The following is a 72,089-nucleotide window of genomic DNA, read 5'->3' on the forward strand; positions in this document are numbered from 1 at the left end:
AGGAGTGCAGAGAGTCTTCTACTGCAATTAAAGTACTTAGGGGCTATTTGTAGATCATACAACCCCACTTTAAAAAAATGCTACTATCCCTTTAATATACCATCAGCTTAGTGCAGAGGTCTGCTCAGGTGGAGTGAATCTGGATGTTTTTCATCTGTATTTTTGAGAATAACACGGACGTCTGAGGGCAGACGCTGAGTTTCAGCAGCTTTGGCCTTTTATACAGTATACTGTGTTAACTTACATTTACATCACAGAGCTGCACATACACTACTCTGAACACAGATGTGAAAGAGTTTGATAGTGGATCAGGATATCACTGGTCACAAGATGTTGCTGCTATATTATTCTCTCTTTATGAATATATATTTTACATTCATGAACTATTTGCATTGTGAAATAAACAATAATGGATTAAGCCTAATCTCTAACACCGGCAGATTTAAGATTTCCCCAAAGAGCTTTGTGTTTGTAGTTGATGTGACCTTGGTTGTTGTTGTTGTTGAGGATGAATTTCATTTAGTGTTTCATTGTCTGTTGTACAATGAAAAAAAAAAAATTGAGTGTAACAACTTGAATCTGTTCTGGTTTTCTGATGGCGACATGTTGAGTTGGAGATTTTTGGTTTAGAAAGATTTTGGATGGCGATGAGGACCAGAGATCATCACTATGTACAAAAAGAAACTGAATGCTTTTGTAAATATAATTAGGACACATAATATAAGGAATCCGATCAATCGATATACATCAAAATGTGGTAAAAAAAAGAAAAAAAAGAAAAAGAAAAGTATTTTCAAGAATCTTTCACAATTTTTTTTGTTTTTTTGCACCATGTGGAAAAAAATAATCTTTTTAATGTGAGACGAAGATGAATGCAGTTGTGACAGAAGCTCTTAACACAGACAGCGTGAAATGATTTAAAGAAACAGAAGAGAAATATACATGTGTGACTTTGTATAAGAATAGAAAATAACACATGTGCCTGACAATTGAAAAAAAAAAAAAAAAAAATTGATTTTCTGTATAAACATATATGTCATTATAGCTTCCATCTTGGTTTGAATGAAGAAATAAGAGTTGTAATGTGAAAAATAGATAACTAATATTGTCATTATTCCAGATGGTGAGTACGGTTTTTGAAGACTCTGGAAATATCTTCAGAGGGATGATATGCGTTGTTAAACGACGCCTCCAGGTAATTAAAAGACCACCTGGTATTTATTTCTCACAAAGAGAAAGACAGAGAGAAATGTTCTTGATTCAGGGTGAGTGTGAAATAAATAAATAAGGAGGCGTGAACTGCAGCATCTTATCTTAATATCCATCTGGTAATAAATGACTCAAACGTCAGTGTGTGTTGTGTTACGAGAGCAGAACAGTGACCTGGCTGCTTCATCTGATGATATAATCAGAGGATTGTTTGTTACCTGTGATGAATTGACTTGTGTTTGCGAGAATACAAATCTGCTCCGGTCAATTATAAACACGTGGCTTCATTAGGTGAAGTGGATTATGTATTTATTGTATTGTTGATGTTATTTATCTGGTAAATTCAACAGACTTGTGCTCAGTTGCAGCGGTTTCTCTGCTTCTATTCTTTAAATAGAGGTTTGTGTGGATGTTATTTGTAGAATGAATGTTAGGTTTGTCAAATATTTCAATGAGCCGCTGGTTTTACAGCTTCACAACACGTTGGAAGGTGGATGGAGACGAGGGAGAAGGAGAAGGATGAACATATGTCATCTGGTTCGAGTGACAGATCCATCAAAATCATGATGTCATGAGTACATGGTTTGCGCCTCAGCCTGCCAATTAGCAGCAGCTCACGATTATGCTAACGATTTTTGTGATCTGGCCACGTTCGGCTAAATAAATGAAAATAAATCACAAGCAGCAGCAGCAGCACTGAGAAGTTTGGAGGAAGTTCAACGCCGCCGGATCCACCTGTGCGAAAGTTTCCGTGAGTTAGACACACAAAGAAATAATTATAAAAAAGTATTGTTTTTAATAAATTCACTTTTTTTTTTATTGTTCAGCAAAAGCGATACAGATAAAAAGACCTTGTTGATTTCAGTCTAATCTCTATGTTTGGTGTTCTAAGTAACAATATATTCATGTAGAAGGCACTTGAACTGACGTGATTCGGGGGCAGGAATGTAAAAACTAGATCAGGCACAGAGACGTTGTGGAGTTAGAAAAGCTTCTACAGTACGGGTTTATAAATTTAAAGGCATTATTAGATTTGGGTTGAAATGTTGTGGAGAAAAATCCTCCTCTTCTGCTTTTTATTGGCACTTCAAGTTCACCGAAGAGTCGCTCGGCTCTGGCACAAATGTCAGTGAAGCACAGCTGGATGTCGATGCTTTAAATTTTCTCTTGATGCATGTGTGAAGATTTTATTTCTCCCAAATATTTGCACGGATTGTAAAAAAATGACATGAATTCTTGAAGCGTCGACACCTTGAAGTAAACGAGCAGTTAGTTGGTTGGTTTTGACATTTTTGTCCTGATGTGGGTGGGGAGTGTTGCGTTCAAGGTGCGACTTTAAAAGGACTTTAAAGGTGGGAACGAAAACAGAAACAGCTGAGGACAGTGTCACATTTTTTAAAATGGTTCATCACTTCTACGTTGCCTTCTGTGTGTTTTAAAGGAGGAGCAACACTTTATTTTAGAGTTTCACTCAGTTGTTCCCGTGGTTCAGGACAATCTCAGCTCCAGTTCTCCGCTCTCTCGACTGTAGATGTCCTGAACTAACGGGAATAAAACCGACTCAATGAAGTGCTGCTCTCCTTTACCTGCACTAAAAGAACCTGATGGGAGGGAAGGAGTGGGAGGAGGATGAAGAGGAGGAAGAGGAGGAGGAGGAGGGGCTCTACGCTTGTGCGAGGGCTTGTTTGAGGTCTCGGAGCAACATGGACGCCATGACGCTCTTTTCTGTGTTGATGGTGAGCAGGGCGGAGGAGGACTCCTTCGTCTCCAGGGTGACGAGGACCAGGGCGCCGCTGCTGACCGTCCGCCCGGCAAACCTGCAGGTGAGGAAGAGCACGGGAGTCAGAGGAGCACAGATCACACCGGGAACTAGTTTCCTGAAAAGAAATAGTCTCTAGAAAATAAATGTAGTATTGTGCTTTATTTAAAGGAATAGTTCAACATTTTTGCAAATTGCCCCATTGCCATAATCCCTATAGTTTTAGGAGAAGGTTTGTTACCTTTAATTGTCGGTGCAAGCTTTTTTTAGAACCGCGGAGCAGAGCCGTGAGCTGCTCAGAACTAGGCTACAGAGGCTTATAGGATTTCTTGGTTTCCCTCATCAAACTCATCAAATACACAATCCAACAACTCCAAAACGCTCTCGTGGACAAGTTGTGACCTGAAAATAGCTTGCACTGACAATTAAAGGTAACGAACCTACTGCTGTGACTATAGGGATTATGGCAATGGGCCAATTTGCCAAAATGTTGAACTATCCCTTTAACATTTCCATTCAGAACATTGTAATGGTCATGAATCTAAAATAACAAAACAAACCCCAGTTATCTGCATGGGTAGCTCCCATTTATGGAATTTGTGGAAAGTAAAGGAGACAAGAAGAAATAAAAAGGCAAATAAAAGCAACAAGAACACATTGATCCAAGTTTCTAAATGGGTCAAGTAAAGTTTGCATCCACCTGTCGACCACAGTTTAGGCTGAACTGTTTTTTTGTTTCGTTTTTTATAACATCTGCAGAAATAAGAATGTGAAATGTGAAAAAGCTGCACTTTCATGTCCGAGAGTTGAAGCAAACAAACAGGTTTGAGTGTGTGTCAGGTTCTTGTTGCCATTAGAATGATTTATTAATAATTTATTATGTTGTTTATTATTCTTAAAAAAACAGACACATGTGAATGATTTTACTGAAATACTTTGTTTAAATTCACATTAAAGAATCTAAATGTGACTCCAGCCGACGGCCGACGAGCACATGACTGAACAGCTGATGTGTAACAAACATGAAGCAGCTTAACAAAAGAGATAAATGCGTCGGCGCGGTCGGAGACCTGTGTGTGTGAGCTTAACAACATTTCCTCCCCTGAACCCATAAATCCTCACGTTTGAAAAATTCTCCAACACCTCACACCTTGTAATTACCCCCAAATTAGTGCGAGAGAGACAAGGAAGGAAAATGATGTGACAGGAAATATAGAGAGCGGAGCAACAGACAGTCTATTATCCCAGCTGACTAAAGAGCCATTAGGGGGGAGACACGCCCCCTCATGCCAGTCAATCACAGTTTAGCCCCTTTTTTATGGACTCTGGGTGTCTATGAGTGTGTGGGAGCTTTGGGACGAGGGTGGGGGGGTTAGGGCTGCCCCATCCCACCAGCTCCCTCTGGGGCCGTCTCCTTGGATACCGTCCCTCTGGACCAGGGGCAAATCTGGGCGCACATGGTCCCCATTGAGAGCGCTAACAAGAGGCAGACAGGGGCTGCGACCCAGCGCGACCCTCTTTGAGGGTGACAGATCTGAGCCGGGCCCCCGACTCGCTCCCTCAGGAGCCGCGCGGGGGCCAACTCCCCGCCATCTGCCTCCATTTAGCACTACATCCCCGCAACAAAGACCCCCCGTGGCAGCCCGCTTAGGCCTGACAAACAGCCCACAAAGAGCCCCACTTAGGCCTGACTAAAGCCAGTCAAGAGCCCCCTCCCCTCCTTACATCGCCCCCTCTCCCTTGCCCTCTCTCAGGAGGAACGGCCTGTTGGACCCGGCGCTGTCACGGAGCCCCCTGCGTCGTCGTGCAGCGCAGCGGGGAGCGAGTAGCACGTCCACCAATTAGCACACACACGTTAAAGATGTGGAGAGAGAGGAGGGGGGGGAGGAGGGTGGGGGGCGTGCATACACAATGAAACGATGCAGTGTGTCTGGGTGCGTCTCTGGGGAGCTGCTAAATTACCATCAACAGAGGGGAGGGAGTTTATCAGGGAGCTCTCAGGGAGGAGAGAGAGACCCTCCTCAGCCTTAATTAAAATATTAGCCACTTCAGCAGGAAACACAAACCGCTCAAGAAGAGGATTAATTTCTCTCTCTCTCAAAAAAAAAAAAAACAACTCTCTGCTGCTGCTGCTGCTGCTGCTGCTGCTGCTAAGCTCTTCGCTCGCTTCTTTAAATAATTCAGGGGGTTGGAAATTAATCCAAATTACCAACTGTGGAAATCCAGGACGCAGCCTCTGCTGGGAGTCGCTGGAACCGTTTTAAACCAACAAACACAATAACCCGACTTCATATGCAAAATAATTATAAAAAAGAAGAAAAAGAAGAAGAAGGTATTTTTCCTGTCTCTGTTTACATGTGTCATTCAACATGCAAGCCCCCCCCCCCCCCTCCACTGTCAGCAGCTTAAGGTGTCTATGTGGTCCCTGTGGCTTTGCTAATGGATTTAGGATATAAATCTATCATTTACTCAGCCAGTTAACACTACCCTGAGGCTGCTTTCATTTCGTCTCAGGAGACGCTGCCATGCCGCGAGGCCTTTGTTCACGGGAGGGAATAAAGAGCCGGCGACAGAAAACAAGAGTGTGTTTTGATTGCGTTTGATTTCCCTTTCCTTTCGCTTTGCTTTTAAATATTCTCACTTTGCCGTTGTTGCAGGTGCAGAGAGCGTCGCCGCATCGCATCCACGTCTTGAGACACAACAACATCAGTGCATTTTTTTTTTTTAAAGGACTAGAAGGGAAAGATTAAGGACGAGCGCACGCCTTAAACGGGTCATTGGTATTCTCCTGCACTCTTCACATACTGGGCTAAACACTGGATTAATTGCAGTGTATGGAAAGAAAAGCAAAGCATAACCCCTGGACTTAGAGCAGGCGGATTGGCATCGATCGGCAGGGCTGCGGCTAAGCATCACTCTCCAATTATCTGTGATTCTCCTCAGTGCAGTGAGCCCGTGTGTGTGTGTGTGTGTGTGTGTGTGTGTGTGTGTGTGTGTGTGTGTGTGTGTGTGCCATCTGCCTCCCCTCCACCCTGCCACTGCACAACACAAAGTGGGCTTCACCTTTACATTCACCCTCACACAGAGAAGACACACGCAGGCCGCTGAGGGTTTTCGGCTCAGCAAGAACGCAGGACTTAACCCACAGCGAGAAACACAATCCCCCCGCTGCAAACATCCAAACACCTTTTCCACCACCGGTCAGATAGAATAAAAAAAATAAAATAAAAAATGGGACTCTCTGCTCTGACAGCAGCTGTGTGGAGGCTGCAGTTGGATGCTATTGTTTCATCCTGGTTCTTGGCCAGGTGGACAAGTGGAAGTGTGTCCTTCAACTGATTGGTCAGCGAAGCCAGAGGCAGAGCAGAGCTGTGGCTCAGTCCAGGCAGATGGCCAGAGCTATTAGCCCCAATTAGAACCAGGAACCCTTCACACATCTCCATGCAGAGCTCGGCCATACGGACACACACACACACATACCACTCGATGGACATGGAGGGTAAGAGAGGGACAAACAGACGGCGGGAGAAGAGGCAGAGGAAGGAGGAAGAAGAGGAAGAGGGAGACGTGACGGGGAGAGGAGATGAGACTTTAAAAAAAAAAAGGGCGAAATAAACATTTGAAATGTGTGTGTGTGTGTGTGTGTGTGTGTGTGTGTGTGTGTGTGTGTGTGTGTTGCATCCAAACACACATTACATCAGTTTCACGGTGCATCTCCAATACAGTATCTGCTAAAGGAATCCATACTGAGGAGACCAGACATTTAATTAGTCCGGTTATAAATGAAAGCCAATTTAATTTTTAATAGAAACAAGAATTCCCTTAAAAAAAAGAAAAAAAAAAAGAAAAGAGGAAAATTCACAGTGTGTTTAAAGGGACATAATGTAATTACATCAAAGTATAAAGTAAAGAGAAAGCACAGCTTATAAATCACGGCCCCCCCCCCTTTATTTTTTGAAAATTAGGCTCTAACCAGACGGATTGGCAATGCATGCAAAATTCGATCAAATTTGCTTTCAAACGGACTGAAAAATAGAGCACATTTATTCTATTCCGCCTGTTTAGACATAAACAAGAACAGTGTTGTCTACATTTGCTTTCCTGCTTGATTTATTGCCATCCTCCTTTCCAGCAATCAATTTCTGTGTTTCTGTGGCATTCCGCCCCCCCCACCACACCCACACCCCCTTCCCCTCCTCCTCCTCCTCCTCCTCTCCTCTCCGCTCACTCGCTCGCTCTCCGACGCCTGTTTAGAAAAAGCAGTGCTGCACCCTGCTGATAAACAGAGGGAGTGCAGGGATGCAGAGGAGCTCAGGGAGGCTGCTGGTGGTGGTGGTGGTGGGTGGGGTAGAGGGGTAGGTGGGTAGGGGTGGGGTAGGTGGGGGTGAAAACAGGCTGTTGCTTTGTTAAACCGAAACCTGTCGTCAGCCACAGTCGCTCAGTTTGCAGCACAAAGTACCCGAGGTCAGTCTGAACTGAAGTGTCGTGAACTCCACACATCTCAGGCCTCATATTGAAATCCCATAGACCCAGACTCTCTCTCTCCTCCCGGGACAGATACTCTGTGTGATCCAGATTAGAGATTAGAGACTCTGGGGGCTCTCTGGGTGGAGGTCACCTCTCACATCACACTTAACGACGAGTGACCTGCGCGATAAGCTCTCAGTGGGTGTATCCGATCAGATCGATTTAGTACTCTGCTCTGTGCAATGTGCGTTATTCAAAGTATGTAGTGCAGTAACACACAGTAAAAAACGCTTGTGGTTTGAATTATCACAGGATTATCTGATTATTCCAACAAAACTGCCAAATTATCTTTTTTTTTTTGCATTTATTGCGTTTATATTAATTCTGGTGCAGATTCTGAAAACAATAGCTGTCGAAACTGATTCTAAGAGCATGAAATGGGCATTTCTCACCAATTTATGACATTATTAGTAAAATTAATCAATAATTGGGACACAATCACACCAATTTTACCACTTTAAACCATAGTTAGGATGTGGGAAGAAGGAAATATAGTGAAAGTACAGCTGATGTGTTCATTTTTTACTTGATTTACCATTGGAAGTTGTGGAATAAAACAGGAAATAAACCCGTTTCTAAACACGATGATGGACAGAACAAACCTGCACAGCCTGTAAAGGGTCTGTAAAGTTAAAAGATCAGATTTTTGTTTTGAAATTGAGCGGAACGAATCGAATACGCCAAAACTGCTGCATCTCTAATCATAACAAAACAATCACATTAAATTATCACATTGAGTTCAATATCCAGAACCTGCACTGAATTAAAAAAACAAACAGATTTGGAGGAAAAAAGGAAGCTGCAAACCCCCTGGTTAAGTTTGAAGACACAGAGACTGAGGATTTTGTCGGTGGTGGAGGAACTCCTGAGGACGGAGCCAATGGGACAATATGGAGGAGGAGAAGAGCGTCTTTATTATTATTAAAAAAGACTGGAGGGGGGACACTGGGAGACTGTTTTCCTCTGTAGCCGTCACAGAAGCAGGAGAGAGAGAGAGATTGATAGCATGGAGTCATTTGAGTTATTGGTTATTCTGAATGAAGTATGGGCGTATTGGATGCAGGCCTCTCCCACTGGCTAACATTGATTTCCACTCACTCTTTCGTCTCTCTGTGCCCTTGTGCTACCGTCTCCTTCTTATTTATTTATTTTTCTTCTTCTTTTTCCTCTGACTTCCTCACCGTCCTGTCTCTATACATTCGTCGTCTACCCCCCCCCCCCTCCCCTCCCCTCCCCTCCCAGATCTATAAAAGAAATTATCACCAAAGACGGACACACAGAGAAAGAGAGAGGGGAGAGGAGACGACGGGGTGGCGATGGCAGCAGCGGCAGCAGCAGCAGCAGCAGCAGAGGGGATGGAGTGAAAGACAAAGAGGAAGTGAAAGAGAGACAGCGGTGGTGGAGGGAGAGACAGATGGGGGTGCAGAGATGAAGTGAAAGGGAGACAGAGCAGGAAACAGAGGGAGAGAGGGAGGTGTAATTATCTATCAGGTGTTCGGGTGTGCGTGACAGAGGAGGAAGCTCATTAGCACACTCTGTGTACACCAATTACACAGCCAGGCTTCTCAGGGCATTCCCCTGGCATGTCTGTGTGAGGCTGAGCGGCGACACACACTCTCTCTCTGTCTCCGAAACCCACGTACAAGTGAAGCCCACGTAAAAAAACAAAAAAAAACACAAAATATGGCAGACACAGAGTTCACCTGATCACTCACACACACACAGGGAACAAATTGTGTACAGCCCTAAACATGATAAACAACTTTATAGCTACGGTTAAGAACATACAACAAGTCAGTTATCAATAATGGAAGCAAATTGATGGACAATAATCAGATAAATAAATTAAACGCACTTTAAGTGAGTTTGTTTTGAATGTTTAACGACTCTAAGATTTTGTCTCAAACACTAATTCTAGTGAATTGTGTCATTTGCTGTGAAATCATCTCTCCTCTCCTTGTTATTGCCTTGTGGGTGCACCTTTCCACTGGCTGACAGGAAATTGTAAACACCTGTCATTTAGTGTGAAATGCTCCATTTTTTTTTTTTGTATTCAAGTCTCAAAGTATTTGACTGGTTTGGGATTAAATACATCAACGGGTTTTGGAGCCGAACTTGCCGGCGTTAAGATGCGACGCCTGTCAAGACGAGGGGAAATAAACAACATCTCACGCTCGGCATCAGGTTGGATATCGGCTAAGTAAAGAGTAAATTGGATAAATAACGCTGTCAACCAATGTATTTTGGCAATTCTGCCCTGTGAAAACCACGCATCTCCAAGACGCTGTGTATTTTTTTATAAAATGGTTCGTTAGGCTTATGAGGCGCAGAAAACACGTAAAATCCCAAATCTGTTGCATAAAGAACGTTTCAAATTCATGAAATTAAACAAACAACAACCATAAAACCAAACAAACCACCGGGTCCTCACCTGTGGAAGTTGCTCTGGCTGGATGAAACCACTCCTACGTTGGCCACAGACAGGACCTGCTTGTTGATGGCCTGGCTGGAGGTGTTTGCTGTTGCCATGGTGATGGTTTGCGAGGTCTCATTCATGCCCAGGAGCTTACCTGAGAGGATGGGGAAAAAGCATTTTGCCATTTAAAACAGGGAACGAACAAAAATAAGAGGCTAAATTTAGTTAGTTATTCCTTTAAATTTAATGAATTAGTCCAGTAAAAAAAAACAAAACATGGCTGCAGTGTTTATATATTGTTATAAACACACTTAAATTAAAAGGTAATTCAAATTACACTGTTGTGTGTTGTTCATCCAACATGACCAGTCATGTCCTTTTTAAACAATATTTCTGGGCTGACAAGATAAAATAATACTTGATGACCGATAGTAACTAAACAAAAATCAATAATGTAAATAGAGTTGGGATAATAAAAAACGAAGCTGGAGGCCCGGAGGCTTCAGTTTGTTCGCTCTCAGTAATGAGCGAGGATTTGAAAGAAAGAATGGAGATAAATATGCACAAGTAAGGAGGTAATAAAAGAGGGAAATATAATGAAAACCTTCAGTCAATTTGTATAAAGCAGCTTCTTCCCCAGAGAGAGCCACGTCCAGAGCAAAGCAAGTTGTTCCCTACTCTGTTCAATCGCCCCCTCTTTTCTTTTCTTTTCTTTTTGTCTGAGTGCAGGTTGAATTCAGCCGAGCTCCAAACACACACAGCGCATGAAGATTAATTAAAGCAGAAGCAGCATTTAGCAGGCACTTAAGAGCACACTGATGGCTCAGATATGAGTCTGCTCTCAGCTCTCAGTGGCTGCCTCAGTACGTAGCTCCACAGGTGTGTGTGTGTGTGTGTGTGTGTGTGTGTGTGTGTGTGTGTGTGTGTGTGTGTGTGTGTGTGTGTGTGTGTGTGTGTGCTTTGTGAAGGAATACCATTAAGTGCTTGGTAAGAGGGAAGCATTTTGCCTTAATGAAAAGGTGAGGAAATGTTTAGCAGGCAGAGGCAGGCTGGGACTTTATTTGATTTCATAAAAATGAAGAATGAAGAAAATCACTCACCCTCTAATTTTGAAGATTTGAAGATTTTTTAAAAATGATACAACATCGGTAACAACTTTATCGCCTTTAAATAATAGGTCTGATGATATTTTACATTTTACTTACTGTTCCCAAATCCCATCTAAAGACCGAAAACTAATAACAAACTGATCCCATTACAAAGTATCGTCAGTTTAAAGCTGCTTGAAATAATCTGTAGCACTGAATAGGAATTGATATGGATCTGAAAATCTGAAAATCGTCCCAGCAAGAAATTGTTTAGCATTTTTTCTAAATGAAACTACATATTTATATGGATTTACATCCTCAGAGGGAATCAATAGGTTTAGTTATCACCACTCTCTACTTATACAGTGGTTCGATGAGACCAGACTTAGACACTTAGTGCCACCAGACTCCTAATATTCACATTGCATGTGTGAATTCAACTGGCTTTTGCCAAATTTCTCAATATTTAGTTTAAATCTGCACATTTGTTTAACTCTCTATTGTTGGTTTTATTCTTTGGCATTGGCTGAAAATCACAAAAAATAAATTCACATTCACAGAAATGTTATTTAATCGTTGATCCCACCTTGCTCTTTGCAGAAGTCCTGCTCTGCCATGCTGCTGGGCATTAGGAGCTCTCCTACGGCAGCCTGGATGGACACACTGAACTGGTCCTCCTTGGTGCTGAGGGAGAACAAAGCAAAAGTACAGGAACGGTAAATTATTTACAGGATATTTTAACATAAAGAGTTAAACAGGATTCTTGTAAATGACTTGTTCTTCTGCTTCGTATTTCAAATGTAAACTCAATCTGAATGAACAGAGAGCAACATGTGTGGTATAGTGTCTGTGTGTGTGTGTGTGTGTTTTGTGCACTTTTGTGTATTAAACGTTTCTCTTCTGATTGCCTTGCAAACCACGCTCTGTGAATGGCATTTTGGGGCCCGATCGATTCCCCCATCCCGAACAGATTTTCTGATAAGGTTATTGATCGGCTGAGCAGCGGTGCCAATGGCATTCAGCAGGTTGATTTGGGCTGGGGCTGATTACTGCAGGAATAATTGTTATCCCAGTGAACCGGGATCAATTGTGACTGATGTCTCACCTGGGAGTTACTGGCACAGAGCAGCCAGGAAAAGGAGAATTAACCAAGAACAGACGAGAGAGGAAACTAGAATTACCGCCTCCACGCGTCCGTCCGTCCGTCCGTCCAGACTCAAGTTATATACGTGGAATATACGAAGACTTGAACTTTGATCCAGATATAAAATGTGTCAATATCTGTGCTTAACTGTGTCATTATGAGTGAGTTATGTCCTAAAATATATATATTTGTGAAGTCACAGTGTATTGGAAGTTTTCAGAAGTATTGCATGACCTTGAACTTTGACCGATGACCTCCAAAAACCAATCAACGAACCAATCACTTGAGTCCAGGTGAATGTTTGGCCTTGTCCACACGAAAACTGAGCTTCACCCAAAACAATCTTTTTCTTGTTCGCCTCATTTCAAGAAATATCTGCGTACACACGGATCCACTGAAAACACATGAACACCAAAAACAGAGAGGAAGACAGAAAGATTCCCCGCTGTATTCAAACTCCAAGAATTACAAGTAAGTCGATGTTAACTGGGAGTCGTGTCGGTGCAAAATATGACGATCGATGATGATTTAACGGATGTGATTCAGCCGCTGTGTCTGACAGTTGTTGTTACGTTACGTCCATAGACTGTAACGTCTAGCGGAGCGGCTCAGGCTACAGGTGAGAGCGGTGGGTGGTATGATGTTTGGGATGTCCCACTCTGGGACCTGTTTCCAAAAAATAACATTTTCACGCCCAAAAAACATTGTTTCCATCTGGACGAAACTCCGCCCGAAACTATAAAAAAACGTATGCGGATTCATTAAATCTGTATTTGTGTGGACGGGCTTTTAGTGCCAAAGTCTGAATAATTGTCTTAAATGTCTTAAATATTTTAACATACATGTAATATTTGGATATATGTTTTCAGATTGAGCATATATACATATATATTTTAAAATTCTGTATTGTAATGTAGGACCTAGACACTTCTGAGGCAGTGACTAATGAGGATCCATAATAATAAACTAAACCAAAATCAGTCCTGATCATCTCCAAATCCAAGAGGACACATGTGCCAGATTTTAAGAAGTTCCCTCCAGATGTGACTGAATTATCATGGGATGTATGGTCTTCAAAACACGGTAGTATATGCTTCTGACTCTCACTGTGAACTTTGGCAACCAAATTCTGTTCAGCCTTGACTCCAAGTGAACATCTGCACCAAATCTGAAGAAATTTCCTCGAAGTGTTCCTAAAATATTCTGCTCACAAGAAGAAGACCCCGTGAACATAATGTACACATACTCAAATAAGAGAAGATGCAAATGAACTAAAGAGAACGAGAACATAAAGGAAGATGTGATGATGAATCTGGATCAGTAGCGGGAGAAAGAAGTGAGAAAGATGTTGAAGGGAGAGTCTGGGGGGGAGAAATAACACACCTGACTTGATATGAGTGGATGTCAGCTTGTCTTACCACAACTGGAAGTTGGCTGCTTGCGTCGAGTCGCTGAAGTCAATACCCATGGAAACCGTCACCGAGGCCTCTGGCTCCAGCCGCTCTGAAAATGGAAAAGAGGGGAGGGAAAGACGAGAGGAGAAAAGGAAGAGTGAGTGACAAGGGCACAGTGTGCAATGTGTGGAGGGATGGAGCAAAGGGAGAGTGGAGGAGGAGGAGGAGGAGGAGGGAGGGCAGCAGCAGAGTGGAACAGACAGGCATCCACACCACTTGTGTTTTCTACTTCACAAAGCAAGGCCACCGTGTGTGAGAAATCTATCCTTCAATCTCATTCCCCACACCTCTCTAGCCTCGGGAAGGAAAAAAAAAAAGAAGAAGAAGAGGAGAAGAAAAAAAACAAAAAACACAACACATGAAGGACTAGCATATTTCCAAAACAACAGGCTTGTCAAAGAGCGCATCAGCATCAAGAGAGATGGGGTAAGGGAGATCGACAGAGTGGGCCGCGAGACGCAAGTTGGAAAGAGAGAGTTAAGTAAAGCCAAAAAATGCTGAAGAGAGAAGTCTGGACAGCTGAAGGCAGGGGGAGGGGGGAGGAGGTGAGGGAGGAGGGAGGTTAAGGATGAGAAGAACACAGACAGACAGAAACATCCTCCACGCTTCCCCAGTCGGCCTGTGTTTCTCTCTCCGTGGAGCAGGGCTATTTCACTGTATAACTCTTTCCACAGCCGGAGCAGAGCAGAGGCTCCAGAGGAAACTCTCCGAAAACAGAGCCATCATGGACTCACTGCTAATCCAGTCTTCACAGCCGCTCTAACACACACACACACACACACACACACACACACACACACACACACACACACACACACACACACACACAGTCCTGCTGCTTTAAACCCCTTCCCCTGGTCCTCACTGTCAATAGAAACTGCACCGCGATACAAATATTACTGTACAAATGCCGTCAGAAGTCATGAATGAATTATAACAACATGCATCAGTGTGTGGGGATTAGAGAAAATAAAGCTGAGGTCTTTGTGACATTTACCTTCCTTTTACTAGTTTAAAGGGATAGTTCAACATTTTGGCACATTGGCCCATTGCCGCAGAGCCGCGAGCTGCTCAGAGCAACGCTACGGAGGCTAATGGGATTTCTTGGTTTCCCTCCTCAAACTCAGAGAGAGTTGTTTTCGAGGCAAATGCAGAGACTGCTTGCCGAAAAAACTTTTTTGCAGTTTTGCATGAATTTACCTCTAAAACAACTCCGTCTCGTAACGTTCTGTTATTATCTCATAGCGTGGTGAATGTGCAGGTCACAACTTGTCCACCAGAGTGTTTTGGAGTTGTTGGATTGTGTATTTGATGAGTTTGATGAGGGAAACCAAGAAATCCCTTGAGCCTCCGTAGCGTAGCTCTGAGCAGCTCACGGCTCTGCTCCGCCGTTCTAAAAATAGCTTGCACCGACAATTAAAGGTAACGAACCTACTCCTAAAACTATAGGGATTATGGCAATGGGCCAATTTGCCAAAATGTTGAACTATCCCTTTAACATTTGATCTAGATTAGGAAAGCAAATTATAAGAAAGTTGGTATTAACTCCATTTGATGTAGCAAGTTCCTCTGCACTGCAGTGAGTCATTCATAATTCATTTGAAAGCAATGTCAAGTTACGTGATGTGGTTTTTATTACAACTTGGTTAATAGAAGTAGTTTAAGATATTTGGGGAAACAGCACCAGTGTCTCTTAGGACACAAAATACAATCAAGCAATTTGTGAGCTAAACAATAAAAGTTTATCTAGGTTATTCTACTTCAATAAATTTCCTGTAATAATCCTTCATTACACAGAAAAAAACTGTGTGTGTGCAGAGTTACTGTGAGTATGTTGAGTCAAAATGTGAAACAAAACGTAAACTGTGATACATAATAGTTTCTTTCTCTGTCAGACTTCATGTTCCCAGATCTCTGATCACATCTGACCATTATTATTAATATGATGATGCAGACGGACACATCACGCTGCAAAAAAACATCAATTGTCCCTAAAGCTACATAAAACTCACAGAGCTGATCGTGTTTTTGTGCTTTGGTAAAAAGTATTAAAGGCAGAGGAACGTGTTAGTTTGTAGTTAGTACAAATGAGTTAATTAGTTAATTGATTTCAGGGGACATCAGCATCAGGATCACTTTATGTACAAATTGTACAATAAACACAGGACTTCAGCGACGTCAACAGTGATCAAATCAGAAACACTGCTTCATTTTAAAGTGTTAAATCGCCGGTTTACGAGACGTTCGTGTGGAGCAGCAATGGGAAGTTTGTACGTGCATCGTGCCGTAAGCACAAACCCCTGTGATGTCTTGTCCGTCATCTAACACACACGCACAAAACACACCACAACACAACACAAAGCTTTGTCTGTATTCATCCAAACCAGCTCCAGCCACACGCTCACAGTAGCTGGGGCTCAATCGATCCAAATTACCCACAGTTTGGCTGCTTGAGTTCCTTCAATGCCCAATCAATCCCCTGCAATTGACAGTTTTAACGTGCTCCACCGCACACCAGCTCCGTGTGTGTGTGTGTGTGTGTGTGTGTGTATACAGTATATATGTTTGTGTGCGTGCATGAAATAGAAAAATCTTAAGACAGCGTCGTTCCCAGTCTCATATTATACTGAGTGTAACAATCATACAGTAGCGTGACAAGAAATATGGAGGTAGTGTTTGTTTGTTGGTGCTGATCGATCGTGGGGGGAGGGGGATTAGCTGAAGTGATATCGGCTGTTGTTTTCAGGTTGTGGGGAATGGGATGGAGCCATTAGCTTGAGCTGATAGCAATCAGGCTTATAGGTTTTTGATAACATAATGATCATTTAACATCTGTCTGAGAAAACAGTCGTAGTATAGGTGGAGATTCAAAAGCTCCTAAGAAGCCATTGTGAACATTGAAATAAATGTGTCTCTTTAAGAGAGGGGGGAAAAAAACAGAGTTCACACCAGGGTTTGATTCACTCATCCACCAGGAGCTGTAACAAGTTAGTAATAGTAGGATTTCACATAGTAAAAGAGTGCCACATACTGAACTTTTTAATGGTGTGTCTAAAACTGCAGGTTGTCCTGAGGGACTGGAAAATGAAACAAAAAACTATAACTTTGTTTTTCCATTGGAAATTCATAACAGAAATTGAATAAATAAAGAACTCTTGAACTCTCTACTTTAATTTACTTTTTGTTTTGATATTGATTCATACGGAGTGTGATCTGTCCTGTAACACTGGAGACACTTAGTAGTTGAAGTAGTAGAAATTGTTTTAAAAAGCTAAATCATCTCCTAAATCACTGCAGTTTTTAGTGAACATTATTCAAACGTGTAAATACAGGATTTATTTGGGGACTGTTTTCAGTGGCGAATTTATACACTTAAGGCTCCCACCAGAGCATTTTGGAGTTGTAGGATTGTGTATTTGATGAGTTTGATGAGGGGAAACCAAGAAATCCCATGAGCCTCCGTAGTGTAGCTCTGAGCAGCTAGCGGCTCTGCTCCGCTGTACTAAAAATAGCTTGCACCGACAATTAAAGGTAACGAACCTACTGCTAAAACTATAGGGTTTATGGCAAAGGCCAATTTGCCAAAATGTTGAACTATCTCTTTAACAGCAACAATGGAGGTCATACTATACGGGAATTACATGTAGATGCATCAGGGTTTTTGCTATGCAGAAAATACCAAGAGTAACACTTGACTTCATGAGGTTTGTTGACATCATAATGTTTTTCTGGTGATGCTGCATGATTTCAGTGTTAGCAATGTTAGATTTTCAGAAGTATTATTTGATAATTAACTTAATTTAAAGAGATAAAATATTGTGACAGAGGCTTTTGGACACTTCTTATGACCTGATCGTTTTTTTTAGTGAGGGGCAGTGCAGTGATTTACACGTGTGACTCTCGTACTCACCGATGGTGTTGAAGCAGTGGATGTTGAGGCTCGCGGGGTTTCGGTCTCCTATGTGGATCTCCTCCAGCACGTGGTCTGAGCCGTTGGCCAGGATGACCTGCACCGCCACCATGCTGGGCTCGTACAGACACGGCTGCCGGGGGAAATGGTACTTGGCCGAGAGCCCTTTGCCCGTCATGTGGTGGAGCAGCTCGTAGGTTTTGACGGGGCCGAAAGACGGAGTGGTGACCTGGAGGGACACAGGAAAGAAAGAACAATATATCACACGTCTTCTTGATTATCAGAGCTACTGTATAACCTGCAGGATGGACTGGATTGATGGGGAGCAGGGAGCAGGAGAAGAGAAACGATACATGCAGAACATCATCACAACACAACACAACATCCAGAGACGCCTCGTGCATTACGGAGCAAATGCATCCACACAAGAGGACAGATTAATACAAGAATATCCGGTCCTTCCATCTCTATATTCATGCAATTCACCACGTCCAATCAGCAGCCAGGATGCAGCACTTCAGTGTGGAGTGGGACCGAGGGTTGGCTGATAAACCACCACCACCACCACCACCACCACCCCTCCTCCCCTTCATTAACTCTGTGGGGTAAAGAGGAGCCCATTTAAGAAATGTCCTAAATCAGCCCAGTTAGATGGAAATGGGCTGGATGCTCAGTCAAACCCGGCTGAATAAAAACAACCTCTAATGAATAGAAACACAAGTGCCTGCTGGGTAAAAACCTGCCAGTCGCCAGCCTTTTTAAAGGGGCTTTTACCTTTTCAGAGACAGGAAATTGCATTACCTTTGAGAGATGTAGAGAAGAAAGCAGGGGGAGGAGGAGGAGGAGGTGATAGTGTTATTTTTTTTTCTTCTAAAAATTAACATCTCGTTACTTAGACAAACCTTGTTCACACTTGGTGGCATTCAGGTTTTTTATTTTATTTTTTTCCCCACTTGACGGTGGCACCTGTCAGCTCTTGTTAAGGAGACTGGCTCGGGCCACACAATGAAACACAACTCACTATATATATATATATATACACACACACACACACACAAGTGTCAAATACGTGAATATTCGCACACACGCGACTGTAAATCCACACAAGATAAATAACGATCATCACAAAAGTTTGATGGGGAGTTGAGTGACAGCATTGATTAGTTCAAAACATCGGGATGTTTACAAGCTGTTCACACCCTCTAAAACACTTAGCACCTGCAGGCGCTCGCACACCGACACACAGACGACAGCATTTTTCCACCTAAAACTGAGTCTAACTCTGAAAGAAGTGACAGGAGGAGAAGAGCGGAGGGAGAAAACGAGTGGGAAACATCGTGTAGGTCTGTATGAAGGAACAACAAGAAGCAGTGGTGGAAAAAAAAACAAAACAGAGCCTGTAAACAACAGACTGTGCGAGCTAATTAAGCTAATTGAATATGACGAAGGATGTGATATGCAAGTGGAAAACGCGCAGGCATGATCGCAGCGTTGAGTGGTGTCAGTTGTACGCTGAGCTGAGAGCATCGCCCCTGTGAGTCGGGTGAGAAATGTGCGAGGCGTCCTCACGACTTGTCATGGGCTCAGTGTGTGTGTGTGTGTGTGTGTGTGTGTGTGTGTGAGGATGAAGAATTGGTTTGACATACTACCGGAGACGAGTTTCACTGTGCACACTTCTCAAACGGTGAAAACTGTTGAGCTGAAATCAAACACTCGGTAAAACTGTGAGTTTTTATCATAAAGCATGAAACCGTTTCAACAGAGCTGAGGCTGTTTACACCGAAACATCTGGATCTGACTCTTCTTTTACCCTGTTTACTTCTTATTCAACTGGCCTAATCATTAAATCTTTCTTATTAATATCATTCTTGGATGGCTTCTCAGGTTAACGGATCTAATATTGGAAATATTATCTTTTTTTTGTGTTACTATCATACGCACTACTACTACGTTATACATGTGGAAGCCCAACTAGGGAGCAGCTATAAACTAATCTGTGTCACGCTTTGTATTGGAACTACGTTAAACTGCATTGTTTGTTAAAAAAAAAAAAAAGAAAAGAAAGAAAAAGAAAAGAAAAGAAGAAAAAAACATAAATAAAATATACCTGTGCTTTATTCTGTGATTAACGTAGATATATTTTGAATTTCCGCTGGGCTCTACAAATAAACCTGCCTGTCGCTCTACCATTGAGCTCCACTGTCGTCCAAACACTAATAAAAACCCATTAACAAGCCACAGTCTCACACCGAGTGTCCAATTAATGTGGGAACTGTAGTTTATTCTGAGTTGATCTCGTACAGACAGCGACCTGCCGCCATAAATACTCACCGGTTCTACAAAAACGTGCATCAGCAGCAGTCGTAGTGATGCAAGACGTGTTTTTAACAGATATTTTCAATCAGACAAACTTGATCCTACATGTCACACGATGCAACTTAGCAATAAAGTCCTCGTTTTCCAAACTGCACCTCGCTTGTTTATCTAGATTTGTAATTTTAGCCGCATGTAACATGATAAAAGACGTGTTCTGTCGGATTAAATCATCACAGGCGCCTTTATCAACAGACACACTGAATAAACTCCCTGTCAGACCACAGCGGTGTCTCTCGTGCCCTTAAAAAAAAGGAGGTCAAACAAACATTTGTTGCTGCGCTGTAACGCCGCCGCGCCCTCGCGGGTGCCCGTCACGCCACCGGCGCGCCTGCAAATTTATTGAGCCACTTTTGAATGTGTCAGAGCAGTCGGTGTCGATAAAGCTTGGCCGTAATGTTTGCCACCCCATCACAACGGAGATTTACCTCCCTGACAGACACATCCTGCTTCAAGGTCCTGTCTTGTCGCTTTCGTATATCCCCACCACACCCCTCCCCCAGCCCCACCACCCACATACTGGAGACACAGAGACAGGACGGGGGCTTCAAACTGCTTATTATCACCAATTTGACACAGTGGACAGTTAGAGCCTGACACCGGTGCCCACACAAAGCCCCTTCGCCCTTCCATCCATTGTTGTCCTGTTTCGCAGCGCAAGCCCATAACACCTCAAGAGTAAATAAGAGAAGAAGAGGGATGTAACCTTGACTTCTCTGTCAGTCTCCCTTTCTTTTTCTTTTTTTTTTTTCTTTCTCCTTCCTTTGGCTTTGGCTCCCGTTCTCCGCCCTGGACAGGAAGGAGGGGAGGTGACAATGAGGGTAGGAAGTTGATTGAGAGGCTCTATTATGCATCAACTTAAAGGAAGCTCCTGTGATGGATGACACAGACACCAGTCACCTTCAGAGCCCGGACGCCACGCTCCCAGCATCCTCTCTGGCAAATGACCTGAAAATCCCGCTGACATATTCAAAAAAAAAAAAAAAAAAAAAGGGGGGGGGTGGAGGGTGAGGGGGGGGCCTTAAACCGGAGGAGCCGGGCAGCCTTGTGCCGTGTGCATAAGAGGGCCAATTTAAAACAGAAAAGGGGGTGCGGGGAGCGCAGAGATGTATGGGCATATATTGAAAATCCATTTCTGTTTCTGAGGCGCCGTGTGCCTCCAACGCCAGGGACAGGATTTCATTATGTTCTGCAAGAGTTGTGAGGATTAAGGTGAGGGACATGTGTTTGACTTTAGGGCCTTAATTGTTCCCTTCAGTCAGAAGATGACAATTAATTGAGGGGCGTCACAAAAGACCTTGACAGCAAATTGAATTAAATAAATGTTACTACAGCCGTCTAAAACTACTTCAATGTAACAAGAAGTCTCTCCAGTGCATATAGACAGAGGTTAGTTCATTTACGCTAATTTGTCAGTAAATTAGGTATTCTGAAATGATTAATTTTGAAATTTTCCATTAAAGCATATTAGCAATAATAGAGGACTGTTATTCAGAAACAGTAGTGTCCTTCACGTAGCTCTGCAAGTGTTGTTATCAAACTGCCAACAGTTTCTTTGTATTAGCAAAACGTTCAGTGGGAATGGAGCTGAAACCAACTATTATTGTCTTTATCAAAGTATCTGCTGATTGTTTTTTTCAAGTATTCAGTCATTTGGTCTATACAATGTTAAAATAGGGAAAAAATGCTCAATATCTCACTGTTTGTAACCCAAGGACATTCAAGTTACTATCAGAGAAGATTGAAAACCTGGAGCTTCTTTTCACCAAAAAACAATGATAGATGATCTCATCATTGGAAACCTATCACCTGATCACTTATCTCAGCTTGAGCTAACTAAATGCAAACAGTAGATAAAATATGTAATTTCAGACATCAGGACATTTAAATTCAACCACCAGCTCATAAAAACTTCTAGTATACTTCTGCATTCGTTATCCTCCTTATTGTTCACAAAATCACCACCTTTGTACAGAGTTAAACTTTCCTGGTAAATGATAAACCACACTTTCACCTCCTCTTTCTGCAACTATACATTTCCATACTCTAATACACAGTCATTAAGAACAAAAACATCTTGTCATCTTAAGACAAGTCAAAAAACCTGTCACCGTGTTGTAATACACGTTAATTGAAGTGATCGAATCTAAAGCTGTCATGTATCATTTTACTTTATTTGAATTTTATAGAAAAAAAATGCACAAATTATCACTTATTAGAGACTTTGAAAGATTTATATCGACTTAATATTGACTTAAGGTGAAGGATACACACTCACAAAGTTACTGAAGCCAGTTAATAAGAGAGAAATGCTGCAACAGCTGCATTAAAACACAAAATGCTTCCAGCGGCTGTGGAGGCCACAGCAGCGCTGCATGTTTCCGTGTGGGCATTTATTCCTGTTTAAGAGGCCGATGTGTGCGGTTTGAGTGGCAGCGGGAGGTTTGCAGGCCAGGGGCTGCTATATTCGTGGCGCTCGGGGTCCTTCTGCTGATTCATAATTAGACGTGAACCCAGAGCGCCCACTACGGGGGAGGTCAGAGGGGTGAGGAGGGAAGACGAGGGAGGCGGAGGGAGGGGGCGAGCTGGCGCCCGCCTGATGGACACCAAATGAACAAATTATGATGGCCCCCTCTGGGCGTGATGGGGTCAAACACCCTGCGCCCCGCCGCTGACAGTTCAATTTCCCCCCAACGCAGCCCCATTCGCTGACTGCTAATTATGAATGAAAAGTTATCAGCCTCAGCCACCCCGACGCACACACGGACAGCGGTCGGAAGAGGTTTGGGGTGCGGGCTGGGAGGGAGGGGGGGCTGGGATTTAAGAGGCATTTGTGAGAGATCCTAATGTCAAAATGTTATTAGAGAGAGCGGTAGCATGCAGAAACTGGGGAGGAGGAGGAGGAGACAGAAGAGGAGGTGGGTCAAAGACAGTGACCAGGGTTAATCTAAATGCCTTTGATAACCATGCAGTAATTCTCTAAAAGGGCCAGAGCGCTCAGCTGAGACAGACTCGCTGCCTCTGTGGGCAGATTGCTGAGAAATAGAAATGACACTGGGGCCAGTGTGTGTGTGTGTGTACGTTTAAGTGCATATGTGTGTGTGTGTGGAGGGAGAGCTGGTATGTAAGTGTGTGCACGCACAGGGGAGGGGCACGTGTGAATAAAGGTGAGGTTATTTACCCTTGTCTATGAATCCCGATGCCCATCATGTATTTATGCATAGAACTGACTCTCAATCAGATGTTGATGTGCAAAAAGTTCCCTGTTTCTAATCTGCATTTCTATTCTCTATTACTCCCCGGCCTTCACCTGAGGAGGAGAGAGGGACTAGCAGGACCTGCGCTGCATAAACGCTGGCCTGAGAGCAGCTGTCAATCACGCTGACTGGCAGGCGGGCGGGCGGGCGGGCGGGCAAGGAGGACTGACGGACAGACTGAGAATGTAGAGTAACTCGCCACCGGGGGGAAAGCAGGAGAAGCTGCTCACACTCTTCAGGCTTTAACGCTCATTTACATGCAGCCACATAAACTGTAATAAACAGCCGACTCAGTCACTTTTAAAGCATCTTTAACGAAAAACTCTAAGTTGTTTTTAACATTAACATTCATTTAGCCTGTTGAATTTTTACCCACTCCTTTCTCCGAAACTCTTCCGCTGCTGATAGATGGATGTTGTTGCTCCAGCCTAATGCTGAGATTAGTTCACTGGCTGCTGCTGTAGCTTCTTATTAACCATTCAGACAACATGAGAGTGGTTTCAATCTCCTCGTCCAACTCTCTGTATTTTGCAAGACATCAAACCACTACTACTATATTGTTAATATCTACTCATACAGTGGTCGCTAAAACTATTAGAAACATGATTTCATTTCATAATGTTCATGAAATATGCAGATGGTTGCAGTGAGAACAATAAGATGAAGTGAGTCCTATACTGTTTTTTATCGAATTCTAACTTTAATATTTGGTATGTCCACCATTTCTCTGACATAATGTCAATATATCTTCTGAAACACTAATGTTATTCCATCATGTCTTCTGCTGCTCAAGCCAATTGTTTTCCTTTGAATGTATAATAGATCTGTCTAGTTTATTTTCCAACTCGCCCCAAATTTGCTTGATGGGGTTGCTTGATGAGGTCCAGATTTTGTGAATAATTTGTCTTCTTCTGTGAAGGAACATGATTGTGTGACATTGGCAGTGAAACAGGTCTAGCTTGTTTGTTTTGTTTTTTTGTAAGGAAAATTACCTAAATCTTCTTGTAATGGCTCTATTCTATGTTTATAGAGCAAAATGATGATTAATGGCCATTCAAACAAAAACAACTGAAACCTTTTTAATGTGTTCTCATCATTTTTGGCCACCACTGTATATTGTTCAGAAAAGAAAAAGCCCTCAGAGATCAATGAGTGATTTGCACCACATGGATAAAATCAATCGGCTTGACGAACTAAAAAGACAAAGAACAAGAAATGAACATCTCTGTGCTGAATTAACATGATTAGGACGACACAGAACGCAACACAAAAGTCAAGTCAATCAATATCATACATTGAATTATTTCTAACTTTTTTACAACTAATGAACGATAAAATGTTCTATGCTTCGTTTATTATACACTGCTCTATTATTTGATATTTCTCTGACAAGGGCGATGCTGCTTGACTGTTAAAGGTTCTAATGAATGAATGAGTGCATATTTTCGTTCTTTGGCTTTTGCTGTTATCTTTAAGTCAATTTTCTTGACTTGAAACATAGAGATTGAAAAGTCAGATCTAAAAAAAAAAGATCATTACTCCCAGTACAAGCACAGTTAGATATTTTTAGACAAGTCAAAGAGCGACTGAGAGCTAAATAATTGTTTGATGCCTTCAATGTAAATAGAAAATCTTTGAGTTTTGAAAAGATCTCAGGAAAGAATAAGTAATTTATAGTCGGTTTAGTTTTCTGACATTAACGATTAATCTTCAAATTAATCCTTAATAAAGCAAATTTATATTTTCTGTGTAATTCAGCGACAGCAAAACACTTAAATTTCAAAATAAAAGCACCAGAGTGACGATATTCTCATTACGATTCTTCTGATTTAACAGCAGCAGCAGTGGCACAGACCACAGACAGGGAAACACACAAAATAGATACAGCAACAGCAGAAAGAATGGTCTGGACATTTCCCTCCCTGGGGGGGGAGAGGAGGGAGGGAAAGGGGGGAGTGAAGACGAGACAAGATATAAAATACACCGAACGTGCAGAGCAGCTCACACAAGTGAGGAGAGAAAGGAGCCGTCACACTAGGAAAGGTCAACCATCAGATATACACAACACGGAGACACAAGGGACGCAACATCTGACAGAGAGAGATGGAAGGTGACAGAGAGGAGGAGAGAGAGATAAGAGAGAGAGAGGGTGGACTTATAGATGAGACACAGAAATAGAGTTCAAGGGTGTGGAAGAGCAAAAGACAGCGACGAGGGGTGAGAAAGACAGACTATAAGAGATACAGGAAACAGGCAGAGCGGTTGCAGCGTCCTGACTGGCTATAAATATAAGAAGGCAGAAAAGGTCAATAGTTGGCGTCTGGAGCTAGAAATGTTCCACCAGGGAGAGAGGCTCATTTCACCATCTCATATACTGCTCTGCCTGTTCTGTCAGTGTCAGGCAGAGAGGAACAATTGACTCTCGACACACGTTGACGAAGGAAATGTCATCCCCCCCCCCGTGTGTGTGTGTGTGTGTGTTTCTAATGCAGACACACACATACAGAGACAAGCATGCACGCACGCAAGTGGTATATGTACTAACCTGCATGGCGGTGGAGACGTTGGAGAGAGACAGGCCCTCCAGGTCGGACAGCAGGCTGGAAGACAGGACGACGGACTTTGACGTGTTCGTGGGTGCAGAGGAAACTGGAGGAACCAAGAAGAAAAGAACAACAACTCAAAAAAAGAAGAAGAGGGCGACAGCGACTGTGAGAGGAGAGGTGCTGTGACGCTGCCACTAGTGGGCGCCAGAGACAAGAATGATCAAATCCTACGTCAGCAGCTTTAAATCTGTTGAAACTATTTTTTTTGTTCCTTCTTTCTTGATTTATCTATTTTTTTTAATTTTGCAAAAAAAAAGAAGCTGAAAACACAACGACGAGCACATTATCACCTTATAAAGATAGGCTAGGAAACTTCTCTGACACAGCACAGTGAAGGGGCAGACTTATATTATAAGATTCAATATTTTCAGTGTTAATTTAATTCATTAAAGAATAAACAAGATTTGTGAAACTGCCTTTGGATTGTATCGTAGGTCATATCTAATTCTAAATATCTCATTCATAAATACAAGCATACTGTATGTACTGTGTCTGTGCTGCAGAAAAACACAAGAGATTAGTAAACACTGTTATTAAGAGAAGGTTTTTGAGATAACCTTGTTGTGAAACGGCGCTGTATGAATAGAATTGGCTTGACTAGATTTACACCTGGCTGAAAACAAAGTACTGTTGTTATTATTGCCGATTTAAAAAATTATCAACGTCTTACAAATATTTGACCGTGAGGCATAAATCTCTTTAATCAAGCCGCCATTAGATCAAAGCTGTTTTGAATTCACTGGGTATTTTTTTTCGTTTAATGAAGCATGTGATCTTATTTAGACGTGCAATTTATCAGAAACAGAAAGAGGCACAGAAGTTGTGGTTTGGCTCTCTTCATACGGAGGTATTGATTATCATTATTATTAGATGATACAAGTTTCTAATTGATGATGATAACGAAGACCAGAGCTGAGTGGTGCTGAAAATGCTCAAATAATTGACTATCTTTATAGGAACAGCAGGTAAATGACAAGTGCATGATGGGAACCAGTTGCTTCCAGTGGCAAATCCACAAAGAATTATTACCTTAGGTTTAAAATTACAACTTGTTTATTTTGATAAATGTTGTAAAAATGTGTAATTTACAGTGTCAAAGTGCAGCTAAACTCACAGTCATCTAGATCCAGTAGAGAGACTTCCTTCTTGGACTTAACCTCCACCTGAAAAAAACAAACACAACAACATGATGAGACGTGACAGAAATAAAAACCGAATCTTGAAAACGTCTCAGTTTTCATCGACAATTTCCTGTCTCTCAGCATCCCAAACGCAGCTGCTCTGCATTTTACATGTGACATTTTTTTTTAAACTACTGGTCATGCACAGTGTCGTGTCACAACAAGCGATGTACGCCACCTTGTGCGACTGAGCCGGGGGGCTTGTCAGGTGTTTGACTTGTGGGAATTGCAACACACGCCTCTATAACTCTCACACACACACACACACACACACCGCAACAGGCCCCCAATAAAAATACATTTAAACATACGAGCGCTTTTATCACCCTTTCTCCACACCCTCCTAACCAACCGCGGCTCCACTCACATCACATAAAGAACCATAAAATCCCACTCTGCATACGATGGGAGAGGAGGAGGGAAAAAAACAAAACAACAGAAACAACAACAGCAACAGGACTGACGACGAGGGAGTGAGGAATGAGAGTGAAAACAAACAATAAAGTTAGAGGCCGTATCTTATCAGATCTTCTCTGATTGATGCTTGGTGGCGGTAATAGAGACGGAAACCTTGTTAGTAAATGGAGGTCTGAAAGAGCAAGAGACAGAGAGAGGGAGGGAGAGAGAGAGAGGGAAAGAAAGATGCATAATTCATAGGCCATGCCCAAATGACAAACTGTATGAAATGAGAATTTCATAGTGCAGAAAAGGAAAAGGGAGGGCGAGAAATAATGTGATGAGCAGAACAGGTAAGAAAAAGAGGGCGAGGGGTGAAACGGAGGCGAATGAAAGAAAGAAGAAAAAAAAGAAATAAAGGAGGCAAAATTATATCCCACACAGGATGAATTGTGATTTTGACGATTCCATGATCCTGTTTTTTTTTGCTTTTTTACAATGATCACATCCTGCGCTGGTGCAAACAAACACAACCTACACTACACACCACTGTGTCCTGAATGTATGTGTTTCCATAGCTTTGGTTAAGTACTAGTAAATCCCAAGCAACACCTTTTGTTTTGTTTTTAGTACCAGATAATGAACTAATAAATGCATGAAGTCTGTTGTCATGGCTACAAAGGTCTATAGTAAGAGCTGTCAGTCTAGTTTTTTTCTATGTAGAAGCTGAAATTACCAGCATAAAGATATAGAGACTCTTTCAGCATTCGTATTAAAACAAACAATTTCATCCATTTCTATGCCTTTTCTTTCATACTTATCTTCTCTATTTGTCTAACAGCATGATGTAATCTCATGTCATGAGGAATAACGTCTGTTCTACCACTTCCAATCTAATGCACATAGAGATACAGTATATTTGCTTGTTTTATTGTTCAAATTATGCATTGTGCTTGAGTGTTATTACGCTCCACTCTCTAATCAAGCCAGACATCAAAACAAACTTACAAATACAACTCCCACAAGCACACATACACACACTCTTCTTAAAGTGGGGTTGTTTTCTTTATGTTCAAAGTTTATTTTAAAAGGATGTTTTGATCTATAAGTCACAGGCAGAAGACAACATCCAACCTGCTTTTCACCTTGTCACACGCAGATTTTCAAAGTTAGAAACATTTCTGCTGCTCAGTCAAACCATCTGTTCATCCTAATTCCCGTTTAAACTCCTACATAATTATAATGTCACCTTGGGTTTGGACTTGACGTCACTCTTCTTCTTCTGTACCGCGGGGGCGTCTGAGTCTGAGTCGTCTTCGGAGTCTGTCTCCGAGGCGGAGGAGCTTTCGGACGACGAGCTGCTGGCGTGGGCCACGGGTCCGTTACCGTTTTCATCAGAGTCACTGAAACACAGCAGGAGACTGGGATTAATACATTTAATTAAATACATGTGAATAAAAACACAGTACAGTCCATTTGTTTTGCTTTTTAAATATTAGTTTCACCACGACATTTACATAAAACGTGTTCCGCTTCCATTTATATAATTTGACGAATTTTACAGGAACCACTGGTCAAAGCAAACTTGGTGCTATTTCTTTCCTTCGACGGCCTGAGCCACGGTGCACTCACAACAAACAAAGATCAATCTGTTTTTGTTTGTGAAGTTAATTCAATGTTGCATTCGCTCAAAAAGATTTTTCCCATCTTTCTCCTCTCTCTTTCACTCGCTCTGTCCCTCTTCAATTTGTCCCGATAATGAGTGTTTACTCCGCCTGCCTGGGATTTTCAGCCGTTAAATTAATGAGGGGAATTGTGACGGTAACTGGCTTTTTAACTTGGGCGATGATGAAAAGCCAGTATTAATTTGGCCTACAGATTTCATTTGCTGCGAACAGGAAAAAGTGATATAAATCACTGTGGGCCTGATTAGGCCCCTGCCTGAAATGACTGGGCCATAATGAGGGCATTATGCTGTGTTTGTTGTGGAAGCGCTGGGGTGAACTGCTCTAATTACTGTGTGTATGTGTGTGTGTGCATGTTTGTGTGTGTTTGAGCACTGGGGTGAGTTGCTCTAATTATACTCTCTAATGAAGAGAACAGGGTCAGCCGGCGGCCTGTCACACAGCAGAGTCAGGTACGCGCTGTGTGAGTTTGTGTGTCCGTGAGCAAATGAAGTAGAGTGCATAAGAAAGTAAATTTGCCAGTGTGTAAGAGAGTGTGCGTGAGCATATTCAGCAGTAATGACTTAAATCTCATTCATTGGTAACACCAGGCTGCTAAATGACCAATCAAAAGTCATTATCCATTAGCCATGTAAATGTGGGTTACGCTACTGGAGGAAAATTCTCCTTGATTAGCTTGTTAATGGAACTCACACTAACGATATTCTAGCAGCTCCGCCTCGGTGTGTGTGTGTGTGTGTGTGTGTGTGTGTGAGTGAGCGAGAGAGAGAGAGACAGTGGAAAGAGGAAGTGTGTATACAGTGAACTAGAATAGGTGTGTGTCAGAGCCAAACACAGATATGGATCAGATATTTGATTGTGGATGTGATTTCAGATTTCATTCAAACAGATCTTTTCTGTGTTGAACTTATACTTTTGATGGTTATTAATTATTTCCAATATTGTAAATAAAAGCACAGGCCTGAACATATGGAATAAACCTCATGTGTTTGTCCAAGTGTGCATCTTATTATTTTAGCTGTATTAAAGGGATAGTTCAACATTTTGGCAAATTGGCCCATTGCCATAATCCCTATAGTCATAGCAGTAGGTTTGTTACCTTTAATTGTCAGTGCAAGCTATTTTTAGAACGGCGGAGCAGAGCCGTTACGCTACGGAGGCTAATGGTATTTCTTGGTTTCCCTCATCAAACTCATCAAATACACAATCCAACAACTCCAAAACGCTCTGGTGGACAAGTTGTGACCTGCAGATTCACCACGCTGAGATAATAACACAACGTTACGAGACAGAGTTGTTTTAGAGGGAAATTCATGCAAAACCGCTGATGCACGTTCCCGTCGGGGGCAGTTTTTCGGCAAGCAGTCTCTGCATTTACCTCTAGCTCTGAGCAGCTTGCCGCTCTGCTCCACCGTTCTAAAAATAGCTTGCACTGACAATTAAACGAACCTACTCCTAAGACTGCATGGATTATGGCAATGGGACAATTTGCTAAAATGTTGAACTATCCCTTTAACTATTACTTGTCCTGGTTGAAGTCCGTTTTTTTTTTTTTTTTAATGTGAGAAAGTGACTGAGAAAAACTTTGAGTTTGTGTTTGTCAGTTTAAATAAATCCATGCAGGTCTGAAGTGGATGCAGTGAAAATGTTTGTGGGTTTTAGAGAAGAAAGGATCAAAGTGAACAGAAGGAGGCAGCGCGCCGGCAGGTGGGCTGTCATATAGATTATAAAAATGGCTGAAGTTTTTGAACAGATGGAGGTCGAGCTTATTGATGCAGCAAAGCACTGATCGCATTTGTTGTTGCCTACACCGAGTCCGGCGCTCCTCGCAGACACACACCTGTCTAATTAGCTGCGGCAGAGACAGAAAAGGAGAAGGAAACAGGAAACATCTGGACTCGCCAAATTCACAGGGAAGAAAAATGATGCTTTCAAGAGTCTAACAGACTGGAGGGATTTACAATACCTGTCAGCAGCAGTGGCAGTCGGCTTGTTCTTCTTCTTCTGCTGCTGTGCCGTCGTCTTGGTCTTTTTCTTCTTCTTCTGCTCTCCTTCAGATTCACTGGAGCTCTCTTCAGATCCACTCGAACTCTTTCCAGAATCAGTGGAGGTCTTTTCTGACTCTTCACTGCTTTCGTCCTCACTCTCGCTTCCCGAATCTGGACAGACGTTCATATTAACATTAAAGATCTCCCTAATATTTTCAGGAAATTCAACTGTTTTGATCTACATATTTTCAGTGGTACCAACTCAGTGTATTTACAGTCTGTATTGAACTTTAAAACTGCAAACAAGTGTGATCTAAGCATGTGATCTAATGTGATATGTAATCACATTACCACTATACATGGCAAGGACCAAGCAGGTATAGAAACAAATGCCAATTAAAAGAGGAGCTGCCACTTTACTAGGTAAAAAATGTTTGAACATTTATAAGATAAGACTACACTTTATTGTCAGATCACTCTGAAATTTGTCTTGCGTCCCATGACGTCCAAGGTTTCACACAAATAATAACAAAATACCAAAAACATACATAAGCAAATGTTACCCTCAAAGGTCACATTTAAAGAAAAACACAAACTACCTCCTAACTCCATTCACAACATAAATCCAACATTACAATGTTGTTTCTTATTTCTTTTCTTCTACTCAATGTCCTAATATCTGCATTAAGTAAAAATAAAAGTTTCGTCTCTTATTGGAATTAGAGTCAAAATGGTTTAGGTTGTTTTCCTTAAGGAGGAGTAATATGCATTACAATGAACTGAATTACATGGTGGAAAATAACATTTAAATAGACTAAAACTAAAAACTATAATGGGACACAAACCTTCACTGCTGCTGCTGCTGTCTTCGCTGCCGCTGCTTTCAGAGCCTTCCTCTTCTTTCTCATCTTCATCGTCTGAGTAGAACTTGTCATCAGACTTGGCTTTTTTGGCCTTCCCCAGTATTGGCGCCCACTCTTTCACCTGAACAGATGAGGTGGGGGGAGGAGAGGAGAGGAGAGGTGAAATAACAACATTTAAGATTAATTGATGAATTGTCTGTGAAGAAAACAAATCAACCAACTTATGGAGCCAGTTCGAAGTTACACATCCAGTGTTTGACGAGTCTTTAACAACAACAGTTAGCTGCATAAATCTGCATTATACTTAAACAAGGAATAAACTCCTGTTGACACAACTGTTTGTGTTCCCTCTTATTGTTGTTTATTGTTTTATTAGGATCCCCATTAGCTGCCATAAAGTAACAACAATAAAGCTTCAGCCGGCTCTGAGAGAAAATAATAGGATCGATAGTATCAGTCACAGAAAAACAAAAGCCTTTTAATTTGTGTAATTTTTTTGTTTCTTAACTTATAACAAGGCACAAGAAAGTTGTTGTGTTTGAGTTGAGGTGTGTATGAGCTCACAACAAAAACCATTTATATGGAAAAACAAACAAACAAACATATAAATCACTCAGTGGGAGTGTTGATTATCAAATAGTGCTGTTAGATTTCACGCGGCGGAAAAATAATAAGTCTTTTTCAAACACTAAATACGTGTGTGTGGTGGCACGTTATTGGACATATTGAATTGATGAAATCAGAATGATCAGTGAAGCAAAGGTGCTACTGCTGCAACTCCAACTCTCATTCTTATTAAACTAAGAAGCTCTTTTTTACAATCTATGAAACTTATAGCACCATTATGGCACAGTTAATCGAAATATTATCATGCAATATCCATATATATGTTTGATATTTCTCCAAATATCAAACAACAATGATCAGTAATTCAAGCGCTGTGGTTTTTTGAGTGAATGTTTCTTTTGAAAGAAGATAGAAATGCTGCATCCGTCAGGAAAGTATTTCCAGCTGCATATAGATTCACATTTGCTTTTCTACTGAGTATTTGTGGCAGCAGGACAGTGTATGTGAGACAGACTGAAAACAAAGTGAAGTGTGTATGTGTGTGTCCATGGTAATGAAGGAACATGTCAGCCAACAATGTGGCTTCACTGATGTGTTCTTAAATAGCTTTTGGACAACAACAGAGCTCCATGCCACAGACGAAAACAGACACATCAAGCTTTGGAAGTACGGAGATTTTTCCTGCAGAAATTATTAAAAAATTGGGTTTAATATGCAAACAGCCACTTTCTGAGCCTTTCCATCTCTGGTGTATTAAAGAGGACGTTATATTTAGAGAAGGGTCACCCTGGTTGGTGTTAACAGCCTCTGGGAGGACAGTTAGATAAGACTCTGATGGAAATATACCACTCATCATTGTTACTGTCTGCTTCTATTTCAGCTGCCACTTCATTTGGTTGGTAATGCTGAGTAAGTGCTCAGGAGCTTCCACAGTCATGACCCTTGATGTTATGTTGATACACAGTTATTAATGAGTCATTTGAAGTGACGTTCATTACCTAATATATTGGGATTTTTTTTTTTTTCAACTTTAAGCACTTTGCCCTTTGAATCGTTAAATATTTGCTCATCTCTCAGTTGAGCCGTTATCTAAAATGTGTAAACGATAATGAAAACAAAAGGCATCGTAATTAGAGCTTCAGTACAATCAGCGTCATTTCAATGTGCAGTTTCTATATTGTATCTGGTAAAATCATATCTCAATGTAAATATCTATTAACAGCCACAGTTTTAAAATGTGTTACTGTCAAAACAAGAAGAAAAACGCACAATCGTCGTCTTATTAATGTTCGCACAGAAGCAGAATAACAAATTTCTCATTATTTGTGACGCAGACGGTGAAAAAAGAAAGAGATCATTAACCACTGAAGCAGTTTTGAGTTTGAATATGACACTTATGAGGTGAAATTAAGACAGAAATGGTGTGAGTTCACAACTAGTGTGAACATGTGTTTCCATTGGCCACTGGGGATCAGACCTCACTTCCTCGCTTTGTATTCAAATAAACAGGTCTGACTTGTCTTATGCCAATGTTATTAGTCTTTTGCATTAATATTATTGCATGGGTGATGCATGATACGTATAATGACCTAAATCTTTTCAGCTTATTATGAAACTGTGTTCAGATGAATGAGTCTGTGGTAGAGGATGTCAGCTGAATTGTGCTCCTTTTATATGTGTGAGTGAGAGTGTGGATCTAAAATACATCCTCATTGTTTTTACACCTGAACTTAGAGCTGTCCACTTGTGATCAAGGCACAAATGTTTATACCAGGTCTTATAAGAAGTGTGTGATTTCTTACTGGCTCAATGACCTCCACGTTCCTCACAGACTGGTCAGGTGCGACGGCCGGCCAGTCCGACAGCTCCTGGTATCCACTGGCTTTAGTGTTGAGGCTGTGGGAGAGAGTTCCCAGCTGGTAACGGTCTCGATCTGACAGGAGGAGAAAGAGAAATAAAATAAAATATCAGATCTGTATCTGTAAAGTGTAGCTACATAAATAAAAAGATGAAAAAAAAAGTTTAATTGATGGCAGTAACCTCAGCTTATAAATATCACTGTATACAAAGCTTTAATATAAGATCTAGGCATCTTCTCCATGTATTTAATACACATTCCCTCCTCTCCCTCCTCAGTGGTCGACACAGGAAGATAATCAGTGTCTGTGCCTTGGGAGGTTTGCTCTAAAAACTGTGCTTTGCTAACAGAAAAGAGGAGGGGAAAAAAAGAAAAAAGACTTCAGTCGTGAATATTAAGAATGACAGGGGTGGTTAACGCTTTCCATAAACATCCAGTAGGTGCAAACCGCTTCTGAATTTTAATGTTGCAGGAGGCCGTTTCTGTCCCTTTTGTCAGGGAGGGAGAGAGAGAGAGAAGAGACAGCTAAATGAGAGATTTTTTCCCCCCTCTCAGTGTCTGAAAATGGTTAGCATTAGCTCAATAATTTACCCATCTCATTAGCCCAAGGTAAAGGGGTCTGACCTAACTGCCCTTCAGAGAGACAGACACACCAGAATAATAAAACCACCGCCTGAATCAACTTTGCATAGCAGTGGAAATGGAGCCACTTCATAGTGAAATAGAGGTTCAGCTAATATGTATTCAGCGATGAGGCTGAGGTGAACCACCAGACAGACACAGGAGAGGAAGGGGATTTATTATTAGGATGTTTAATGTTTCAAAACAAGGCTGAAAGGGGTTGATGTTGTAAATGTTTAAAACTACCTTTGAAGGCAGACTCCAGCACCGGAGCAGGTTTCGGGGCCAGGAGGATGCGTCGAGCGTACTTGTTGAGGGCTCCGCTCTTCTCGTTGGGGACTATCAGCTGTCGTATGAAGCGAGTCCGGTCTCTGATGTCGTAGTTCTGGTCGTACTTGCCGAGGTTGAGGATGTACTGGGTCAGCAGCTTGGTCTGGAGGAGGGGAAACCATGAATAAGTGAATAATATCCATATTAGATTAGCATATAAAAAGTGACATAAGGTGACTTTTTCCCTCTGCCATCCCAGTCATGTGATGAAGAGAGACAATAAAACAACATTGCTCCCAAAATGTGAAACTATTCCTTTACAAATCACTTAAAATTTGAATATAACCATAAACACATTTCCATATTTTCTCTCTCTGTCAGTCTAGATAAGTGGAGCTCTTGCAACAACATACGTTAGGGAGTAAAACAAATAAAACTTACTGCTGCTGCGCCACTACACTGACTTTTTAGTCTCGCTCCCTCCTTTCCAACACATTACCTGGAGCTACAGGTTTAATGATGTGCTCGTTTGAGGAGAGGAAGGCGGAGGAGGGGTGGGGGGACGTTTGGCCTCATAAACCCTAACCCTCAGAGGCTAAAGTCGGCCCATCTAACTGAATGGGCCTGTAGACACCGAGCTGCGCTGGGAGATGCACCATTACATTAAAGATGTCTCATTAAAGACGTCTCATTCACAGCTCCGTATTTAAACCAGGCATTTGGCTCTGAGCTGCAGAAGTGCTCACTTACAACTAGATAAATATGTTATCCAAAAGTTTTAGTTTTACGTTTTGTTTCACACATCACAATGAGCTGATTTATTTTGTACACAGCAACAGTGTCTCTGCGGTTTTTCGTATTTTCTTCGTTACCTGTTTAGAGTTGATCAGGTAGAGTTTGGCGGCCAGGTTGACCGTCTGCAGCTTGACGATGTCTTCCTCCGCCGTGAACGTCTTTGCCATCTTGCGAAGAACATCGGGTGCGATCTTCGGCACCCTCTCACAGTACTCGCCCATCAGCCACAGGATGCTGGCTCGGGCCATGGGCACCTGCGAATTCAGGTGAGAAAAGAAAGAAGAAAAGAGTGTGTTATCAATTTGTTCCTTTCATAACTTCCACTATTAAACTACATAGTAAGACAAATGGTGACGCGTACTGTGATGTTGTCGAAGAGCTTGGCCATGTGTTTGATGATCTCACTGTGCTCGGTGGGCTGAGTCTGAAGCAGCTTCTTAATCACCACAACACTCTCGGCCACAACGGTCTCTGTCGAGACGAAACAAAAGCTCTCATGACACAGAAAATACACAAGACTTAACACTTAGAGTGCAGATGACAGGTGCACACAAAGAAAGGTTACCGTCTCTGTTGGAGAGGAGCAACACCAGACCATTTAGACAGGTGTCTGTCACCTCGGAGATGTTGGTGGCACACCTGCCGATGGCCTGAATCGTGGCTGCGGCGAAAGCCTTGTCCTGACTCTTGACGTAGGTCTGAAACGAGAAGAGAAGTTCATTTCCAAATCCTCACAATGCAAACTACTCTTTGACTGCTGAGTTCTCGCTAGAGATCAAAACACACAAACCTGAAATTCTCTCAGAATAGTGGAGATGTTGGCTTCATTGGCAAGGTTGGTCAGGATCTCCAGCTGCAAAAGAAATCAGGTGGAAGATTTGTTTTCAGTGTTTACTGAGGTGGATGTGGAACAGGCTCGAGTGGTAAAGGTCAACGAGATCTTGCAAAATGATGTTGAGAAATTATTTCTAAGTCTGATGTTGCATATTAACCTTTGTAAACCTGCAGAAATAAGAGTCGGAGAGTTTGTAGTTGTAGAAATAAAAGTGTCGTCTCGGAAAGTAACAAAAATCTAAAACTTTTGACCTGTGTAACTTTGATGTCATTTTTTTTTGTTTAATCTATATTTAGATGGTCACAAAAACACTTATTTCTTTCCATGTCTTTGTGTAACCTGTACACTGTCATTTCTGCAAGGATTTACAACATTAACAATCTTAAATATCTCACAAGTACTACACAGGATGATGCAATTATTCCTGAACATCACTGACCCATATCTGAGCTGATATTCTGGGGCATTAATGTGCATAATGCACAAGGTAAACTGGTGGTTACCTTCAGTGTTTTGATGTGTGTGGCGTCTGTAGATCGGACATAGAAACTCTTCATGAAGGGCTCAAACATCCCCTGTTTCAAAGAAGAGAATTCATGTTATTACTCATCGCTGCATCGCTGCACGACACCTTCACTGCTCTAAAAATAAAAACAAGGACAGACTTACTTTTCTCTGAATGGACATGGTGGCGATGTTCTGAAGCACAATGTACTGCACCTCTCTTTGGAAAGGACAAACAAGATGACATAATCAGACATCAACAGCCTGGACAAAAGAGATACAGCTCAAAGGAGTAGATTAAAGGTCCAACTTTTTTTTACATGTTTCCTGTGTTTTATTTTTTTTAAAGTTTTGATTGACAAAAAGATGTATTTGTTGTTTTAAGAAGCAAAAACAGAAACTCAGAAACTATCAAAACTTTCACATCTCAGGCTTCTCTCTGGATATCTAGTACAGTAACAACTGGTCAGTACTAGCCAATCAGCAGAGAGGAGCCTCTGAGACTCTCCTATGATTGTTTAACTGTTTTCTAAGTTCTCTAACAAAAATATAGCAGATACAGGTACAAACACTAAAAAAAAAATCAAATCCTGCAGTGCAAGGTAGGATAATGGCTCCATTAGGACCATGGGACTGATCTGTTGTGACACCACAAAGTGACAGAAATCCTGACGGCTGGTTTTAAGGCTCAGTTTCTGAATACAGGCTGTGTGCATTTCTCTGTGGACTGAGGCTTTGATACTGTCACATTATTAATATAGAACCTAGAGCTGCTTTTTAATAGAACATCACATGCACATCTCACTTTATGCAATACAAAACCTTTAAGTCATTCATTATTGACGACTTGGGGAGGAAGCAAACAGAGATTCAGTGCAGTTCTTTGCGTTACCTGTGGCTCCTTAGGAGTCGAACCAGTGACTTGGTGACAATGTTGACTTCATGTTTAGGGGCCAGATGCCAGTAGAGCTGAGCGACCGACATCACCACCTGAGAGAAAAAACAACAATTCAGTGAGAAAAGAGAAAAGATTTGCGTACTTTACTGTGTCTTCTTTAAATATTTAAATGTTCTTGCTTTTTATTCTTGGGCATTTGTTTTAATTTTAAACCACTCTCCAGAATTTCTAACTCTGTATGTTACTCTAACTTGATGTTATCTTCTTTAAACACTTTCAATAGCACTTTTTTTTTTTTTTTTACTTTGAGTCACTTTATTATTTTACACCTACAGTATGTTGCCATCTGTCAACTCCGGCTAAAATAAAACACATTCGCTCACATGCATTTCCTTCTGGCTCACAAAGGCACTCATGACATGACTCTATAAAGGTAATTTTTCAGCTGCGCTTTAAATAGCCACAGGACGTGTGTCCATCGTTGCAGGCAGAATGGAAAGGTTCAGGCGTCTATGAAGATGGAGGATGTCACTGTGTTGTCGCAAGTAAAGAACCAGCGTGTCACATTTTAATCAACACTTTCATTTGGGAGCATTTTTCCTCCCGCTGCCACACAGCGACAGAGACCTTGAGACTCTTGGGTGATGGAGATCTGTACTCACAAGGCTTTTTCATATATATATATATATATATATATATATATATTTTTTTTTTTCCTTCAATCTTGGGGGGGCAGGTGTGTGTATGTATCCCTGTGTCTTTGAGTTATGTGTCCAGGTGTGCATGTTCTATTTGTGTAAGAAAATACATCTTGGGCTGTATTATTGATGGGGGATTCATTTGACAGCCTGTGTACAGTATCTCTATAGCAGCACTAGCTGTTTTATTCCACAGGATACACTGAGACATAAGCAGAGGCCACCCTTAAAAAAAACCTACATTTACCCAATGTTAATATCTCTCAACAGGTTAAAAAGCTGCACTCTTTATCCAGGAGTGTGTTCTCTCTACTCTTAATGGTTTGAGGATTACTAGTGTTAAAGGGATAGCTCAACATTTTGGCAAATTGGCCCATTGCCATAATCTCTATAGTTTTAGGAGTAGGTTCGTCGTTACCTTTAATTGTCGGTGCAAGCTATTTTTAGAACGGCGGGGCAGAGCCGTGAGCTGCTCAGAGCTACGCTACGGAGGCTCATGGGATTTCTTGGTTTCCCTCATCAAATACACAATCCAAAAACTCCAAAACGCTCTGGTGGACAAGTTGTGACCTGCACATTCACCACGCTATGAGATAATAATGGAATGTTACTGCCCCTGACGGAAACGCGCATCAGCGGTTTTGCATGAATTTACCTTGAAAACAACTCCGTCTCGTGACGTTCTGTTATCATCTCATAGCATGGTGAATGTGCAGGTCACAACTTGTCCACCAGAGCGTTTTGGAGTTGTTGGATTGTGTATTTGATGAGGGAAACCAAGAAATCCCATGAGCCTCCGTAGCGTAGCTCTGAGCAGCTTGCAGCTCTGTTCCGCCGTTCTAAAAATGGCTTGCACCGGCAATAAAAGGTAACGAACCTACTGCTGTGACTATAGGGATTATGGCAATGGGCCGATTTGCCAAAATGTTGAACTATCCCTTTAAGTCTGTTGTGTGACTCACGGCAGTGTTCCTGCTCTGCAGCAGAGGTTTGGTGTTCCTCAGCAGCAGTCTGTGATCTGGATCCATGATGTACGGCCTGGCCTCCGTCTGGTCCTTCTTCTCCTCGGAGTCAGAGTCATAGAACGTCTTCTCGTTGTTCTCGTCAAACATGGCGCCCTGAAACACACAAACAACACAACGCATCACACTAATGCATTAAACTATACAGCCTCAAACATCCTCCTGAGTATGAAACACATAACATCATGGTTTTAAACTGATTATTACCAGGTGAGACTGCTCTGCTGCCGCTGTATTTAGTCTCAGAGGTGTTCTACCTTCTACCTGTTGAACCTATAAACCTATAATATGCATCAGGAATGTATAGTTATATAGCAAAATACTAGATTCTGACATTTTAAAGTACACTAATTTATAGTTTATATGACATATTACTCAAATAATCACTTGTTTTTGGACAAGTGTTGATTTCTATTGCTCAGAGAATCAACACCTATCTGGCTTTTGGATGCACACTGTTCATTTCCAAACTGCTGACAAAAAGGAAAATGATGAAGTATCACCACACTTATCGTTTAAGATCAGACAGACACGCTGATAAAACAAGATTCACAGTGACAGGATATATTCATGATTGTGACCCAGGAGTAAGTGTTTGATTATTGAGAGTTCTTGTTGATATTCAAAGACACTCGGCGGCAGGTGTATCTCTTCCTGCCGCGCACATGAGCACAGGACACGATGCATCCTGCATTTGTAGGAAACTAACAAGGTAGTTAGGATGAGCAGGGGGTTGCTACCACGTCTGCTGACTATCAAGGATGCTTACGGAGCTGAGAATAAATGAATCAATAAATAAATATATTTGGTGAATTTGCAACTATATGGATTTGGATTCCTGATGGTTTTTTTGGGGGGTCCTGAGTGGCTCACCTCCTTCCAGGGGCTGACGAACTGCGTCCTGGCGTAGCGAGTCAGCATGGAGATGATGACCACCTGGCCCCACTCCTCCACGTCCACCAGCAGGTTACACAGCTTCCTGTAGTTCTTGTGGATCAGGTCGATGCGATCTGGACACACTTCTTCGAAGGCCATCACCACGCTGCCGGCCACCAGCTACACACACAAAAACGATTTGAAGGGATGGAGAGAAGAGGAGGGCGTGAGGGAAATGCTGCTTTTTTAATATATTTCTTGAAGCTATAAGAAAGTGCAGCAGTTTACAAATTGAAAAAAGACTTTAAGTGTTAAACAAGCTGTAATATATATACTCTAGGGAAATAAACCACTTAAAAGATATGACGCTGATCAAAATTACTGCACTTGGGAAAAAAACAATGTTAATTTACTACTCTGATGACAATATACACAGTTCAGCGTCTAAGTAGTTACCTGATAATTAGAAGGAAAATGTTTGCTCTTAAAGTTTTGAACAGCCCTGTGAAGGAAACCCATCAATAAGTGTTTCTCGCAATCTTCCCCATAAATTACATCTTTGCTCAGGTACAAACCTAATTTTATGTTCAATTCACGGGGAAAGGAGCACGAGGAGGGAGCCGCAGCTGAGAGAGAGCCAATAATCAACTATATTTCATTGGTGGGAGGAAAAAACCCATTTGGCTGTTGCATGCCCCCCTACCACCCAAACTGCCTGCTGGCTCGCCGGCTGACTGCGAGACTGAGTGAGTGACAAGGCGGCGTATTAATATGCAAACAGCATTATCACGGGCAGGCAAGGGTGAAGAAGAAGAGAAAGGGAGCAGAATCTGGTCTTCCCAATTAAAGCCTTCTGGCCCCCGGTGGCCCTGTGGGAACCCGGTGCATTTACCCATCAGCATTGTCATGAGCCTGCATTGATTGTGTGTGCGTTTCTGTGTGCATGAGGTGTGTACGTGTGCGGCTCTGTGTCTGTGGATTCTCTAAGAAATCAGGGTCTTAAATCCGACCGATGATTGGCCTCCTGGCAGAAACATTACTGATACTGATGAATGAGTCGCTGCAGGAGCAGGCGACTACATTTTGATGTATGAAGCTGTATTCACTGAGTGACCCACGAGCAGAAATACCATGTACGTACAGGTACATGTTACAGGAAATAGCTTAATGGCAACATTACCAGGCGTACTATACCCTTGGTTGTAGGTTTATTTGTAAATCTTGCAAAAACTAGGGTTGAACATGAAGTAAATATCATTAAAAATAAAAAATATTGGTGGGTGCAACCTCCAAAACAACAGCAGCACAAACTGCATCCGCAGGATAATAATCTCTCTTTAAAACAAAACAAATTGAACATTATGTCTTTATGGAGGATTTTTTAGTCTGCATCAGTTTAAGCAAAGTGTACCTATTAAAATGGTAACTAGGGGTGTAACTAGTGACAACTGATAACAGGTTTATATCACCTGAATGAACATGTGCAGTTATCTACAGTGCCATCCCTCTTCATATGTCTCCTCTGCTTCCTGCACATCACTGTGATGATATTTACAGTACGTGACAATGAGTACAGATGTCACACTCTTTCTATAGTTGCTAAAGCTGCATCTAATGATGAGTGTGCTTTCACGACTTTATCCATTTGACTCGGCTCCGGCAGGACGAATAATGTTTTTTAGTGAAAGAACCGCGCGATCCATCTCCGGAAAATCAACTGTGTAGACTAGAGTTTCTGTAAATATGTGGAAACCGACTGAACTGTGAGTGTGTGCTGTGGGAAAGCCGGTGTGGCCTTAAGGAGACCGTACTATTGGAAGTGAAATAGAGTTATATGTAATAGTATATACAGCGGAAAATGTTCCCCTTCATTATCAATTAAACCTGATCAATCATAATGATAACTGTCTGCAGGGTTTGTTTTGGTTTTGGTTTGGTCTCTACCACCGTCCTAATACAGAGGAAGTGAACGGGATTCGGTTTGTTGTGCTCAGCGCATCGAAAAAATTACATTATGAAAATTCAAGAGCAGCATCTCTTTTTCCAACAACAACATCCCCATTACTCTGGAATAATCCACTAAATACGATGAGGGAGCTAAGCTAAACCACTCACAGCAGCCACACAGTGATGATATGCATTGTTATTTTGTCTTCATATCGTCTTTATCAACAGTATAAATAAATAAAATTGTGTAAACCGAGTAATAAAGGCTTGTATCTACGTTAGAGTATCTGCACGGCGGATTAAAGCACAGCAGGTCTCTAATAGTAGTCAGTTATATACGTTTAGTGTGAACTGGTGTGCATTTTTGCCATGGGGGAAGGGGGGGGTGTCGTCCTCGCCATGCGTCCTCCCCGGGCCTCCTCCTGTCTCTAAGGCTATTACAGGCAGCACTATTTCTGAGCATGTGGATCCTGCTGCAAAGGCTTTGTGCATTCTCTACCAACTTCCCCCATTAGACACAGCTCCAAGGTAAACTACATGCACCATCAACAAAACTGACACCCCAATCTATGGAGTTCATACACCTCCTCCTCCCTCCTCCCCCTCCTCCTCCTCCGCCGCCCTCGACCATATTATCTACCCTGCGTGACAAGCCGGTAATGGAAAAATCACACTAAGCAAATGGTTCTTCTAATAACAATAAATTTCCTATAAAATTATGAAGGGCCCAAACCGTTTCCTTGCATCTATTTTGCTATGAATTCTAATTAGGGTGCCAGAGAGGCAGAGAGTGCTGGGTCATCACGCCAGAGACAACGTGCGCCTTTTTGATTGATGGCCCGGCGTGGGGTCGGCCTATCCTCCCTGCGCTTGCTCCTCTCCTGCTCTCTTCCCTCTCCCCTCCTTTTACTCTTAAATTAATGGGCGTCTCACCTAGCCCCTAATCATAGTGCCCCCCCCCACCCCTTCCTTCCTTCGCCCCCTGCCCCTCCTTTCTGTTCTCATTTCAATTTTGCAGAAGGTGCAGGATGGGGCGGGCACGGGGGGAGGGAGGGAGGGGTAGCATGGGAGGGATCGATCATTTATCTTGTAATGGCTGGATAATAGATCCATCACGGTAAAACAGCTGCACAAACTCCTATGTTGTCTCTGTCATCAGGCCTTCCCATTTTCTCTTTAAACCATCCTGCCTATAAGCAGCCCCCCGTGTGTCACAGCCATTTAACCAAACAGGCACATCTGTAAAAGGTAAATGTCAGGAGGGCCTGGACGACGCCTCAGCACCGGGACAATAACCAAATGTTTCCTGCGTTAACAGGCAGCATCGTGACATCAGCTAAAGAGCATTTAGCCAAATGAATTCGCTGATTTGCAGTTAAATTGATCGATTAACATCGCATAGAGCAGAACGGCATTGGTCGCCTTGTTTTTAAGTGAGAAAAGGCAAAGTAAGGTGGCGAAACAGCTCCTCCAAAGATATTTTGATATATTAAAGTAGCTATCATGGATGTGGTACTGCACATGTTGGACACTTAACACAACTGATCCATTATTTATAACATTAGTTTTACCAAAACATCTGCAATAAAGAAGAAACATTTTGATATTTTGACTTGTAAGAGACAAAATACCTTTGGGTAGTCCATTAAACCTAGTCTGTAATCGAGCATGCACACAATTCTTAGTGTAATTTGCATTTATATTTATGTGGCATATAACCTGTCCTGCATCTGTTCTGTGTCTTGCCTAGTGCATGCTGGGAGAACAAGCAGTTTAGAAAACAAATAGCCAAATGGTGCTTATAGAAATCATTTCATTAGCTGCCTCACAATGTAATTTTATTCAATTCATGCATATTGTTATTACAGTATTATTAGAGGCACTCCACAGATATAATTTTGCACTTCTATAAAAGATGGAAAAAAGAAAAGAGAGACTGAGATATCCTACCTCCAGGTCTAGTATCAAAAACACTGAATCCTATATTTCCCATGATGCAACCAGCATTGTTTTTATCCCTGCCGACCTCAAACCTCACCGATCCCACGTGATTTTCTGCTTACAAATGCGTAGCTGAGACAACCCTGATGACATCCACACAATTCCTGCCAGAGCTACAGAAGACATTATACCGTTGTATCGGGCTGAGTGATACTGCTAATGACAAGTAAACTGAGATTTATGTGTAAACTCTGCAGAGTGGCCCTTTACATCAAGCTACATTTTCCCCTTCAGTAGCACCGATTCAACTCGGAGACATCCTCCCACGGCATTGCAGTAAACTGACAAGAGGACTGTCCACTGCTCTAAATGCTCCCATCCTAGTGTCATAAAAATGCATCGCTTGATAGCGATTAAGTATCCACTATGTTTGGGTTTTTTCGCCATTCATCACCAGCTGATAGTGCCTGTGCGTCTGTGTGATGATAGTGCCCTCTCTCTCTGTCCCCAGACTCACGATGTGGGCTCCAACGGGGAGAAGTCATCTGTCTTCGTTAGCGTCTGGGGCTAAATATGCTATGCATCTGGTACTGGGCTTTCCATCCCCCCCTTGGCCTAAGCCGCTTTGTTTTGTTTGTATAATGATAGGTATACGCCGTGAATACATAATTACGGCAAACTGTGCATGACTTGCACGAACGAACCCCGACACACTCTGCATTCTGTAGCCAACGTCTACATATTTGAAATTGGCATTTAAACACCCTTAGTATTCACTGTGACCTCCTCAAATTAATGCGTTGCCTGCTGACTTCTAATGGGCTTTGCCTGCATTGTGTCGGTGGCTGGCCTAAACACAGAATTTGAGAATCCAGCTCATTTACGCTCCATTTTGGAAAAAAAGAGAAAGAAGTTGGCCTTTGAGAAAATTAAACTGACACTAGCATCAGTGCGAAAATTCCTTCCAAATGGACACTTAACAAGGAGCATCTGAAGATGTGTGGGTTTAAGTGGGTGTTAACAAACCATGGCATTGCCGAATGAGCTGTGGGATGGAGAGCTGAGGAGGAGAACCGCTTGACTGGGGCGCCCTCCAGTGGTCTGCACCGTCTCTCAACACGGGGAAACGAGACTGTACGACACTCACTGCTCAGTCTGTACTTACCGTGCTTTTGTCTTTCAATAGTTTCTCTATCACTTCAATCAGCTGCTCCTTCTGCTCTGGATCCAGGCTGAAGACAACAGGGAGAGAGAGCAAAAGAGAGGGAGAGAGCTTTGAAATAACTATGTGTCAACTAAGGAATGGCAATTATTCACATAATATGGAAACTTGATGGACTTACAAATTAAATCATGTCCCCTCTGTGCGCTCCGAATACAGATAAGTGTGGGTGCTTACAATGAATTAGATCAACTATCTATGAGCATCTTTTTATTCTCTGATTGAAGCTGTGTGATCACTCGCTCGCTGCTCCTCATATAACAGACAGTTGTATGTAATAATCATCATTTCAATAACAACCTGATCTGGTCCTTTTTCAATCAAAAATTCAAAACATTTACATGTTAAATCTTCTGAAATGTGATGATTTGCTGCTTTTCTTTGTCACCTCTGACTGCAGACTCAATATTTCTGGGCTGTTAGTTGAATATTTGAGTACAACCTCATTGGCTTTGGTTTGGATAGTTTTAGATTTCACAGTTTTACAGGTAAAACTTTGAATTAAGAAGATAACAAACACAAGCCAGGTAAAATGAGAAGTAAAAAAAAAAGCAGCTGATCTGTTTCTGGTTCAATTTTTGCACCTTCATTCATATTTCAGGGATTCATTCACTCTTTGACTCATGCAAAGATTCAGCTGATAGCACAAAGGGAAAACCCTTAAAGTCAACATTACCCAACATGTATTAACTGTGAAGCTAATGAGCGCAGGCACAGTACCTGTAGAGCTTCTGGATGGCATGGGCCGACGTCTTCCTGACGTACGGGGACAGGTCGGCTGCGGCCTCCTTGATGGCCAACATCATGATGGGGACGATGATGGAGACTCGGATACTGGACAGAACCCTCAGTGCACTGGCCCGGATGAACTGGTTTGGGTCCTGCAACAAAGAGACGAAACCACAGTGTGTCAGGGTGTGAAGGAATGTTTTCTATGTGGATGTGCATACAGATGTGCATGCACAAATATATTAATATTAAAGAAAAAGCGTCTTAAGTAACCATAAAGTAGGAGTGTTACCTTCAGGGCCCGTTGGAAGGTGCTGATGGATAGTAAAGCCAGATCCTGCTGCTCCTCTGCGTACCGCACCAGGTAGACATACACAAGCTTCTTAAGCTGCGAAGGACAATTAAACAGCAACAGCAACAAATTGAAACAGCTGCAGTGTTGAGGTATTAACGCAGCACGTGAGGAAAGGCAATCTAGAAAACCAGCTGTGTGCTAAAACACGTTTACAGTATGTGATAATAAATAAAAGCTATAAAGAGGATAAAACGAACAATAACGTACAAAGCAACAAAGAGAGCTTTTCTTTCTGTGGGAACTTTGAGTTTATTATTCTAAGGCGGTAAGAAAAAAAAAAAGTTGATATACTGTATAAAGTTTTCCTGTCTTGGTATCACTGGCTGCAGACTCAGCCCAGTGTTGTTTCAGGCAGACAGCGAGGTGATGTATTTTTGTTCCTTTGCAAAATTGCCATTGAATTATTTGCACCCCCTCTGTCTTGAGTTCTGGCTTCCACGCCTCCTCTTCTTTTCACGCAGGAAAGCCTGAGATAATATTTGTCCTGCTTTCTGAACGAGTGTGAGTGGAGACCAAAGGTTGGTCCTCTGCTGATTCACATCGGCTATTCAGAAAGGAGAGAGAGGAGGATAAAACAAGAGCTGGACTAAGCAGGCCGTGGATTTATATAGATGAAGGAACTGGAAGAAGAGGGTGGTGATGAAAACTGATGATTTACTTGAGGAGGTGTTTATAATTTAATATAAGAGCTTGATTTAAAGGTCGAGGTCAGGGGTAAGGTTACAGTTTAGGTACAATCACCGAGAGCTTTACCCAGTAATCAGCACCGTGCTTTCTAAAGCAGCGAGTATTGACCTGCAGCAGTGCGCCACAGTTCTCAATCATCGTTCTGGTCATTACCGCTGGAATTAATGGCATTACTCACTATAAAAAAGGAGACACAACCCATCTGCCCTCAAGGTTCTGGTTTCTACGACCACAAAGTATTCGCCTGGTTTCATTTTGAACCAGGCAGTAGACGATTAAGGGCTCCACAAGTGAAAATTGCTCTGCATCACACGAGACCTTACTCATTTTTCTACTTGAATATGCTCTGAAAAACATCACACGTATCAATATCAATTCACGTATGATGTGTGGTGTTAAAATGAAGTGCAGCGACGATTAAAAGAAAATAAAGAGCACCGCTATTAAATCACGCAACACTGTCAATAACCTGCATGCTCTTGTGCTGTTTTCTATCTAGTGGTGATCGATGGCAGCTCTCGGTGACGAGGAGAAAGAAAAAAAAAAAGGGAGGATGAGGGTGGGAACGAGGGTAAGAGGCCGTTTTTTAGCGAGACATACTGGATGTGTGTCGTCGAGTCGAGAGATGTGCAGGAGCTAGGAAAAGAAGCAGAGCGAGAGGGGAAGAGAAAACACAGTCCGAGACCTCACACTACCTTAGCAGCTGGTGTGTGTGAGGTGGGAGACAGGAGACGTGACTGTGGGCTCTCTTCTGCCAATTACATCCACCCACCTGCTCCCCTACCCTGCCACGAGCTGCTTTCGGCTGCATGCCTTGCACACAGCGCCCGGCTTCAGGGCCCCCCGCTCACATGCTGCACCTCACGCTACCTGATTATTCCGCGGCTGCTAATCAATATTCACAGTCTCTGGGCATGGGAACCCCTCTCGAGCTGCTGCTTAGTGTTTATGGTCATTCGCTCAAATAGTTCAGTCTGTCAGTAAGGACTGGCTCAGATATTACATGACTTAGTGGAGGATTAACGCAGGCCCATGCTAACTTACTGTGTCTTCATGCTGCTGCTGCTGCACAAACTCATGATTTGCAATAATAAAACTAGTTGTGCTATTGGTTGAAAAAGGAAAAGTAAGTGTAATCACAGATCCAGGAGGTCAAAATTTCTACGGCTCGGGGCGGCGTTTAGCTCACCTGGTGGAGCTGCTGCCCCATGTTGAGGCTATAGTCCTCACTGCAGGTGGCCCCGGTTCGAATCCCGAATCGGGCAGCCCTTTCCTGCATGTCATTCCCCCTCTTTGCCTCCCCATTTCCTGTCTCTCTCTCCACTGTGCTATCAACTAAAGGCATTAAAAGCCCCAAAAATATACTAAATAATAAAAAAAAAGGTTAAAGGTGATAAAAACAATAAATAATCTTCTGATGAAGATGAACAAGACTAAATTTGCGGCTGCAAAATAAACAACATCTGAACTACTTTAAACAGACATTTTAAGTCTCCTCACAACAGATTAAGAGATTGGTTGTTAATCCTTGTCCAAAACTGTGACAAAAGCAAAGTAGATATAGAAAAACTGTCTTCCTATGTAAACGAAGTGTATCTCCTCCCATATGGGCTGGTCATGGTCAAGGCAAGAAATATAATGTCTGCACACACACAGGAAAGTGTTAAATTGTGCATTTCATTAATCACCGGCAGTCCTGAGACTATGCAGAATACCACCGTCTATTGATCAGAGATAGGAATTGAAAAAAATAATTCCAGTGTAACGCACCGTTGATAGGGAGATCAGAGTAGCACAGAGGAGAAGAACTATGCAGGATATTTACTTTATGTTTCATTTTTACCGCCATTAAACAGCTTCAGACTAATTGTGATGTTAGATAAATGACCTGTAACTTGTTAAAGGGAGAGTGGAGGCTCCATCCATCCAAAATGGGCCTGAAAACCAGACCTGCAAAGCTCTCGTCTCGGTGGCACCGCGAGTCTGCGTCACAAACGTCCCCCATAAACCGTAATCTCTTATGACAGATTAGACTACATTAAACACATTGTAACATGCATATGATAATCCATCGATCCATAGATTGATTATAAAAGGCTTCGTTGAAAACAAACGCACACGACCGGGAGGAGGCTTAGCAAAACAGTGGAGAAGTGACCCCCAATGCGGCTACTGGTACGATGTAAACAGCAAGTCATTGACGAACCTGTCAAAATTTCTTAGATTATTTAATACAGATTTCTTATATTTTTTAATAGAAAAGCAGTATTTGTATTCTGCACCCCTCTAAACGCCCCATGGGTGTATTATTTTTGAAAAAATATAGCTTTTAATAAGCATTCTCCATATTCAACCTTTAAATCTACATGTATTTCTTATTTTTTAAAGCAAAAAACTTGGATAAAGGAACCCAGACTTGTATTTCCATGGATAGTTTGGATTTTTCAAGCAGCAGATGTATAGATTGTACCACATTTCCACATTACACTCATCTTCATCTTTCTCTCTTTCAGAATTACATAAGAATTGTGATTAATTAAATCAGACATTTTTGTCCAGTGAAACACATCAAAGTTTTTCCCACAAAAAAACTTGTCAATATAATAACAACAATACGAGGAATAATAATTTAGCTAAACAAATAAAGACAAACTAAATTAAGGAAAAGTTCTCACTGAATTAAACCCACATGAGTCGACTATTGTTCTGTGTGAAGAAGTTCCCTCTGTGACGTCGTGCTCAGACGCCACGTGCTCTGTTGCACGAGAATTAAATGAATCATAGCCGTGTAGTAATAGGAGAGATGATGCTTTCCCGTGATATACATTTCTTAACAGTGATTAACAGTCATACCTCGATGTTCTTACTCGCTACGTTCTTCACGACTGCAGGAAACAGCTCTGAGGCATTTTTCCCTTTGGCGATCAGCTGAAAATGAATTAAAAGACAATATCCAACAAATCTTATAACTGATATTAAAATCAACACAGCTAATGTGAAATGACATGCTTTGCAATTTGTGTAATGTGTGAATTCCCATGATGCACTTACGCCAACGACCCTTTTCATGGCCTCCAGTTTGAGCGACTCCTTGTTGCTCTCCAACATCTCTTTAAGGTCTTCATTCCTGAGGACAAAAAGTGTGGTTGTTGTTGTTTATTAAGGTCAACATTTGACTTTCTTAAGGGGGACTTGACTAATCAGTTTCAGAGGTTAGAGCTTGACCAAAGGTGCTGTGAACGCTCCATGTTTACCACATCTGTTCACAGATTACAGCAGGCACAGTCACATCAGCTCCTGTGGCTCTATAGGAGTCAGGTGGGACGCTGACAGAGCACCTGACCAAACAACAGGGATGTTATCTTCACCATCACAACGTCCACAATGTCCACTAAAACCAATCAGCGCTCACATGATGACAATGCTCAATCCTTGACTAACGCTAACACACATTGTCATTGTAAAAAAAGACACAGCAGGTTGGTTGTTCCACACAGGAGCAAAAACACTGAAAAATGTAATGCACCGATGGGAAACAAACAAAACTCCCAAATGCAGCTGATGCAACCGGTGCAACCAGCGATGCAATCAATGCAACCAGTGTTATGTCTACCTTGGTTGAGTCTGGTGCAGAATAAAATATCACAATAAAACATTGTGCAGATTTTAACAGAAATTTTAAGGTGTTTGCATGCTATTCACTGTTGCTGTTAGCATGTTGCATGTTTGCATTTTTTCCTCAAAACACTGTTATAGTATCTGAGTGGAGCCCTGCAGAGCAACTAGCATACACTACCTGGAGATGTTTAAACTTGTGCCATCACCAACCATTTGTCTCAGTTCCAATAACTGTCATTGGAAATCTATTAATCCTGGAGGGACGTATTGCTAAGTTAAATGGCTATAGGTATATGTATGTTTATATTTTAAATAAGAATATATTACCATTCATGCAATTCAAATAAACAATATGCATGTTTTTTGTATGTTTTAAAAAATGACAGCAATGTATCAGCCAATAATCATTTTCTGCATGTTATACATAATTTGATTGTTCAGGACATTTTACACTTGGAAACTCAACTTGTCAATTTCCTATGGTTGACAAACTAATTGCGAGGTTGTCTTTGTTGTGTTAGATGTACTTAGTTCAACACTTATAGGTCAACATATACACCAACAACTGATAATGAGATTAAATTAGCATTCCTTATGTAAGTTAAATAGATGCAAAGTGCTAAAAAATTAGGAAATAATTGCTCCAAAACAGTATTTTAATGCATTGCCATTTTCACTGATGTTGTATTTTGAAAGACTAACTGCTGCTAACTTTAGTATCCACCCAGGCGAGGCTAACGACAATGTGACTTATAACTACGATTAATTAAGAAGTAAAAGCCACAGCTCTCCAGAGAGGTGTGTGTGTGTGTGTGATCGTACAACAGTACCCGGCTTTGTGTGTCTCCTTTGGGTTACTGTTGGAGTGTGTGAGGGCTTGTTCTTCCTGACTCAGCTCAGTCTTCAGAGTGAGCTGTAAGTTCTCAGCAGACACCAGCGCTGTCCTCATCGCTCCCACTGCCTCCGAGCGCAAAGAGAAACCCGCGTCCATACCGGCTGTCCAAAAACACTTTCAATAAATAACCAGTCCTCTTCCAGTATCCAGCGTCCCGGAAAAAAAACACCCAAAAATCCAGTTCACAAAACCCGACTGCTTGCAGCAGCTCAGGAGTGAAACTGAGCTGCAGTAATTACTTTCCCTCAGGCTGTGTGTCCTGTTCTCTTGACTTTATTTACAGTTGTGTCCTCGTCTCCTTGTGGCTCATAACTGTCAAAGTTAGGAACAGGGGGAAAAACAGCACAGGCTCCACTGGCTTCGTGCCTGTCATTCACTGCTCTCTTCCTCTTCTCTTGGGCAGAAAGAGTCACAAGATGCCCCGCCAGCTCGCTAATGGCAAGTTATCCCTACACTTGAGGTTAGCGTCCGCTCTCTCCTCTTTCTCTGTCTGCAGAAGTCCATACTCCCTTTCCTGAAACTACCGGCCACGGTCAGTCATATCAACTCCGACATACGTGTGCATTTTCCTATAGAAACCAGCCTATCTCACCTTCTGGCTTCTGGAGTGTGGCTCTGCCTGCATGTGACCGTGGTCACTTCCCTCTAGGGGAAAAAGGAGGGCCTTATCTGCACTGGTGAGTAAACACTGAGCTACTTTTCATCACCTCCACTGTGCTGTAATAATCCACTTTAGCTTGACGCCGACTAAAAGCACATACTGCTGCTGCCAAGTGAGGCAGGCAAGGCCAACAGGACAGGCCTCCATCAAAGATAACGGCACCAAGATGAATGTCAGGAAATACCCTTGAACATGTGAACGTTCAAAGACAAGGATTGCGAGGGCGGCTGATCCGATCGCTTTCACAAGCTGGCAAATGTATTTAACAGTCAATGTCTTTGTGTGTTATTGGCAATCGAAACAAAACTAATTTCTATTTTTATCCAGCTGTGTCCAAAGTTACACTGTTAAAAGATTTATGTTACAAGCAACTGAAGATTTGATCAAGAATTTCAAACCTTTAACCACTTATAAAGTTTGATTGCTGTCATAGTTTGCTGCCTAATGCCAATTTAGACCTGCACATCTCTCTACATACGCTGAGAATGATTATATGATATGCATTTAATGGCCGCTTCCTAATTAACATCTATCATAAATGTGCATCCATCTACTTTAACGCCTTTGTCATACGTGAGGGTGGAACATCATTACTGCAGATTTGCATTTCGCTGTAATTTGGGAGGACAAACCGGTCGGATCTTGTGCTTTTCACTGTATTTTTGTTCATCAACTCTTAAATTCAAGAGTGGTGTGAAGGATAGATGGACTGCAGACGGCAGAGACTACTGCCTCCATGTGGCTGGGAGCTACACTAGCCAGCTCTTACTTTGGATCTTACTGTATTTTGTAAGTGAGTGCATGTACAGCCAGAGACAGAAGATGAATTTTACAGCTGGTTTTTATCAGGTTGATAAAGACGAGTCTCTACAGAAAATGCAGAAAAACCAAATTCCATATTTTCTCTTTTTTTCTGAAGTTAGCCTAAATACTGTATCCATGTGTTTCAGAGCCGTGGCACTGGTGTTCATTTGCAGATCATTGCCAAAGAAGAAACAATACAGTCAAAGCGCCACAGGGTTAGAGGGAGTGGTTTCATGCACAGTAAGATGTGCCTGAGTGAAAGTCAAAGCTGACTGTTCAAATTCCCATGGTTCACCATTTAATACGTTTGGAGAGCTGCAGATAAACCAGAGTAACTCAATGAACCGCTGGTTAATGTGGTTAACTCGCTTTCTAAATAGAGATTTTTCAAAACAGAGCTATGCATTCATTTTTACCAGTGCATCATATACTGTGTGTGGTGGAAATAACATCTCACTTCCAGTTTGGTGCAAAATTACCATCTGTGTCTCAGACAAATTAACCTTGACATTAGAGATATTAAGCAGCCGCTCTTGAGATTTCGGTCAAACACACTGAGAGTTCACTTTTGACCTTGAAACAAGCTAACGTTTGATAAACTCACGATAACATTTACTGTGTGAGAAAAGACAAAGCCCAAGGTCACAGCAGAGCAAACTTACACTATAAATCAGACTTTTTCCGAGACGTAACAACAACCAAATAAAAATACTGCGGTTAAAGAGTGTATGTTTGTTCATGTCAGAAGAGTAATCACTCACTAACACTGTTAGTAAATTATCCTAAATAACAGGGGAGAGAACAGGGCCACCAGCCCGGGCTCTGGTTTGGTGGTCGAGGATGCCAAGAGGCCTGGGAACATAAACAAGTTCTTGTTAAAATATTTCAATCGACCTCGCTAACAGTTTGCCAATGGGAAGATCTAAGACGGCACAAAAAGTGGCACAGTGTGGAGTAGTGGTGATGAGCAGTCGGAAAAACTGTTAGTACACTGTCTGAAATTGTGATGAAACCTAACTATTAATTCAATGCTTTGCCGTATCCAACACTCCACACACACCTGATAGCAAAGCTCAGTGTTTAAGACTCTTAAAACAGCACAGTCCAGTTAAATTTGTAATAGAGTGGAAACACCCTTTACTGTTTTGAATGTATGTTAAAGGTGTGAAAGTACTTTGTATGAATGTCTCGTATGTATTGTCTATGCAGTGGCTTCGAGCCCAAAACAAATTTCCCTTCGGGACAATAAAGTACAATCCAATCCAAATTAATCAGCGTCACCTCCTCTTCATTCAGTCTTTTGCAGCATTTACTTATACAGTTGAAACATAACTCTCTCGTATATCATTGGTATCCTAATTTTACTGAAAGTTATAAGTTAAAGATAAACACACACATCTCATTCTGCAGCTCAGGTAAAAGTGTTGATATGGTGAATCCATACAACCGGACCTCTCAGGCACAGTGAAATATCTCTTTAGTCACAGATAATAAAATAGTCACATGTTTCCCAGCCTCGCTTGGGCCTTGGCATAGAGCTCTCAGTCAGTAAGAGGAGGCCTTTAAGACGACAGAACATTACAGGAATGTTAACATGTGACAAACATTCAGCTATTTCGAATAACAAAAGCACGGCTTTATTCAACTTCAGCTGAACAACACTCTCAATATCTTATCAACTACTGAAACAAGCTGGGACTTCATTTTAATTAACAAATAAGCATGATATATAACTCAAGGTATTGTGGATTATGTGCATCATTCATGTCTCGCAGCTCAGGCCTGGAGGTCGGCAAACATATGACCTAGTGAGTAGGTGGTCATGTGAGGCAGCTTAGAGGTTCCCTTTAGCACACTAAGCAAAATTTAAACACTGTACTTAACAAATGAAAGTTGTTCTTTAAATGTCATGGCCTTAAAAGGTTTGCTTGAAGCACAATGAGAAGCTGGAGTGGTGCGTGTCCTCTCATCCACAACAAGAGTGTTAAACCAAAAGCAGCTAAAATGCATAACAGATTTTTGACACTGAACTACAAAGCTGCGTGGTTACACTGATGATTGGCTGCCCTCTAGTGTCAGCTTTCTGACATGAAACTCCAAACACATGACCAAAACATGCTCACAGTGAAGCTTAAGTTTTATAACTCTGACATGTTGATTATGAACGGCTTTTACAACATGATATATAAGAACATACTTATTCACTATGGCTGCTTCTCCTGGAAAAGAACCAATAGTCCTTTAGGGTCCAAAAGGTCTGAAGCCTTGACCAATTCTAGTGGCTCTAACTTTCAATATGTAAATAAGTACAGATAATTCTTTTCTTATCTATCTACACACAGACGTTGTGTTATTAAGGCTTGGCCAGTCATATAAAACAGGAGGTTTAGGGTCAAATTCAATCAACCTCTACATTTTGGAAAGCTGAAATAATCGGCCATTAGACAGAAAAATGATCAGCAAATGATTTTTTAAATAGATTTATAATATTTCGGTCAATTTTCATGCAGAAACACAAAAGAATGCTGTTTTTTTTGCCTCTTGAACATGTAGATTTTCTGTGTCTTTATCTTGAGTCAGTAAATTGAAGACCATTCATTCATTTATTAGTTGTAGCTACATCAATGTCTTATTGCTTTTCTGAATCAAAATCTGATCTGTGTCTCTGTGACCGAACAGCCTGTTACTATAAAGAGGAACGAGTTTCTACAACTAGACAATTCTGTGTGTGAATAACTAAATTGCCGGTTTCGCAACAAAAGAAGCTCTGAAGAATCAGGGCAGAATCTATAAATGATTTGAATACAAATGAACCAATCAATATTTTACCACCAATACAAGACTATTGGCTACAAGCAGGATGATCAACATCCACAGCACTATCCTGCACAAATCTCAAACAACAAACTAGTTTACAGGACCTAAATCTCATTCAAAATTGTAATTTCATATTGAAGATAGGCGAGCGTTGATGTATTAAGGTCACTGCTTTACCTTGTTCACGGGAAAATAAGTTAAAGCAGCACACCTCCCATTATAATCTAACAGCAAACAAACATTTAACCTATGGCATAAAAGCTGGATAATGACAGCCAGAAAGGTTTTGCGGTGCAATAAGTAGTACAGTCCAACCCACCTGCAGGCTGAGATGTAAATCATTACTTTATATATGATCACTGTCAACATCCTCCTTATATCCTTGTTTAACGGTTTGCTTATACTGTATACAAAACTCTGCTCTTTAAAAACACTGTGTTGTACCGAGTGTGAGACCCTGTAGTAGTTGGCTCGCTCATGCAGCATGCGCTCAAAAGCTGTTCTCCATTTTAATACTATAAAGGAATGTGGAAGGTATGCAGTCTGAAGCCTGAGTGTCATTTCTGCTGACTCTCTGGAGAAAACCACGACTGTACACTTTCTATGAAGCACTCTGATTAAAGACTCACTGACCTGGTTAAAGATTTGTCAACTGCAGCTGATCTGGAAGAAGGAATCAGTCTGTGCTGTTTAATTAAGTTAGATCATTCTTGATGCTGTTTCCTTTGAACTATGTAAAACGTGCCTATTGTTGCAAATTAAGTTTTTATCATCACTGCACCATGACAAAATGTGAACTGTCAGAGCAAATTTTACAATCGATTCATCAGAAGTTGTTATATAAAATGGCAAAATCAGAACGAATATTAATAAAAAAGTTAATTGTGCATTCTTTTCCAAGCTTTTAAATGAAAGCAAACAAAACACATTCATATAAAATAACTCCAGTGTTTGATTTAATGGACACTTGACTACTTTAGCATGTCAAGCAATTACCATACAGCAAATCTTTTGCATGGTGGTATATTTCTTCATAATAGAGTGTAATGTTGCAGGCGGTTACTTTCATTATCAGTATGTCTGACATAATAGGCTACAGCAATTCTTTTCTTAAAATACACTGAAACATTTCCACCATTGTTCTCTGAATGTTTGCTTTCTTGAATAGCCTAGTCAATGCCAAACAATTTCTGATTTATCATAAAAAGAAACTATGTTGTATCAACAGGTATCCACAATTGAGTTGATATCATTCTTGTTTGGCTGGTGCCAATCAATTGCTCATCCCTCTAGTAGCCTACTGGTTGATTTCCGGGTGCATTAAGAATTAATAACTGTATGCAAATTTACAACAACAAAAAATTAATAAAGAAGGGGTCAATCAAAGTTTATCCAGGGTTATTTTTGACGTGTAAAAACACTAATACCGAGTGGGCAACGGTACAACAATAAAGCAAGTGAGAAATATTACTCAATAAGTCGTTTAAATGAGGAAATGTTTTATATTTGTTACAGTTTGACATTAGCTGCAGCAGGGGCAAACAGCTAGCAGTCATTCGCCATCGCTGCCTGGTTTGTTGATGCTGCTTGTTGATGTCTGCTCTCCTCTTATTTGGGAGTTATTTGCTGCACCATAAAGTTGGCCACACACACGAACCACCGTGGCTGTGCTATGGGACAAAAAAAAAACACAACTTACTTTTTAAAGTCAGCGCTGAACAGTCCGAAGGCAGCCCCGGAGTTGGCGGTGGTCGGGGTGCTCTCCTGCCCCGCTTCCACCGCAGCCTCCGCTCCTCCCTGGTCGTTGTACAAGGCAGTGGTCGACATGCTGGATAAACTAACCTGTTCTCTGCTCCTCCGTCGAGCTACAAGCTCTTCATGAACGTCGACTCGGGAGAGTTTGGTTTCAAAAAGCGTACTAACGTGCAAACAGAGCCAGCCAAACTGTCTCCGAGATTTCACCCAACTTTTCTTTTTTTCTTTTTTTTTACACGCAGTAGCGGAAGTGTGAGTTGGACAAGTTGGTGTCACATGACAGCGCTTCAGCGGCAGACGTCTCGTAGATCTGCGATACATAGAAAAGAACGTTCATGAATGTAATGTTAACTGCTTGTCTAGAGTTTATATATCTATGACAACGGAACGCCCCGAGCCGTTCTGTTGCCAAGGTAACAACGTTACCACTGTTCTCACAGAAGGGAAGAAAGGTGAACATAAAATTGCGTATTTTTGCGTAGTATTTTTGATACACGCTACAATTATTACATTTTGCTTGGTTGTTTGTATATTACTGGTGTTTCTATCCTGTAGGTGTTTATCTTTTACTCGTTCTGTCTTTGATAAAGTCTGTCTGTCTGTCTGTTTGTCTGTCTGTCTGTCTGTCTGTCTGTCTGTCTGTCTGTCTGTCTATCTATCTATCTATCTATCTATCTATCTATCTATCTATCTATCTATCTATATGATATATGAAAATACATTTCTGGGTGTAATAATTATGGATGAAAAAATAACATGGAAACCTCACATAAAGCATGTTCGAAGCAAATTGTCACGGAGCATCTCAGTACTAAGCAGTGTTGGGAACGTTACTTTTAAAAAGTAATTAGTTACTAATTACTTCTCCCAAAAAGTAGAAACTCCACTACTTCACTATAATAGTAACTAGTTACCAGAGAAAGTAACTATTGCGTTACTTTTTCTTTCTTTTTTTTAAGTTTAAATATGTCGAAGAATTTGGATTTTTTTTCTCTCATTTTTAAATTGTATTTTATTGTTTTCATATATTTCACTGATCGCAATTATGGAATGCGAGTGTGTGTTTTATTGAAAGTGAGGCTGGTGTGCCTATGAAAATAGGTTACAGTGGGTTTTTTAAGTGCTGTGGCTACAAGCAAATCTCATATTGTCTCTGTACAAAGACAACAAAGACCTTTTTAAATGTGAAAACAGCGGAGACCTATTCAAGATTTGTGTTTAATAACAGGCGAAACATCAAAATGAATTTATTCATGGCCACATTAAGTGAAATTATTAACTTTACCGATTATCCATCTGATTATCTGTCCTGCTGCGAGCGCACAACTTCTCAGGGTATCCTTAAAATGTCTTAAATTCATGTATCTAAAATTAAGTATTAAATTTATTAGAAAATTCTACGACGGCATCATAAAATATGTATGCACTTAAACTTTTATATGAAATAACAGGGTATCCGCGAGGTCTTAAAAAGTCTAAAATGTGAAAATCTAAATTTTAGGTCTTAAAATGTCTTAAATTTGTTGAATTATTGTGTTCAAGTCTTAAATAATTTTAGACAGGTCTTACATTTTCTTATGCCCACCATGGGCGAGCATTTCACTCGCATTTGCCCCTAAAAAAAAACAAACATGTGTGAACCGGGAAAATCACAAAAAAGAAAGAGCACAACCTGCGATTGGTCAAAAACTACAAATCCCACAATTCTCTGGCCTCAACAATAACAGTAGTTAGTGTAAGTAAGGGAGAGTGGAGCTGTCGGTGAAAAGAGGAAACAACGCCACGTCTGGTCCTGTTCTATGTTGTTCGTTCACACCGTCACCGTTTATTCGTTACGTCCGCGGTGTAAAAGGCCGTAACGCAAAGACGCGATTAGGCGCGAGACGCGGTAGACGCGACTTTTTTTTTTGCGACGCAATACACCCGATTTTTTTTGGGCGACGGGACCATCGCGTCTTCGTCTATTTCATCGTGTTTGGTGGGAAGACCCACAAGGGGCTTCCCACCAAACACGAGGAACGCTTTTTTTTCGCTCGAGTTCTGACGCGCGACCAAACGCGAGATACGCGATTTGACGCTCGTTTTGACTCGTGACCATTTTGTGTAAATTCGCGTCTTCACGAGCTCGCCCATTTTCACAACAACAACAACATTTCTGCTCTCATCAACCATGGTTGAGGTCACAACCATGGTTGATGAGCACAAATCATGTACAGGGCAACATAACACACTACCAGTAAATATTCAAGCATGTTTTTTTCTGAGAGAAGGGGGATATAATCTGAGGGGGGAACTGAACCTAAAACATATGCACGCACAACGTTAAAAACCTTTTGAGTGAAACTGTGGAACAGACTAGCGGAGGAGCTCAGACAATGTCCAACCATGAGCAAATTCAAACAGCGGTACAAACAGATGGTATTAAGGTACAGGGAAGAAGAGGGGTATGACAAACATTAAGGTTTTCACACTTTTGCCATAGTACTTGTCACTTATTGTATTTATTTTGACACAAGCAGTCATGGTGTTGTTGTTTGTTGGTGATTGTTTGTTTTGTGAGAGTATTAAAAAAAAACAGGATGTACAGGAAGTAAGATAACCTATTCTTGGTGGAGAAGGGATAGGAATTAATAAGCTAATGCTTCTTCCTATTCCTTTTCAAACATACAAGGTTTTTATTGACTAGTGCTTCAAGTGTAATATCTTATTCACATGTTTGAAATAAAGTAGGCTATTCATTCATTCATTCATCTATCTATCTATCTATCTATCTATCTATCTATCTATCTATCTATCTATCTATCTATCTATCTATCTAAAAACGAAAATAAAATTCTGTGGCTGAAATGTTATATTTTGTCACATATAGCCTAAGGCTCGTTATCAATCCACTGAACTGTGTTGTTTACCTTTTTCCCCTTTTCACTAAATACATAGGAAGTCTTGATGGTGATTACAGTTACAGTCAAGTTATCAGTGTGGGTTTACTTTACTAGAGCTACACCCCACCCACCCCCCACCCCTTTGTTGACTATTCAGCGGACAAAGAACAACAAACAAACACATGGACAAAGTGATCTATCAATTACTAATTACATACAGGCAAATCAAGAACATTTTGCATAAAACATAGAGCAGAGCAGAGCAGATACCCCGATAAAGAGAGAAAGAGTCATTTAACAGGTCTCTGTAAACTTTTCACACAATGAGCAGTCAACACATTTATCTTCCATGAACTTGAGGGGGAAAAGTGGCTTCAGGCCCAAAGTTATCAACAAATCTAGACTAGTAGGATCTCTGGGTGGGTGAACCGTGACACTGCCTCTCCTGTCGATACATTTGTTTTGTAAACCAGGACGTGACGTTTATGTACTTCCGCCTGGTTGATTCACGTTCGATCCGTTGCTGGTGACCAATCCCTCGCGGTGATAACGTCTCTGGACCGTGTATCTCCGCCTGGACTAGTCCACACTTGACTTCACCTCCGACCGTGTCAGTGTGACACGGTGTTTTTCCTGAAGCGACCAGCTTAAACTTTACCTTTAAAACACCAGCTCTGTGACACATTGAGGGAAGAAACTCAAAATAAAACACAATGTCGGATTTCGACAGCAACCCGTTCGCGGACCCGGACTTCAGCAACCCGTTTCAGGTAAGGACAGCTAGCTAAGGAGGTAGCCACGTTAGCGTTAGCTGCTGCGTTATTTCATATTAATAACAACACGTTACCCAGCCAAGAAAGTCTGAATAATCTGTATTAGACTTATATGATAATGTAACTTGAAGATAAGACACGTTAAATCACGTGTTGCCAGGCTTTAAATAGACTGTCACTTAATATCGGAGCACTTTGGAGTGACATAACAGAGGTAGTGTTGTGCTACAGCCTCTCAGGTGTGTCTCTGATACAGACTGCATAGCAGGTAAACCTGGCTGTTGTTGCTCTGTGCTTTAATGAAACTACGTCGTCGTCACCCATATTCAAGGGGTGAGTTTAATGTAAACACCCAGAACAAACTGGTCTGATTCATCCCTCACATTAAATTAAACCTTGGCAGAACTTCAAATTCATCTTGTGACCCTTTTTGAAGGAGTGTTTGGTTACTAAAACGGTAAAAGGTAACAAGCACCTTTTACAACCACTTACTGACATTTTACAGCCAAGATGATTCAATTATAGATTAAGTGATTATTCATTTATAACCCCAACTAATCCCCAATCTACCAAAACTAATATCACATAATAATGATGTTATACATAATGATAAATGAGTCATAGGGGACTTTTTACTTCTTTAACACATTTTTTTTGTTTTGTTTTACTGATATTATTTATCAGAATTTCTTTTGCTCAAGTAGGGCTGAAACACAGAGCAAATACTGTAAAACTATTTTAACATCTGAACATATCTTCTATGACTGGTTCTATTGAACATCCTTCCCCTTAATAGGTCTCTAAGGGGAACATGTACAGTTTGTGTTAAAGTAGATAAAGTGCTGTCCCACTGTTGTTCCTGTTTTCATGCTCATTTGAGTTTTGTACGGTAATATACTGGACGTTAAAAAAGATAATTTAGCACAACCTTGGAATTAGATGAAACCCCCATAATTAACTTTTTTTAATTTAATAAACGAGAAATAATGATATGGAGAGAGTTAATCCTGAATTTCTATCAACACATCTAAACTGTCATCGGTGTAGGCTAATTCAGAAAAGAGAAGTAGATGAGGGCAGAAGATGTTGTGGTTGTCCATTTTGTTGCTGTCATGCTTGTATTGAGCCGTTGGCTTTAGTTAGGCGTCCAGCTGTGGACCGTCTTGTCTTCACAGTGTGTTGTCATGATGAAAGCCTCTATTTGATCATGTGCTCTTTCAACCCCTCGGTGTCCTCCGCCCTCAGCCTCCTTCACTACACCTGCATCACTCTCTCCCTCTCTACCTCATCCAGGACGAATAGGACAAATGATATTGATATATTTGGGATTTGAGATGTGTTTTTATAACAGGTTAAAGATGAATAGAGAAAAAAAAGTACATTGAATAAATATAAAAATGAACTGTGAGCTGCAGCCGTGTCTCAGATAAGTAACTTAGTTTGTGCCGTCAAAACTGATTGTTGTTGAAGTTGTTTATTTATAGTAGGATAAGCCCCTTGAGTTGTAACAACTCGTTTACGAGGGGGTCCTACACAAAAAACATCAAGACATAACACAACTCAGCACAATACAATGAAAGGAAACAAGACAATACAATACAATACAGACACTAAAGCAAAACAAAAAACAAACAAACAATCAAACCTAAAGAACAAACAAGACAGACATATACAAAAATCACTTAGACAAAATTGCTGATCTATCGATTAGTCATCAGAAATAAAATGAATGGACAACCATTTTAATTGTCAATTTCTCAATTAAAGTTTTTCCTGAAGCACCTTTCTGATATTGTATGGACTAACCAGTTAATAAATCAATAACATAATTGGCAGACTAGTCAGAAATTATAATTACGTCATCAGATACTATACAAATAAGACACATCTGACGTTTTAGATGAATAGTCAGGTAAACAACCAATTGGTTACTTGTAAAAAATGCCACAGAGAACATGGCCGTATTGATCGATATCTCTCATTTTAGAAGTTTAAATTCTTTCCATAAACTCTCACCGTCTTCTCGTCAGACTGTGTGATGGTGAAAGATGCTGACGGCAGAGTGCGACTGTACAGATGCTCAGAGTCTCAATAATTCATGGGGTCCCACATTAACATACTGACACGACGAGTGAACCCCCCTGCTGTTCTGACACTTTTCTCCCCATCGTTGGCCCACACTTTTGTTTTGCCCGAGGAGAGATGGAGCTTTCTTCCCTTCTCTGAGCTATCGTCAATAGTTCATGAAATCATATGGTGCCGTCCTGTGTGACATATGTGGAGCGATGATCCTCGCAGGCAGGCGCCTCTCCTGCTGAATTTCATCACTCCCAGTCATGATGCATCAAAGTGCTCGCTCTGTTTTTGGCCTATTTCTTTCGGATGTGAGCTAATTACAGAAATTAGAATTTAGGCTCCCGTTTCAGTTCATGAAAAACAGCTTTGATGTCACATTTGATTCGTCTTTGTATGATTATGTGTTTACATGTTGCAGCTTTAACTTTTAATACAGCGCAGTCGTCGTCGAAGTGCTGAAGGATTCAGTCAGTGTGATCAGATTGTGAGATTTGTGCAGAACGGAGCCTGTTTTTATTTATTGCTTTATTGTTGTAAGTTCACTAGTGTGTGTCTTGTTAGGTGACAGAAATCCATAAGCATGAAATTGTTTTCACATGGTGCAGACGTGCAACAGGTGTACGGCAATGAGAGACTACAGATTTCAAGAGGAAAACTCTGTGCACTCGGTGAATATGCATGTGTTTGTTTGGCCGTGCAAGAGGCCGACATTAAACTTTAAACACGACAAAGCTTGAAATATTTATGACCCCGGTCTGGTGACAAGTTGCAGCCTGCGTGCATATGTATATGTGCGTGTAAGTGTGCGTGTGTGTGTGCATGTGTGTGTGGCGGAGGAGGAGATTCTCCTAGAAATGTAAGAGTCAGAGTCAGTGAGAGGATCGTACTGGAGACTGCACAAGGAAAACACAGACTGGATGTTAATGCCGAGCCGCTATTTGAATGAAACTAGTTCCTGACTGACATCAGCTGATGGTAAGAAGATTATTATTAAAAGAGACAGTTATTAAAATGTAGGTTAACTGCTGCCGACGGGAACAACAAGGCATTTAACGTGCAAATAGGAGCAGAAGATACTAAACTCTGTACTTTTAAAGTTTGATCTGTTACACAGCCGTTGAATAAGTAAACATTACTGTAGGTGTACTCTAGTATTACAGACACTCAGCAGTATGTACAGATAGTGCAGTGCTGTTTCTCTTATCTGTAATTTAAGTACAGCACAGCGAGTCCTGCATTAAAGTGAGTACTAAATATTAAGCAGCTAAATAGATTTAAAGTACAAAGTGTAGAAATGCACTATTGTGGTGTGGAGTGTTGTGTTTGGATAAGATGTGAAACATTAACATGGAAGAAGTGTTGTGAAGCTTTAGTCTTGGACAGTAGTGCAGTTTTAGATTCTATTGTGCTTTTTATGCAAGATTTTAATTTAAAAACTAAATAGTTATTGTTTTGTTTTTTTAATAAATATGCAGCAAAATTGTAATAGTTCCCTAAGTAATGTAGTGAAGTAGAAGTACAGTAGTCAAATATAAGTAAGTACAGTGCTGAAGTAGAGGTCTTTACTGTGGTTTAATTCCACCTGTTCTGTGTATTTTAATTTCAGTCTATTAAGCAGCAAAATAGATTTTGTAGAAATGCACTATTGTGGTGTGGAGCGTTGTATTTGAATAAGATGTGAGACATTAACATGGAAGAAGTGTTGTGAAGCTTTATCTAGTCTTGGACACAACGGTGTATTTTTATATTCTATATTCCTCGTGCTTTTTATGCAAGATTTTAATCTACAAATGAATTAGTTGTTGTATTTATGGATTAAATATGCAGCAAAATTGTAATACTTCCCTCTGTAATGTAGTGAAGTTGAAGTGCAGTAGTCAAATAGTTAAAAATATATAAGTACAGTACTGAAGTAGAGGTCTTTACTGTGGTTTAATCCCACCTCCATGTTCTGTGTAATTTAATTTCAGGCTGTTTATAGAAAAACCCATGTGTGAACCCTGGTTCTTTTTGGACAAGGTCGTGTTAATGTGCTCGTCTCACAAATCAAGAATGTGGTTAAAACCCAGCACTCTAGAAAAATACAAAGTTTCCCCTTTTTTATGTCTTTCATTAGCAGCCAGAAGCATCTCAGCTCCCCCTCTTTCCTCCTCCTCCTCCTCCTCCTCCTCCTCCTCCTCCACCACCACCACCTTCCCCTCCGTGGGTATTTATAGACGTCTTCCCGTGAAAATTATTGGAATCATCCCGTCTTTGCCACTATTGAATTATAGGCCTGTTGCGTTTTTGAATAAAGGGGGCTGTGTGGCCTTGATCTGGCAGAATAATGGAGGGTTGTTGCACTCTCATGAGCTATTTTTCTTTTACCGTAAGAAATTTTCACTGGTGTCCTCGGTGAAACAGATAGATAGAGATATAGAAACGTGGAGAGATCGTGGTGTTCACATTGTCAAATCGTTTGCTGCTTTTTCTCCTTCATGTTCTCATGTGACGTCTTTTTTTTAATTTTTTTAATTCTGTTTTCTCAGGATCCATCAGTGACCCAAGTAAGACAGGCGGCTCCTCCCGGGCTGGAGGAGTACAATCCCTTCACAGATGCCAAACCAGTGAGTGCTTTACTCATTAACCAGTGAGCTCATATGTCAAATAGTTTACAGGATTCAGAGGATTTACTCAGTTTCCAAACCAATCTGACCTCCACATGATGAAGTATCAGTGGGATAGCTATTTAATTAAACATTGTGTTAAATGGGAAATGAGACAAATCCCTAAGGGCGGTGTTTATACCCTTTCATTCCTACATATTCTCTCAGACATAGGAACTGGTTATAATTCAAACAGCCAAGCTCCTGTTTACATTATCGTCAAATTATTTATTAACTACGCTGGAAATAGAAAATTAACCTCCATCCACTTTGGCCTCAGGAGACCTTGTTCAGCTCTTTTCTTCAGCACCAGACCCAGACTTGAGTCGTACCTTGTCTGAAAGCTCCAGGTCTCTGGATTCGCTCTGTGCAAAGTATTTTAAGATCATGTCGGTGCAGCAGCTGCTGACACACAGTTGCTCTGGTCTCTGCACTCATATGACACTTTTCTGGCCTTATTTTCACACCGATGCCGACTCAGTGGCCCAAGGACTCTTTGACACATGGATAGGAGAAAGCAGGGATCGAACCACTGACCCTCTGATGAGTGGACGACCCGCTCTGCCACTGATGCCTCCTTTACATTTTCTTTTTTATACCAAAGAAGTAGCCTACATGTCTGTGCCTCTGCAACTTTGGTTTAGTCTCTCTTTTTTCTCTATGAAAGGAGCAGGTTCAAGATCTGAATTACAAATATTCACAAACTGAGCTTTAATTAAAGGGACAGTTCAACACAACAACACAAAAACGCTCCCTTTAAATTCTTATTCACTGGTTGAAGAATATATTATCTTCTAATCGTTCAAATCTCACAACATTGTTTGTGGGGATAAATGACTCTGCTTCTCTAAATAATCTCTAAACAATCTATCTTTGAGACGCTGGCCATTTTGAGAAAACTAACTTCCTCTTTTTTTGTGTTTCATACATTTTATCGGGCTATTAATGAAATGTACGCAGTGTTTTTTTTTTTCCAGCGTCTGTCAGCTGTAAGATAACAGGACTTGACTATATTATACATGTGTTTTCTCCACAGACACCTGCAGGGATGGCCCCCAAGGCTGCTGGACCTCATATCAACACACAACCCGCCATCATGAAACCCACAGAGGAGCCTCCAGCCTACTCACAGCCTCAGACTCAGGTACAGCTGACCACAGCTGGATCTCCTCACACTCACACCACACACACACTACTGGGAAACGCATTGTTTACATTGTAAAACCATGCTGTGCTACTGTCTTGTGTGCATGTGTCTGTAATGTTTTACACAATGAGTGTGTGGCCCGAGAAGCGGCCCAGCAGGAAGCTGTGTGTGTCTGTGACTGGGCCGCAGAGGAAACAACTTGTGATGCTGCATCTCGTTCGCAGACGCACTCCTGAGAACATGTTGTGATGTCTCTCCTCCTGTTGAGATTTGGATTCACGCCGAAAGTAGAAACGAGAGATTTTCCAACAAGCTGGAAAAAAATAGTCAGCCAAACAGTTTGACACGCAACACACACACACACACACTTGTGTTTTGACATAATTTCTTTCCATGTGTGTGTGTGTGTGTGTGTGTAGGAGCAGACACGAGCAGCTGCCGAGCTCCTGAAGCGACAGGATGAGCTGGAGAGGAAGGCAGCGGAGCTGGACCGCCGGGAGAGAGAGATGCAGTCGCTCAGTGCTTCAGGAGGTCAGACGCCAGCGTTCAGCTGCAGAGCACGACTGTCACAACACAGATTTATACTCCGTCTCAATCCACTGGAAACATAACAGATTTGTCTTCTGTTGGGATCAGAACGTTTTCTTCTGTCACGTTTCTGATGACGCACACACTTGATGACACGTGATCTGAATGTAAAGGAGTTGAGATGAGGAGATAGATCATAAATACCTGGCTAAAAATATAGCTGGAGATGACTGATTTAGTTTAGTTTAGAGTCCATCCATTGAAATTCAGGTGCTAGACCTAGTTAACATTCATATTTTTTAAATAATACGGGACACATTATAGGATTGTGTATGTCTGTCTTCGAGCTGCAGTGATCCGTGTTTGCATTACAGTAGTACAACCACTAACACTGTGTGAGCCACTGACAGTTACAAGCTAACAAACAACATAAACAAACAAAAGACGCTAACTACACCTACCGTTGTGATACGGCTGCCACTTGCCAACCTTGCAAACAGCGACACTGCCATGGAGTCACTGAACCAGGCCAAGAAATGCCATTGGTTGTAATGATGTTAAATTAATTAGTCCGATTTAAAGGTCTCAGGGATTTGCGCCAAACCGAGCTCATTACATCCGACTTTATTCAACAAACATGAAAATCAATCTTGTCGCCTAATTCTCAAGCATGAAAGCAAAATAAGCCGATTTCTCAAATTGGGAACGATTCCTTCAAATCCGTGTCGATCCTCCACAGAGGCAGCTTAAGGTTTCTATTTTCAAACACATCGGCTGCATTGAACAGCATCTCTTCTGTCACATTAAATGATGCGGTGTGCAGGAAATCACAGAATGCATTCATTGTACTGCACATGTACGGCTGTAAAACACATGTTCACGTGCAGCTGGTCGGTATAAACTGATTCCTCCCTCCGTCCGTCATGATATAGCTGAACTCTGGCTGACTTATTCTGGTGATGGGCGATTAGTGGACAGACTCAAGTATAAAACATGAACTCATAATTGCTTTTAATGCTTCACATTCACAAATTTTTCCTATTTTTCCCGTTTCAGGCAGGAAAAACAACTGGCCTCCCCTCCCAGAGAAGTTCCCCGTGGGTCCATGTTTCTACCACGACATCACTGTGGATATTCCTGTAGAGTTTCAGAAGACGGTCAAGATCATGTACTACCTCTGGATGTGTGAGTCCTATGGGTTTATTCCTTTAAAATATAATATAGAAAAGAACTGCACAGGCCTGTATTGAAAAACACCATCCCACTCTGCAGGATCGGTCAGAAGAGAGGCTCAACAGACAGAAAAATACTTCACGGTGGTTTTTAATATTCACGGGTCAAGTTTTTACAACTGTTGTTGTCACGGTGGCAGCTGCCAGGTCAAGCTTTTATTTTTCCAGACTTGACGTGGCCTCGTAACTTAGAGAAGCTTGACTTTTAACGAGCGGTAGTTACATAATGTGGTTATAGTGAGTATTTGTCTTGGATTCTTATTCTGCCAAATTTAAACTCTTTCTGCTTAAGGAAGATGGGAAAATGAAGAGAGACAGTCTTTTTCTAAAACTCTTAATTTGTATTAAATTCAATAAAAGTCCTGATTTTAGTCAATATTATGTGTCACTGCCTGTCAAAACCTGTGTAAACCTGCAGGTACTGATGTTTGTAGCCTCATGACAAAACTCTTAAACAAAATTAGTCCACTAATTAAATCTAATTGCCACATTTGTCCTTATAAACACAGAATCATTATTTATTTTTGATAAATTGAGATGTGAGAGGATCTACTGCTGCTGCTCTTCCTTCCTCTGCAGCTTCAAAGCTCATCCACAGTGATGCATGGTTTTCCCTGCCTATCTAAATCACAGGACATGTCAGTATAGACAGTACAGCTATAAGGATGCCCCACCCACCCCCCCTCTGCTGTACTGGGTAGATATAATCATATAAGGCTGAAATTTACAGGACGTGTCTGTTCTGATAATACAAATCAGAAATAAAAAACTCAAGCACATGGCAGCCTCCTTTCATATCCAGTAAAGGGCGGACGCTATCTGACTTCTTATTTCTCAGCAGAGGAAATCAATTCAAAAATGATAACTTGTGTGTGAGATTCAGCGAGTGAAAGGGCTCCAGTGGAATTCAGCAGCCACATGACGTGGACACGTGGTGCAGTCATGTGGCCCAATGAAGTGACACGGTCAGGTGATTGTTAAAGGCTGGTTCAGACTCAGAGAGAGCGGCCGCTGATCCTTCCTCTTTGTTTCAGTCCGCTCGTTTTTGTTCACAGATCGACTCTGATAGTGAAGTGAAGAGAGTTTCAGTCAAGCTGGATATTTTCCAAGCTCAAGTAGAGACAGATCCTGAGCTGCAGTCAAGTGTCTCTCTTACCACCCCCGCTCAGCTGCTGCTTGCTGTGTCAACCAGCAGGCTACTGTCATATTTCACACTGTCATGTAAAATCCACTCAGTTTCACTATGACAGCATTGTATTGTGGCTCACAGCACATTTGAAGACATAAAACTCATATTCACATTGTCTCTGACTCCATAAAGTCACAAATTTATGAAAAATAATCAGAAATTTGCAAAGAAAACACTTGGAAGGAAGTAACCCTCTACACACTGTGAGGTTGGAAAGACGTAGCTTGTTTCCGCAGTGGGAGATCTTATCAAATTCTACTTTTCAAGTGGATTTAGCAACATGGGAATTCTTGATATTTTATCTCGGAACGATCAGATCACTGTAAGCATCCAGACTTTGAGGAAACATTACTGTAAATGGTGCCATTCTACAAAAGAGACGTGTTTCCTTCCTTGATTTCCTTTTCATAATGTCAGAGTATATCCAGTTTTTTCCTCAGAAATGCACAAGTTTTAAATTTAACTTTCAAACTCAGCAGTGTGTTCCTGCTCTTTTTTTTTCTTTTTTTTAATACACTTTCATAGTTTTACAGACTTTTCTTCCACCACACAGTCGCCATTAGGACCCCATGAACAGAACAAATGGTAGAGATGAATAATTAAGTGTGTGTGTTATGTTCTCAGTCCAGCATCAGTGTGTTTCCTCCTCCGGCCTCCATCCAGATATTTCTACTGTGTTTCTCCCTCAGTTCACGCTGGGACGCTGCTGGCCAACATGATCGGCTGCATGGCCTGGTTCTGTGTGGACGCCCAGCGCGGGGTGGACTTCGGCCTGTCCATCCTCTGGCTCCTGCTCTTCACCCCCTGCTCGTTCGTCTGTTGGTACAGACCACTTTACGGAGCGTTTAGGTAAATGACGCAAACGCATTATCATTAATGAAGGTGCAAAAGACGGCATTAAATTTATAATCCATCGGCTGTGAATACAAATGCTTGTGCGCTCCCATCACCGTGTTGCTCATATCTCGTTTTTTAATCTCCCCGCAGGAGTGACAGCTCATTCAGATTTTTCATTTTCTTCTTCGTGTACATCAGTCAGTTTGGCATCTACGTCATGCAGTCTATTGGCATCACTGGGTGGGGCGCCAGGTGAGAAAATAAACGTTTTAGGCATATTTGGTCAGTTTTCATACATTTTGTATTCATTTTTTAATATTTTTAATTCAGATTTGTTGACCATAAATAATACAGAATTTACAAATTTGACTTTAATGCTTGTCTTTCTTGTCCGTAGCGGGTGGATCTCAGCTCTGACAGGCCTCAACACCAGCATCCCAGTGGGCATCATCATGATCCTCATCGCTGCTCTCTTCACATCACTGGCTGTCATGTCCCTCATCATGTTCAAGAAGGTACAAGCTGAGCCTAGACCATTGTTCAGCCTTA

General features: G+C 41.4%; 2 protein-coding genes across 7 annotated transcripts in view; one reads left to right on the top strand and one right to left on the bottom strand.

The window, feature by feature from the left end:
* Positions 1–1,998: 1,998 nt before the first annotated feature.
* Positions 1,999–58,504, bottom strand: ap3b1a (adaptor related protein complex 3 subunit beta 1a). 4 transcript variants are annotated; one of them, XR_015037270.1, is made up of 27 exons: positions 58,176–58,499; positions 50,733–50,808; positions 50,535–50,609; positions 46,932–47,027; positions 46,631–46,791; positions 45,854–45,920; positions 40,798–40,980; positions 39,865–40,020; positions 38,199–38,296; positions 37,472–37,526; positions 37,306–37,377; positions 36,758–36,820; positions 36,533–36,665; positions 36,329–36,438; positions 36,045–36,221; positions 35,149–35,335; positions 34,226–34,356; positions 31,839–31,977; positions 30,972–31,164; positions 28,570–28,723; positions 26,858–26,906; positions 25,683–25,786; positions 17,508–17,736; positions 13,562–14,116; positions 11,586–11,683; positions 9,927–10,065; positions 1,999–3,026 (listed from the first exon to the last, which is right to left on the bottom strand). XR_015037270.1 is itself a non-coding variant. In XM_085793126.1 (27 exons), exons 1-27 carry the CDS (start codon positions 58,301–58,303, stop codon positions 2,873–2,875), a joined length of 3,312 nt encoding a protein of 1,103 aa, XP_085649252.1. In that variant the 5' UTR covers positions 58,304–58,504; the 3' UTR covers positions 1,999–2,872. The 4 variants fall into 4 exon arrangements, 2 of the variants coding, with proteins under 2 accessions (XP_085649252.1, XP_085649251.1); XM_085793126.1 differs by having other exon boundaries at positions 13,562–13,646; positions 58,176–58,504; XM_085793125.1 differs by lacking the exon at positions 58,176–58,499 and adding an exon at positions 52,130–52,823 and having other exon boundaries at positions 13,562–13,646.
* Positions 58,505–61,660: 3,156 nt separating this feature from the next.
* The window catches only part of LOC146977149 (secretory carrier-associated membrane protein 1-like), a 14,341-nt gene continuing 3,912 nt past the window's right edge, over positions 61,661–72,089 (top strand). The window contains exons 1-8 of one of the 3 annotated variants that reach the window (XM_085793127.1): positions 61,661–61,883; positions 66,491–66,568; positions 67,644–67,751; positions 68,174–68,285; positions 69,339–69,467; positions 71,393–71,552; positions 71,691–71,792; positions 71,938–72,055. In XM_085793127.1, coding sequence (XP_085649253.1) covers positions 61,827–61,883; positions 66,491–66,568; positions 67,644–67,751; positions 68,174–68,285; positions 69,339–69,467; positions 71,393–71,552; positions 71,691–71,792; positions 71,938–72,055 — 864 coding nt within the window. In that variant the 5' untranslated portion in view covers positions 61,661–61,826. Of the gene's footprint in view, positions 61,884–64,537; positions 64,938–66,490; positions 66,569–67,643; positions 67,752–68,173; positions 68,286–69,338; positions 69,468–71,392; positions 71,553–71,690; positions 71,793–71,937; positions 72,056–72,089 lie in introns of those variants that run through there. The other 2 variants (XM_085793128.1, XM_085793129.1) reach the window with 2 other exon arrangements.

Source organism: Trachurus japonicus, chromosome 12 (genome assembly GCF_045865225.1).
Source record: "Trachurus japonicus isolate A0001 chromosome 12, Traja_1.0".
Taxonomy (NCBI): Eukaryota; Metazoa; Chordata; class Actinopteri; order Carangiformes; family Carangidae; genus Trachurus; species Trachurus japonicus.

Bases quoted from the DNA above. Each gene is read 5' to 3' on its own strand.
- ap3b1a (XM_085793125.1), bottom strand. From the start codon at position 52,290: ATGGACGCGGGTTTCTCTTTGCGCTCGGAGGCAGTGGGAGCGATGAGG. The intron at 37,378-37,471 runs GTAAGTCTGTCC...TCTTTGAAACAG, and splicing joins CCATGTCCATTCAGAGAAAA to GGGATGTTTGAGCCCTTCAT. The intron at 11,684-13,561 runs GTAAGACAAGCT...GTTCTCCCTCAG, and splicing joins GCAGCCAACTTCCAGTTGTG to CACCAAGGAGGACCAGTTCA.